Here is a 72,089-nt window from a genome sequence, read left to right as displayed (position 1 = left end):
GGCTTTGGTGACACCACACCTGGAATACTGTGTACAGTTTTGGTCTCCTTACCTAAAGAAGGATATACTTGCCTTAGAGGCGGTGCAACAAAGGTTCACTAGATTGATTCCTGGGATGAGAGACTTGTCCTGTGAGGAGAGATTGAGTAGAATGGGCCTATACTGTCTGGAGTTTATAAGAATGAGAGGTGATCTCATTGAAACATATAAGATTCTGAGAGGCTTTTTCCCCTGGATGGAGAGTCTAGAACTAGGGGGCATAGTCTCAGGATAAGGGGTCGGCCATTTAGGATTGAGATGAGGAGAAATTTCTTCACTCAGAGAATTGTGAATCATTGAAATTCTGTACCCCAGAGGGCTGTGGCTGCTCAGTTGAGTATATTCAAGGCTGAGATCAATAGATTTTTGGATTCTATGGGAATCAAGCGATATGGGGATCGGGCGGGACAGTGGAGTTGAGGTTGAAGATCAGCCATGATCTGATTGAATGGCGGAGCAGGCTCACCGGGCCATATGGCCTACTTCTGCTCCTATTTCTTATGTTCTCTGTTATTGGATAAAGTGAGAGAATATGACACTTCCTGTTTTTCACCAATACTTTCTTTGTACACCTGCCAGGAGGCACACATTAAGCACCTGTTGGTGACACCTGATCCAATGTTGTCTCTTCCCTGTAGGAAAATACCAAATGTTTCACCCAGCATATCCCCAACTTGCTTGGCTCAGAACTAGAATTGAACAGAGTGGGTGAATCTAGCCTGCATCCTCCTACCGTGTGTTGGCGAACATTAGTGGTCCAATGTACAATAGCAAATGGACCATTTTAAGGAAAATGCTATGAATAATAGTCAAGTTAATAAAATCTAGAGATGATTAGGAAATAGGGATTTACAAGTCACATTGCTGTATGCGTTTCTTTGTGACAAGTTACAGAGCACCATTGACAGATTTGGGAGCCAGTCATCTACCAAGCTAAAGCCTAGTTCATGGTACGTGATATGAGAGGACCAAAAAGAGGGAGGAAAATAAATTAAGATGAATGGGGTTGGGGAACATCACATTTATACAGATGAAGGATGCATTGGATCAATGATATTTCAAACTGTAGAAAATATATGTTGAATAAGGAGATTGATTACTTTCCCTCCTTTCTTGGTCTTATATTACATTTCAATAAAATAAAAATAGAATAATTAGATCAAAAATATCATATACTTGGATTTATGTCTGAAGCACTAATTAAGAATTAAAAAAGCAAATTTGATTTGTTTCTGTTTTCTAGTATGTATTGATGCATGTGAGGTGGTTATTTGTTTTTCATATTAGTCTCTATAGTTTTTGACTGAAGAGGTAAATAATTGTTTGATTCTTTGCAAGGTGCAAGTGGATGTTGACTGGGTTCTTGCTCAGAGTTGTGGTTCTCTATGTTTCCTTGCCTTTTATTTAGAGACTGATAATTCACATCTATTGTTTATATTATGAGCTTAGGTACCAGTTGAATTTGATTCAAACTGATAGCTGTGACCTTGTTTCTTTGCATCTACAATCGTAAAGTATTTTTTAAAGTTTTAGCTTACTCAGTTGGTGGGTGATGGGGACAGTCAGCACTCATGGGTGAGACCTCTCATTACAAAGGATACTTCTGCATGATGGAAATGTTCAGTGCTCATTAGTAATTCTATTTAAGATTTTTAAACAGCTGGTGGTCTCAGCAGTAGACGGCCTCCAGTACTTTACTAACGGCCAACTGTCTATTCAAATCATGTCTGAACACAAGCTTATTTAAATTCCTTTTACACCATTCATCATTTTTTAAGCAGTTAAGTCCAATCCACCTTTCACACACCTCATTAGCCTCTTCTACTGGAAGCAAAAGAAGTGAGATTGTTTCTTTCCATCTCTTAGATTAAAACTTAACCTTTTGACATGTATAGTTAAGTGTACAGCATTTTTACAAATTGTCTTGAGATACAAAGACATTAATTTTTACTTTTATCTCTCTTGTTTATGCGGTTAATCAAATTTTGCTTTAGAGCCGATATCCATTAATTAAATTTATATGAAACAGATAAGATTCCGTCAGCAATTTAGGGGAAGTCAAGGAACAAATTCTACTTCATCCACAAGTATTGGTTAAGTGGAATTGCAAAATAGCTAGTTCAGAAACATCATAACGCCACAGTGTTCAGTTCCATTCGCAACCCCTCAGATAATGAAGCAGTCCGAGCCTGCATGCAGCAAGACCTGGACAACATCCAGGCTTGGGCTCATAAGTGGCAAGTAACATTCGCGCCAGACAAGTGCCAGGCAATGACCATCTCCAACAAGAGAGAGTCTAACCACCTCCCCTTGACATTCAACGGCATTACCATCGCCGAATCCCCCACCATCAACATCCTGGGGGTCACCATTGACCAGAAACTTAACTGGACCAGCCATATAAATACTGTGGCTACGAGAGCAGGTCAGAGGCTGGGTATTCTGCGGCGAGTGACTCACCTCCTGACTCCCCAAAGCCTTTCCATCATCTACAAGGCACAAGTCAGGAGTGTGATGGAATACTCTCCACTTGCTTGGATGAGTGCAGCTCCAACAACACTCAAGAAGCTCGACACCATCCAAGATAAAGCAGCCCGCTTGATTGGCACCCCATCCACCACCCTAAACATTCACTCCCTTCACCACCGGCGCACTGTGGCTGCAGTGTGTACCATCCACAGGATGCACTGCAGCAACTCGCCAAGGCTTCTTCGACAGCAGCTCCCAAACCCGCGACCTCTACCACCTAGAAGGACAAGAGCAGCAGGCACATGGAGGGGAACGTGCAGGTGGTGTTGTTCCCAAGTCACACACCATCCCGACTTGGAAATATATCGCCGTTCCTTCATTGTCGCTGGGTCAAAATCCTGGAACTCCCTTCCTAACAGCACTGTGGGAGAACCTTCACCACACGGAAGGTTCAAGAAGGCGGCTCACCACCACCTTCTCGAGGGCAATAAATGCTGGCCTCGCCAGCGACGCCCACATCCCGTGAACGAATAAAAAAAAAATTGTACTGAAACATTATTTATTTAACTTTAAATAAGAAATTATGGGCAATATCCATATAATAAATAACATTTGCAAATAAAATACAATCACTTTAGAGGGGGAAGTATAGTTTACTAAAATGCCCATAATCTTAAATGTTATGAAAGGAAATATTGATACATTTATCTGTGTCGCTCAGTCATCTCTTGTCCTGCTGAACTGTTGCTAAAGGCATCCTGGGAGAAGACATTTGTATAGACCCCCCATCTCCTGTGACATCATGAGTACTCATTCATGGTGCCACCGGAGGGTGCAGAGGATTCTACATAAAAATGGCTACTTCTAGGCTGCCTCTAGCCAACAGTTCTAAACTATGAAACAGGACAAGTGGCTGAAAGATACGGGTAGGTCCTTTTGCAACATTTAGGATTATGGAGCAATTAATCAGAATATCATTTCTCTTTAGCCACAGTACAGAAAAAAAGTGATTACATGAAAATGCCAGTGTCTATGTATTAATGTTGGGGTCACCCATACTAAATTTAATGATTTGGGTATTAGGAAGGACTTGGGGAATATTAGCCAAGATACTGGATTTACACATCTATGTCTCCCTGTGGCTGGTGATTCTTCATCCTCCCTACATCCATACGCTATTGAGCAGGAAACTGAAATGGTTCAGATTGCTAACAGTTCCACACATACCCTTAATGCTGCTCTCTGTTGAACCCCATGACCAGTTTTACCTCTTTCCCTGATATGATCTGGGTAGGACCGATAAATCACCCTGCACAGGGAAAACCCAAGTGTGTGTGTCACTTAAAACTACAAGTTGTTTTTATGTCTTCTGGTTGAGAAGAGATTTAACACCAACACTGCAGTAACTGTGCCACTTCTTCTGCTTCTCTGACATCATGCAGTTTGTAATCCTTGATTTAAAACTGTATCTCTCTGGAAGTATAAATGTTAGGCATAAATTAGCAAAATGTCTTGCGGCTTTTATTCACACCCCCAGCTTCTCAGCCCTTGATGAATATTCCTTCAATTATGTACTTTGCAGGCAATTGATATTATTAGCAGTGTCATAGCCAGTTGTATGCAGCATACTTTTTTTTTATCCCTGAGGCAGCAACTCAGCTGTTGAAGGATGAGTTTGCACTGTAACTGCTGATTTCCTGCCCCCAGGGATCTAGCCAGGAAATTACTACACGCCATTCACTCATGTTGTCTTGACCGCCAGTCCCGGTAGCAGCTCCTCTGACATGGCTGCTTTGATCCGGGAGCAGATGTTATGCTGCTAGTGAGAATTCCTGGACTCACGATAAATCAGGAATTCCCACCTGCAGCAAAGAGTCGAATTTCAGAATGAAGCATCAAGGTTAGAACCAGCGGTTAGGGGGGTGAGCGCCTCTGTGACCTGGGATGGGAGGGGAGGAGTGTCTCTATGAATTGGGGGTGTTCTAGTATGGAGAGTGTTTCTGTCAACTGGGGGAGGGGGAAGAGTCCTTCTGAACTTAGTGAAGGTGGAAAAGAGATAGTGCTGCTGTAAAGAACGGAGTGGATTGTCTCAGGGGAGGTGAAAGAGCATCATTGAAAGGTGTGCTGGTTGCTCTGTTGAATATGGATTAAGCCAAATGTCACTTAATTTTACTATTTTTTTAAAGATTATAATCAATAAAATGTGAAGTGAAAAATGTTTAAAATGAACACGAATGCACCGTTTTTATGAAAAATTCAAAATTATCCAAAGGAGCATGCTCCTGGATTCATGTAGAAATGTACAGGAAGTGGGGGAGGAGGGAGGGAACATCATATGAAAAGAGTGTGTACAATTCTAAATTTACTACCTCGAGTCCTGATTGGTAGTGATGATAAGATAATGTTAGCATTATCCATGCCTGTGATTCTCACTCCCTCTTGCCCTTCACAATCATAGGACATTTGCAGTTAGTTGGAAACATGATTCAACAATAATTCTTCCCTGCTACCACAAAGTGCTCCAGATAGTGGTCTAGCTAAGAGTTGATGAAATTTAGCTATTGATCGCAGTCAAAGCCAAGATTTCAACTCTGAATCTCTACATTATCTCCTGACCTGCTCCTTACCAGCATTCCTTTTAAAATCTCGCGATAACTGCACCATATTTTGCGTTGTAAAGTTTCTGTAAGAATTACTTACCCAGTCCTCCATTCTTAGCTACTCCTATTAGAAATAGTAACACAAAATCACTTTCAAATCACAGGTACCAAGCAATGAAAAAATAATTAAAAAATCAACAGTGAGTTGATACATTTCAATCTGATTACTTCTTTGGCATTTTCAGAGAATTATGCAACGCTTTATAGATTTTTGCATCTCGTCACATTTTCCACAAATCTTTTTAACAGCACCTGAATGTGCAAATTCTTTGTCACAGTAAAACAGAAAATATCTTTACAAAGAAAAGGGGAAATTTTCATTTGCGGGTTTGATAGCTAATACACACTGCTTTTATATTTTGTGTAGATTATTTTTAATTTGTCCTCAGAATGTGGGCTAGGCTGCATTTGTTGTCTATCCCTAGTTGACCTAAAAAGGTGATGGTTGGTCGGTGATTGTTTTTGCAACTGAGTAGCTTGCTAGGGGCCATTTTAGAGGGCATTAAGAGTCAACCACATAGTGTGGGATTGGAGTCACAAGTAGGTCAGACCGCGGTGGTCGGTATGGCAAGTTCCCTTCCTGAAGGACATTAGTGAACCAGTTGGGTTTTCATGACAATCGACAGAATGTATCGAAGCAGGTGTCTCTTTCTCCATGTGTTGTACTTTCAATAATGCCTAAAAAATAAATGAAATTGTCATTAACAATATAAGAGAAAGCTGAAATACTGACTATTAGGATATCTCTGAGTTAAATAATTCCCTTGGAAATATGAACTTAGATACACAAAAGCAGTTAAGCCTGAATGATCTCATTTTATGGGATTACTATATTTGTGCTGAACAAAGTTTAGGATTCCAACATTGTGTAATATAGCTCTATGAACGTTAGTGGACTTTGTTCATTTGAAAGCTGAATCTACTGTGTTGAAAAAATAAAACTAAGCACAGCAATGTAAATGTTAACATCATGTAAACTTCATTTAAACTTCATTCATTCTCAGTTCCGTCAAGGACAAAACATATTAGAAATCCTCACAGTTAATTGCTTGGTGGATTTTGTTCTTATTGTAGTTATGCAATTATTAAACTTAATGAAACATAAGAAACTTACAGTACTTGTTCAAATCTGCTTTACAATTTTAAAGATTAAAGCTACGAGAGTCAGTTTCTGCAGTCACCTCTTTTCTCTATTGAATTGTCCATGTTGCTATGGAGATACATGGTAGAAAGGATTTCACCAATAGGAAGTAGAAATAATCTGTGAAACGATGATGTCATGCTAATATTTGAATGACACTGTGCCCTTTGCCACTGGGCGGTGGATTCCATCATGCAGTTCTCAGAATTTTAATTATTGTGTTGCCTTTTCTATAGGCAAACTGCAAAGTGACCCAGAACAGGCTGAAATATATATCTGTCTTGAAGCATCTAGGATTGTTTCTGACTAAAGAAGAGATCGATCAATCAGAAAGGATAACACACAGACTACATTAGAGTTAGAAGAATACAAGGCCATTTAGGTCCTTTCCCATCAGTTCATCAGTCATCCCCCACAAGATTCCTTCATCAATAACCCAACCTTTTCCCATCTGAGGAGAGAAACTGAGACAGGGAATAGCAAACTATAAAAGTCTCCTTAACCCGGGAGTATTAATACACAACTCAGCCTCTGCACCAAAATAAATGCTGCTATCTATCTAAAGTCCTCTGTATCACTACTTCGACAACCAGCCACTTGCTAACCTTCTGATTTTTCTTTTAACCTCCACATAACCACCTCAATGATTTTTCTTGTTTATTTAATGGCACATCTGGACAAAATGTTGTTTGAACAATGTGCAATATGATTAAATCACTTACTAATAAAGGATATTACAAGATAGATTAGATCTTAGCTTTAGTTTAAAAGCAATCGCATATATACTATACACATATATTCATACAGAAATAAACTATGAAAGTGCACCTGGTGCATTCATTTAAAAAAATTGAGAGTCTGTATTTAACTTTCTGATTAAAAGAAGCAGGTACTAAAAACTCTGAGTGCTTTGATTTGACGTTCCTTTACAAAGTAAATCACTGATGTTTTATAATCACTGATAGCTTGTGTGACCACCACAACATTTATGGCACAATTGTGGATTCTCTTTTTTTTAAACAACATGATACAACCATATTAACAAACAATGATATAATAGAGGATAGATAACCATAAGTATGGAAAATATCTCACAATGATCCCACTAGTCACTTATGGGCATGTTATGGCTCATCCTGGAATGTTTTCTGTAATCCCTGGTCATCTACCACATTTTTGCTTATAACATGAAAATGTGTCAAAACTAAAACACTTGCAGTATTTTTAATTAAAAAAAGAATCACCAGGTACTCACTTCCACAATGGTGAAGCCATCAGACTAATTGTAACGTCACATTTCTAGGTGCCTTGTGTAGTACTATATTCAACGGATAACATTCAATGGCTCATGGAGCCATTTTCATCACATAACATGCATTTACCACTAGCATCATATTTTTACTCTATGTCGATTGTAGGATCTCGATTGCAATTTTAATGTACAATTGGGCAGAGCTTGTGCCGTACATTCTAGTCCCAGTTATACCGGACATTGATCTACCCAACCAACTACTGAAGGCCACTCAGGAAAATGTAAGTTCCTACCACCCCCCACTCCCCACACCCAACCCTCCAATAGGCCCTACCCGTAGAAGCTGTTATTGGCAATGTAATAATGAACAATCTAAACATGAGGGATTAGAATCAACTTGGTATTAACAGGAGGTTGTCTGGGTAAAGGCCATTAAGTTTTTTTAAATTCATTTCACGGGATGTGCATGTCGCTGGCAAGGCCAGCATTTATTGCCCATCCCTAATTGCCATTGAGAAGGTGGTGGTGAACCGCTGCCTTGAACTGCTGCAGTCCGTGTGGTGAAGGTTCTTCCACAGTGTTGTTAGGTAGGGAGTTCCAGGATTTTGACCCAGTGACGATCATTTAAATTAGTACATACAGCCTTCTTGGTCCAATAACAAAGGACTTATGGTTAAAGGTTAATGCTTAATGCACAAAAAATGCATTTGCAGAGGCTCTTTGTTCCGGATTATATAATAATTTTGAAAAGTTATGAAATAGTTGATATTATGCATGTCTAAAAGTCTGTTAAAAATAATTTAACGTGTACATATAAAAAGATTCTGAATTGTTGTTGGATAGCTCTTTATTAATGTTTACTACAGCCCTTTGTGTTTTTCAGGCATAGTTCCCACAACGTTGAATTACACAGTTCTAGGCACAACATAATGACTTTTTGTTTTTCACAAGTTACCAGCAATTGCAAAGATTTCAAGGGAGCATTGATTGCTGTGTCACTTTGCTAAATGGAGACTAGAGAAAGTGGGACAGAAGCCACATGTGACGGTTGCCATGGAGCTTCCGCCCATTAGGGTTCGTGAGAAGAATAGCTATAGAAGACTGTATGGTACGTTGGAGTCCAAGTAAATTGAAGTTTTGCTTGTGTTGCTGTGAGACCATTAGAATGTACTCAGATAAAGGACTATGAATGATGTCCCTGTCTCATAGAAAATAGGCAGTCCTCAGCACAGCTCTATGACAAAAGAATCAGGGATGTATTTTAAAAACCTTGATCTTAGCGTCTATCCTTGCAATGGAATAATAGATTTCATTAGTGATACTGAATGTTCTGTGAGGCTTAAAAGTATAACATATTACCTTTTATTTCCTTATAAACATTCCAACACAAAATCTTACAGTACAAACATAAATGAAGTTCTGAAATAAATGGATCCCTGCTGTTAGTCAGTCCACTCCTTTTAATTTAAAACCTCCTATAATCTTTTATAACTACTGTTCTTTGGAAGTATGATGAAGTTTAACCTTGTAAGGACATTGGGCCAGAATTTACTGTGAGCAGCAAACAAACGGCTGTTAGTTACACTTGCCCTTGCTCATATACTCTCCATGAGCTTTTGCGCTGGAGGTCACTGTAAGTTAGACATCCAAACAGCATGGCACCCTCTACAGGGCATCTGGGACCTTACATGGACTGTACAGTACAGAAACAGGCCATTTGGCCCAACAGGTCGATGCCAGTGTTTATGCTCCACACGAGCCTCCTCCCTCCCTACTTCATCTAACTCTATCAGCATATCCTTCTAATCCTTTCTCCCTCATGTGTTTATCTAGCTTCCCCAAAAATGCATCTATGCTAGTCGCCTCAACTACTCCTTGTAGTAGCAAGTTCCACATTCTAACCACTCTCTGGGTAAAGAAGTTTCTACTGAATTCTGTATTGGATTTATTAGTGACTATCTTATATTTGTGGCCCCTAGTTCTGTTCTCCCCCGCAAGTGGAAACACCTTCTCCTCGTCCACCCTATCAAACCCTTTCATAATCTTAAAGATTTGTATCAGGTCACCCCTCAGTTTTCTCTTTCCTAGAGAAAAGAGCCCCAGCCTGCTCAATCTTTTCTGATAGGTATAACCTCTCAGTTCTGGTATCATCCTAGTAAATCTTTTTTGCACCTTCTCCAGTGCTTCTATATCCATTTTATATTAGAGACCAGAACTGTCCACAGTTCTGCAAGTGTGATCTAACCGAGGTTCTATACAAGTGTTTAACATAACTTCTCTGCTTTTCAATTCGATCCCTCTAGAAGTGAACCCCAGTGCAATGTTTGCTTTTTTTATGGCCTTATTAACCTGCGTCACTACTTTTAGTAATTTGTGTACCTGTAGCCCCAGATCCCTCTGCTCCTCTAACCCATTTAGACTCTTATTATCCAAGCAATCTGTAGCCCCCTTCTTCCTACCAAAATGTAATATCTCACACTTATCTATACTGAAATTCATTTGCCAATTACACAACCATTCTGCAAGTTTATTAATGTCCTCCTTTATTTTGTCGCAGTCCTCCTCGATATTAACTACTCCCCCCAATTTGGTGTTCACAAATTTTGAAATTGTACTTCCGATTCCTGAGTCCAAAACATTTATGTAAATGGTGAACAACTGTGGTCGCGGCACCGATCCTTGTGGAACACCATTTCCCACCTTTTGCCAGTCTGAGTAATTATCTTTAACCGGTACTCTCGTTTCTATTTGTAGCCAGCTTGCTATCCATTCTGTTACTTGTCCTCTGACTCCACATGCTCTGACCTTAATCATGAATCTACTATGCGGTATCTTATTGAAGGCCCTTTGAAAATCCAAACTTATTACATCTACTGCATTACCCTTGTCTACCCTTTCTGTTACCTCTTCAAAGAATTAATTAAGGTTGGTCAAGCATGACCTTCCCTTTTGAAATCTGTGCTGACTATTCTTTATTATATTTTCAGTTTCTAGATGTTTTTCTATTACATCTTTGAGTAAAGATTCCATTATCTTCTGTGACTCTGTGTGAACAGGGCAAGCAACTGTGCATCTCCTTAACCAATCAGATTGAAGAATCGTTAATGAGCAGCGCAGAGCCTGAACCAGAAGTGTAAGAATAGTGAATTCAATGTCAAATCAGGTACAGAAAGAAAAATAAAGAGAAGGAAAAAAGGAATGGATTAAGAGAGAGAGAGAAAAAAGACAAAGAAAAAGTAAAAAAAGTTTGATTTTTTTAAAATCTCCAACACAAATTAAAAGCTAAAGGAATGAGACGCCACACTTTGTAAAGGTTAATTTTCAGTGCCAGAGAGGTTGTTTGGCAGTAATTAAGACTTATCACATCGTTAAAATGGTGCTTAGACTGAAATGGACAAGCCCTAACATTTTGTGGTGAGTTTAGTCCGTATCAACCATGTAAGTACAGGAACTTACGCCGTTCAATGTATTTGAATGGTGAGCCAGATGGTGTGATGCCATTTTCGCGATGCTGATGGAGAGACTGCACGTTTCGGACAGCAACTTCCAGAATTTTGCATTTAACTGCACATGTGTGCTCGCCAGAAGTTGCTGTTCATTTTGCGCATAAACAACAGTGAACACTTTTAGTCTCACTGTTATTTTCTGGGCCAATAATATAATGTCACTAGATTACATTATCTAAACAAAAATATCATTTTTTGAAGAAAATGCACTACAGATTAATACGTGTTCTGTTCTTTTCTGTGTTTGTACTTCATAATATTCCTTGCAGTTCACTTACACAACATGCCATCCTTGATGATAAATATACATGAAACAATCTAATTCAATAATTCTCAAAACATTTTACAACCTCCTCCACCAAACATTTCTTGGCTTCTCACACCTCTGTAATGAAGGATACTACTACTGATAAATATGAAAAAGTTGTCTCTCTGCTCCTTTCCTTCTATGTATCTCTCCCTTATCTTTTCTGTATCTCTCTCACTTCCTTTCTGTGTGTCTCACTCACTCAAATTCTCGTCTTTGTGTCTGTCCTCCACCTCTTCTGTCTCTTTCTCTGTCTTCCTTTCTGTCTGTCTCGCCTCTTTCCCTCCTATCTTATTTATTTCCCTGCTCTCTCTTGCTCCTGTGTGTATTTCTCTTTCTTTTCATTCTGTCAGGTGAGTCTCTCTTTCCTCCTTCTCTTCTAGGTGTTACTCTCTATCCTCCTTCCCTTGTGTATATCTCCCTCTCTCCCCATCCTTTCAGTGTGTGTGTCTCTCTCTCGTCCACCCCTTCTGTCTCACTCATTTCCTTCTCTCTCCTTCCCTTCTCTCTCATTTCACCTTATCTGGCTCTTCTCCTTTCTCTTTCTCACTCTCCTTCCCTACTGCATCCCTCTCTCGTACTTCCCTTCTCTCCCCTTTTTGCAGTGTTTTTTCTGTCTCCTTTTATAGTTTTCTCTCTGTCCCCATCTCTTTTGGTTCTTTCTATTACCTTCCTCCTGGTTTTCTCTCTCTCTCTTTCCCCTGTTTTTCTGGTTGACTTTCTCTCTCCTTTTCGAGTTAACTTGCACTCTTATCTTCTCTGCATCCCTCTTTCTTGTCCCTCTCTTATGCTTCTGAACCAGAAAGAGATCTCATGGACCAGGACAGGACCAGCCTTGGGCTTATCCTCCTTATAGGACTGCCACCTTAACTTGTTGAAGGTATGTTTCTGTGACCTTGGAAACCATGCCGAAGGGACATTGTTAGACTGAAGAGATATATTGCACAGAACAATTCTGAGAAACATTAACCATTATAATCTCAACTCAAATGAAATGCCAAGAAGAGCCCAGGATAGAAATAGATGGTGTTACTGTCATCTAAGGGTAAGGAAGGATTAAGTTAAAATTAATTCAATTCTACGATGACATTGTTCTTCCATTTCTAAACTATAACACGATTAGAATTTGGTAATAGATAGAAAATAGAGCAAATAAAGTCCTATTAAGAGGTTTGGACAAAGTCTTTGCTGCCAGCAAAGAAACAGAAAACTTCTGTTAATGCTTTAATTTAAAATAGTTTGCAAGATAGGATAATGTAACTGTGCTATGAAGTAAGAGGTCAATGGTTCATACCTATGGTTTGCCTTATGGTGAGTTCCCTATTTGAATCATGCTGTGAAGGAAAATAGTAAATGAAGGCCAGCTGCTTTCTCACAGTGATGGAGAGAAAGTTGGCAGGTAACCCAGCCTGGGATGCTCTTATACACCTCATAACACCTACCTGCCCACTCAGGAATGAGGTTGGTAGAGATCTGGGAATAGATTGCCTTTCAATCCTCTTTGGTAAGGAATGGCATATAGCACAGGAGACAAAATAAGTAGGGAGAAAAACCTTTTAAAATAAAAGAATGTCTGTTTTTCTCTAATTAACAACTCACCTACAAAACCATATTTTCAAAGGCAAGTATTGTCTCAATTTTGTGAGTGGGTCATTAATTACAGAGTGAAACAGTCATTCCCCTGTTTTTCATTAAAAGAGGAATTTCACTCCCATTTTAAAATATTTAAATTCAGGAGGGGAAATAAATGTGTTTTGGGACCTATCCTTTAAGCAATTATTGCTGATGTTCCTAAACATGAGTTACATTTATTATTTTAATTTACCTGTGTATATTTTACAAATGTGCTCTAAATATGATCTTTATAATGCCATCTAAATATACTGTTCAACAAAGGATCAATCATTCTAACTTATTATAGAAAGATCCCATTACGTGGAGCATAATTTGACATTTTTAAAATCAAAATCTTTTACATTTCAGGTTGTATTGAGCTGATTACATTTGTGACATTCAAAACCTATTTAAAGAATATTTGTCAAGAGAATGATTAGAAGGCAGTAATCTAATCAAGATGTACAGATTATGTCATAAATCATGAGAGAAAAGCTTGAGTGTTTTATACCAGTTATCTAAACCCCCAAGGTCACATTACTGTTTTGAAATCACTTTCTAGTGCTTTTTTCTTTTCTTTCAGAACACATAACTTCAAATTTATATGAGAGCTTTATTCAGTTTAGGTCTATTTTTGTGCCAGCAGCCATCATCAGCTACTGTCAGAGTATTCCATGTTATTGAGCACTGATGACCTTCACACTGGAACAATAGCAGCTATAACATAATTACTGCAAATTGATTGAAAAATAGATTAATTGTTTATTGGGAAATTCGAAGTCCAGTGCATCTTATAGGCACTTAAATTTTTAAAGCTGATTTCTTAAATACTTTATCAGTTGGGTAATTGATCAGTTATTCTGATTTTTAATTATTCAAACTAATTTGGTGTCACTGAGGCAGGCAGTGTGTATAATCCAAAATGGAGATGCATTCATCTCCACTGCCATCATTGTAGTTTTGTGTTATTTAATGACACAGCATTCAATGATTGACCGGTTGGTTTTACAGCTCTATAGATGATTTAAGCATTTCTCCCAACTTCAATATTTAAGGAATTTAATTTTTCATTATTTAATCTTCAGATTCCCCATTATTTACCATAATATGCATATCACGACTACTCACATTTTGTGAAAATGTTGGTTTGCATGGTCTTTATATGGCTGCCTATGTTCAGTAACTTTGAGCATTGCTGGCATTAACACTTAAATCTAAGGTGTTCATGTGGACTTTAAATGCCCCCTTGAGGACAATTTAATTTTGCCTGCAGACTCATTCGTTTCAGAGTAAGAAGTAAGAGAACTAGTTCTGCTAATACGTAAGCAGATAATAAAGCAGAGATTTTGGGAATATCAGTCTCACTGAAAATTATACATTATTTCTGTCTCTGGAATGATAGCAATGAAAAATTATAACAATTGATTATATGCCAATTTTAAAAAAAAATTGTATAAAATTCAAAAATATTACAAACAAATTACTTCATATAAAGTATGTAAATATAATTTTTGGTACTTAATGCCTTAATGTTGATGGGTTTCCATGTGTTTTTTTTAAACTGAGAGGCTGTCTACTTGTAGAGCAGCAATGTTATGGGAGTGTCATCACCTCCAAGTTCCCCTCGGAGTCACAAACCATGCTGACTTGGACATATATTGTTGTTCCACTTTCATCGGTGGGTCAATATCCTGAAATTCTCTACCTAACACCATTGGGGGAGTATTATCATCACAGGGACTGCAACAGTTCAAGGAGAAGGCCCACTAGGGCAACTAGGAACGGGCAACAAATGTGTTTTGTCAATATTACCCACATCCTGACAACAAATAAAAATATGCATAAGAGAAAAAAATCCATTTTAAAAAATAACAGACAGTACTGATTACACTCCTGTTGTGGCTTTTCAGGAAGAAAGAACTTTGCATTTATATAGCATCGTTCATGTCCTTGAGAAGACCCAAAATGCTTCACAGCCAATGAACTCCTTTTTGAAGTGTAGTCACTGCTGTAATGTAGGGAAACATAGCAGTCAATTTACACACAGCAAGGTCGCAAGAAATAAATCATCAAATAATCTGTTATTGGTGATGTTGTATGAGGGAAATGTTGGCCAGGATTGTGTTTAAATTATAAACGTACTATAAGCTTCAGAAAGCATTTTAAACTGAGATAAAGATGAGGGATTCAGAGTGTCTTTCTTCGCCTTAATTTGAGTTTGTAAAAAAAATTTTAAAACATATTAATTGAATTTTGAAAGCTTCTCAGGCAAACAGAAAGGCTCTGATTATCATCATATTAAAATGGAAATTAGGAAAGCAAAGAGAGGGCATGAAAAAATATTGGCAAGTAAAATCAAGGAAAACCCAAAGATGTTTTATAAATACATAAAGAGCAAGAGGATAACTAAGGAAGGAGTAGGGCCTATTAGAGACCAAAAAGGTAATCTGTGTGTGGAGGCAGAAGATGTGGGTATTGTCCTTAATGAATATTTTGCGTCTGTCTTCACAAAAGAGGGGGACGATGCAGTCATTGTAGTTAAGGAGGAGGAGTGTGAAATATTGGATGGGGTAAACATAGTGGGAGAGGAAATATTAAGGGGTTTAGCATCTGTGAAAGTAGATAAATTGCCAGGCCCGGATGAAATGTATCCCAGGCTGTTTAGAGAAGCAAGGGAGGAAATAGCGGAGGCCCTGACCATCATTTTCCAATCCTCTTTAGCTAATGGCATGGTGCCGGAGGATTGGAGGACTCCTAACATTGTACCGTTGCTTAAAAAGGGAGAAAGGGATGGACCGAGTAATTGCAGGCCAGTCAGCCTAACCTTGGTGGTGGGCAAATTATTGGAAACAATTCTGAGGGACAGTATTAATTGTAATTTAGAAAGGCATGGATTAATCAAGGACGGTCAGCATGGATTCGTTAAGGGAAGGTCGTATCTGACTAACGTGATTGAATCTTTGAGGAGGTAACAAGGAGGGTCGCTAAGAGTAGCGCGTTTAATGTAGCCTACATGGATTTTAGCAAGGCTTTTTACAAGGCCCCATATGGCAGACTGGTCAGAAAAGTAAAAGCCCATGGGATCCAAGGGAAAGTGGCAAGCTGGATCCAAAATTGGCTCAGTGGCAGGAAACAAAGGGTAATGGTCAGGTGTTTTTGTGACTGGAAGGCTGTTTCCAATGGGGCCCCGCAGGGCTCAGTACTAGGTTCCTTGCTTTTTGTGGTATATATCAATGATTTAGACTTAAATGTAGGGGGCATGATTAGGAAGTTTGCGGATGATACAAAAATTGGCCGTGTGGTTAATAGTGAGGAGGAAAGCTGTAGACTGCAGGATGATATCAATGGACTGGTTAGATGGACAGAAAAGTGGCAAATGGAATTCAGTTCGGAAAAGTGTGAGGTAATGCATTTGGGGAGGGCAAACAAGGCAATGGAATACACAGTAAATGGTAGGATACTGAGAAGTGTAGAGGAAGTGAGGGACCTTGGAGTGCATGTCCACAGATCCCTGAAGGTAGCAGGACACGTAGATAAGGGGTTAAGAAGGCATACGGGATACTTTCTTTTATTAGCCAAAGCACAGAATATAAGAGCAGGGAAGTTATGATAGAACTCTATAAAACACTAGTTAGGCCACAGCTAGAGTACTGCATACAGTTCCGATCTCCACGTTACAGGAAGGATGCGATTGCACTAGAGAGGGTACAAGGAAGATTTACAAGGATGGTGCCACGACTGGAGAATTTTAGCTATGAAGAAAGATTGGATAGGCTGGGGTTGTTTTCTTTTGAACAAAGGAGGATGAGGGGAGATTTAATTGAGGTGTATAAAATTATGAGGGGCCTAGATAGAGTGGATAAGAAGGACCTACTTCCCTTAGCAGAGGGGTCAGTGACTAGGGGGCATAGATTTAAAGTAATTGGTAGAAGGATTAGAGGGGAGTTGAGGAGAAACTCGATAGGGTAGTCGAGGCAGAAACCCTCATTGCATTTAAAAAGTACTTGGATGTACACTTGAAGTGCTGTAACCTACAAGGCTACAGACCAAGAACTGAAAAGTGGGATTAGGCTGGATAGCTCTTTTTCAGCCGGCACAGACACGATGGGCCGAATGGCCTCCTTCTGTGCCGTAAATATCTGTGATTCTATCACCTGTGCTTTGTTTTAGTTAGAAAATGTAAATATTCTAATTAGTGACAGCTGTGAGATAGAAAAAGACAAAGAGACACACGCAGGCAGAAACTGATAGACAGAAACAAAGAGAGGGGGAGAGAGAGACACACACATCATGGGAGATTCATTAATATATAAATAAAATCCTGCAGATAGTACACATCCATCACACTCCAGATATCGCAATTCAAAGGGAATTGGATAAATACTTGAAGGGAAAAAATTTACAGGGCTATGGGGAACAAGCAGGGGAGTGGGATTATTTGGGTAGCTCTTTCATAGAGCTGGCACAGGTATGATGGGCCTAATGTCCTCCCCCTGCGCTGTACCATACTATGATACTACTATGAACACATTTTTACAGATGCAAAATAATTTTTAAAAAGCACAAAGAAAACTGTAATGTCTTGATGGATTTTTTAAAATTGGCAAGGCCAGCATTTATTGCCCATCCCTAATTGCCCTTGAGAAGGTGGTGGTGAGCTGCCTTCTTGAACCGCTGCATTCCGTGTGGTGAAGGTTCTCCTACTGTGCTGTTAGGGAGGGAGTTCCAGGATTTTGTCCCAGCGACGATGATGGAATGGTGGTATATTTCCAAGTCAGGATGGCGTGTGACTTGGAGGGGAACGTGCAGGTGGTGTTGTTCCCTTTTTCCTGCTGCCTTTGTCCTTCTAAGTGGTAGAGGTCGTGGGTTTGGGAGGTGCTGTCGAAGAAGCCTTGGCGAGTTGCTGCAGTGCATCCTGTGGATGGTACACACTGCAGCCACGGTGCACCGGTGGCGAAGGGAGTGAATGTTTAGGGTGGTGGATGGAGTACCAATCAAGCGGGCTGCTTTGTCCTGGATGATGTCAAGCTTCTTGAGTGTTGTTGGAGCTGCACTCATCCAGGCAAGTGGACGCCTGACTTGTGTCTTGTAGATGGTGGAGAGGTTTTGGGGAGTCAGGAGGTGAGTCACTTGCCACAGAATACCCAGCCTCTGACCTGCTCTTGTAGCCACAGTATTTATATGGCTGGTCCAGTTAAGTTTCTGGTCAATGGTGACCTCCAGGATGTTGATGGTGTGGAATTCAGCGATGGTAATGCCATTGAATGTCAAGGGGAGGTGGTTAGACTCTCTCTTATTGGAGATGATCATTGCCTGGCACTTGTCTGGCGCGAATGTTACTTGCTACTTATCAGCTCAAGCCTGGATGTTGAGCAGGTCTAGCTGCATGCAGGCATGGACTGCTTCATTATCTGAGGGGTTGTGAATGGAACTGAACACTGTGCAATCATCAGCGAACATTCCCATTTCTGACCTTATGATGGAGGGAAGGAGATTGATGAAGCAGCTGAAGATGGTTGGGCCAAGGACACTGCCCTGAGGAACTCCTGCAGCAATGTCCTGGGGCTGAGATGATTGGCTTCCAACAACCACTACCATCTTCCTTTGTGCTAGGTATGACTCCAGCCACTGGGGAGTTTTCCCACTGATTCCCATTGACTTCAATTTTACTAGTGCTCCTTGGTGCCACACTTGGTCAGATGCTGCATTGATGTCAAGGGCAGTCACTCTCACCTCTGGAATTCAACTCTTTTGTCCATGTTTGGACCAAGGCTGTAATGAGGACTGGAGCCGAATGGTCCTGGCGGAACCCAAACTGAGCATCGGTGAGCAGGTAATTGGTGAGTGAGTGCTGCTTGGTAGCACTGTCGACGACACCTTCCATCACTTTGCTGATGATTGAGAGTACACTGATGGGACGGTAATTGGCCAGATTGGATTTGTCCTGCTTTTTGTGGACAGGTCATACCTGGGCAATTTTCCACATTGTCGGTAGATGCCAGTGTTGTAGCTGTACTGGAACAGTTTGGCGAGAGGCGCGGTTAGTTCTGGAGCCAGAAATTTAAAAGCAGTTACAATTGCACGTTGATTGATCTGCAGTTTACAAACAACCATAATTATTCATATTTTCTTGTTATCCCAATTCCTCACAGTGTGTAGTTGAGCAGTGGCCTTACTGGGACAGGTCAGGTTAGCAACTGAACATCGCAACTGTGCTACAAACCCCATGAACAATGCCAAGGGAGATATGCTAGATTATTTTTAAACAAATATATTTGAGTCTAATGCTATATGCCAGATGAGTCAAAAGTGTGGGTGGTGGAATGAAAAGCAGTACGTTGGGTAGAAGCCCCAAACTACTAAGGCTGGATCTAATCTTATTTAAATATATTTATAGAATCTCGTAACTCTACTCAAGTTAAGATCCTTTACCACAATTTTATTTTCCCCTTCCATTGTTACTATTTGATCCAAAATATATAAATGATCCTGATGCAACGTAATGTAACATCTACTCAATATTGAACAACAAACTGCATGGTACTTTTCTGTTTCTTCTTACTTGGTCTAGGACAAAGTAGAATAATCAAAGATGTGCTTTTTATGATTACAACTAATCTATTTTAAACTACCTTTAGACAAGATATCTTAGGTTTCTTGAAATAAAGCTTATTTTCCTCATTTAACAATCCACAATTCAAAACATAGTCCAAAAACAACAGCAACAAGTTTCATAGCCACCATCTAAAGATGGATAAATAATAGAGAGACAACTGTGTGGTTTTCAAACAATTATTCAAGAAATAATCAGATGTAAACAATGAGAGCTTGGTTTAGACATTTTAAAACTTACTTTCATGAACATAGTTAGCAGTGTGAATACAGTTTGATTTTACACAGCAGTAAAAGAATGCAGTGTCCAACTTTCAATGTAATAACTTTGTATATTAATTACTTGTAATGTTAAAATTCTATAAAATATATACCAGATAGGGAACTTTCTTGTAATTAGTTGTAGGAAAAATGCAGTAATTTGGTTCAATATATCTTTGGGCCTATCACCATAAAATTGGTAATACCCTTTCTCATATTTCACTTTCATTTTCAAACAACATTGGAAAACATCTACATCAAAAAATAGATAATAGTAGCAAAAATTATTTTAAATTGAAAATTTATCATCAACCCCATGGTGATGTAATGTGGTGGTATAGGAAGGAATGTGCTGTGCTAAGGAAAGAATGTTTACATATTTGTGCCCACAATTCCCCATATGGCACATTATCAGTCAGGAAGGAGATGTTGAACAGATGCTTCATGATTTTCCATAGCAAGGAAAAGACTAGATTGCAAATCATACTGGGATAATCTTGCCTTCATCAAGCAACTGGTCGAAGAAGCCACTGGTTCTGTACTCTTTCAATTAATAGTATGTACTGCTGAAGAACAGTATGGTGTTTTAATAGAGAAAAAAATGTGCTATTTGGTATGTACTAGAGATGGTCATGGTTACTTGTTATGTGAATTTAATTCAATAACTGGGGTTCAGATGGCTTGTGTTTTATTTAAACTTCTGGGTGGAATAATTGCTTTGTAATTTGCCTACAGATATCCATGATTCTCTGTGTATTAAAGTTCTGTCATTCTGTGCCAACTGTGTGCTACATATTAATAACATATTAAAATGATAATATGTCAGTTTGTTCCACCAAATCCATTCAAGTGTGAAACATTAATTAATGAATATAGAATTTTGAAACCTCAAAACATGTACACTGCACTAGTTCTTGGAACAATTTACCAAACCATTACATTAATTAAAGGCTAAACAGAAGCTAAGAGCTAAACTGGAATTTACTTGTAATTAAACATTTTATCTAAGCAGATGGTTCACTATAAACAATATGCACCTTGTTCTTTATGAAGTGTAAGAGTACAAAAATGTCAAACCTCTCCTGGCTTGTAATAGAGCTGGCTCCTTCCTCCATGTGGAGAAATTATACTCCAGCTGATGATGCACAGAATTGTGTACACTAAGAGTAGTTTGCAAAATTTGAGAGGCTGATTCTTCCTTCTTGTTTGGGTCTTTGAAGGCATCTTAACAATATCTGTGGCCTATTCCCTGCTCAGAAGAATTTTGAATGTTCTTATCAAGATCTCAAAGATTCTTTGGTGAGATATGGGGTGAGCATGAACTTCCAGGGAAATAAATGATGCAGGAATATGTTCATGATTATTGACTTGAATTCACTAGCAGTGTATGAGCAAGTGAGAAAGGGGTGAATCTTCTTTTGCATAGGACTGACAAATTGGGTAATAATATTACAACTATTGAAACCAATTTCTGAATATATAAAAGGGAAACCTTTCATTTGTTTGAGGGCATTCCATATGAGGGACTGACTTATTCTGGGTGAACTCCATTTGTAATCCAAGTGCTGGACACATTTCTTGACATCTTGGAAGATCTGAGTAGAAGAGGCTGTGAGGTGGATCAAATAGAACAGTATGTCACCAGCATGTAATGTTTTGTGTTTTGCTCCTCCCACTGCCTGAAAACCATTGGGCACTTTGATTCTCCTTTAAGGATTCTATTAAGACAGCGATAGCTAAAGCAAATTAGAAGGACACGGAGTACTTCTGTCTGGACCCTCGTTGAAGGGAATATATGGGAGAGTTGTAGCTTTTGGTGCTCATTGTGAATAATGAGTTGAGAGGAGAGGTTTTTAATCAAACTTCTAAAGTCAAATGCTTTTTCCATTCAGAGGGAAAATGGTAAGGTGAATGTATTTGCATTGTTGTGGTGGTGCACTGCATTAAATAGTTGCTTGGTGGTAATGTTCGAGAAGTCCCCTGTATGAATGCTGTATGAGCTGGGTGGAATGCTTTTCTTTAATTACCATTTTTTTTCACCAAAAGGTTTGTTCTCTCCAGAAAAGAAAATTATAAAAATTAGCTCAATATGTCTTGGTATTAAAATAAATTACTTAAGGAAAGAGGAGTATATAGCCCTTGTGTCTGCTTTCCTGGCAGCACCTGCACTCTGATTGCAAGCCTAAATGCATCAAGATCTTGGCCCAGAAATTGCTTGGAGCGGCGAACCAAGTGTGCTCTCACCGCTCCATAGATTTGTACTAACCCACTAACTTACTGTGGTCTTTACTGGGTGCAATTCCTCTAATAGGAAGCGGAGAAGAGCCCAGCGTCAGTTCAAGCAAAGCTAGGACCCTGGGAGAAACAAGAGGAGCAATCTCTACCCTTGACCAATCCGATCGCAGCATTTTTGACACGCTGCAAAATTGTTTCTGCAATCTGGAATGTTAAAACCAGAAAGTGAAAGGTCCAACATTAAAATAGTTGTAAAAACAGTTATAGACAGTGGAAAAAAAGAGAGGGAAAGAAATAATTGAATTCAATAAAAGAGACAGAAGGGAAAGTTTTTAAAAAATTTTAATGACCAGAAACTATTAACATAAAGAGTAATGAGACTCCACGTTTTTAAAAGTTAATTTTTAGTTGTTTGACTGTCATTAAGACTTACTGTGCTATTTTTAAGCATACCTGTTTTGAGGCGATATTAGTTACTTTCCAGCTGGGCAGATGAGTAAGTTGGTGCTTTTTCAATGATTTCACTGATTGCAGCTGGCGATATACCTTAAATTCGAAGCTGTCATATCGCCAGCAAACCAGTAGAAGCAAGTTCGGATTTCCGCGTTTCACTGCGCACGTTCCTCAATTTTGCCACTAACAACGGTGAGCATTGTTGAGCTCACTGTTCTTTTCCAAGCAATTTCTGCCCCCTGATATAGAAAAGACGGAAGTACACTGAAGAAGCTACAGTAAACATCTTATTCTTATTCAGGGAAGATGTATGGAATATTATTGCATGTTATGTATATTTTACCTGCTTCAGGTTAAAGACTCCTGAAAAGTAATTTATTACCTGGATTTGTTTAGAAAGCTTACTTTTTTTCCCTTTGTTTATGTTGAATATTAACAGCAATTAAATACAATTGTCACAGTTCCATTAGAAAGCAGAATCTCTTGGTTGTTTATTAGTTGAGTCCCAATAGACAAAGTAAAAATTATTGCAATATTTCAAGACACCTTCTATAAGTAACCCAAGAAACATCGCAAGGAAGATGCCGTTGACGTGAATACAGTAAATTTAGTGTTCATTTACTCAGTGCAAACACAGCCAGAAGAAGCAATTTGTTAGAACAGCGATGCAGTAAATCTTTGTTTTGAAAATCAATATCGCAGAGCAAATCCAAGGTTACTTTGCAGTTGCCCTACTTGGACTCTGAGCCAGTTAACCTTGTAATCAATATTGATTACGAATGAAATACAAAAGGAATACACACTGTAAAGTGAAACATTTAAATAAAGGGATTTATACACCAGAAAGCCCTGGCAAAATCTAATGCAAACCCTGACTTCTGACTGTTTCTCACAGAACTTCATCTTTAGTTCAATAATTTTAACACCAAGGAAAATTTGGCAATAATCCAGAAGTATTACTTCAGTGAAGGATTCATGTTCCCCAATTGTACAACCAGAGTTTTGCTTCTGAAGTGAGCATGCAGAAACTCAACCTACAACTTAACTATTTTTCTAAATCTTACTTCTGGTGATTTCCCTTATATCAGAGATATCAGATATCTCTCATGTGACAAAAATGGTCCAAAACAGAAATTAAAGGGAGTCAAAAGATTTATGCTCTGTGTTGGGGAATATGCTTATACAATGTTCAATAAATTAATCTAGCTGCAAACTATTGGATCAGCAAGATATAAAATACTGTTCAAGGACAGGACCAGGTTTATCTAATCTCTGTTGACTTTAATAGTTTAAACCAATACAGTATAAAATAACAATTAAAATATTTTCAATAAAAAAATCAACATATTAAACAGTCTACCTTTTGTTTATATTGCAAAATTGTTTACCAAAAATAAAATATCATTCAAAATGTTGCTGTTTTATTCCTTTGACATAAAAAAATCCAGTAATCCCAGACTAATCATCACTACTGCTCCTGAAAGGTAGAGTATTTACCGGTTTATATATGTGTAAATAATTTCATTGCAGCATATTTGAATTCAGTAATCACCAAATTAATCTCCTAATGCTTTTTGATAATCATGAGGTATGAATGCAGAAAAAGTGCTGAATTATTAATACAACAGTACAAAATGCATGCTTGACATAATTTACATGCTCTTTTGCAAACATGTACTTAGAGATCCTTGTCATGAAAATCTCTGTTCATCTGCAACCCATTACAGAGCTGTACAAAACCTGAGATGGATAATGTTGATAATTATTAATCTTAAAAAAATAATTTCACAAATATATGGATATATAGATTCAAGCTGTTAAGAATTAAAAATAACTTTAAAGTAAAATTGTCCTGTATTTTTGAAAAATGTCACAGAAGTTATTTGATAATTTATGAATTGCAGTTTATAATAACTATTAGATTGTCTACTTATTATCTGTAAAAATGCAGGTGACTCAACTTAAGGTGTGTTGCATTCTTCTTTATTTGGTATACTCCACAATTTGGGAATATCATCACCACAAGGATGGCAGCGGTTCAAGAAGGTCTACCACCACCTCAGAGCAACAAATGTGGTCTTGCCAGCATTGCCCACATCCTGAGAAAAAATTAAAGCAGAACACAGTCAGATATATTTTCAGCTGGTTAAAATGCAGAGAATGTCTGTCCATTTAAGATTCAGGTTCCCTCCAGCACAATATGAGTGCCCCCAGGTGGCCATCATTTTTAATGCATTTTGTGAATTGCAATATATGAAAAGAATTTTTCCTTCTCATTTCATCCTGCTGAAGGGAAAACTTACTTTGTGCTCCTGACCAAAGCCAGATGAAGCAATTCATTATCAACTTAATCAGCATTAATTATTGGATTTTTGGTTTTCAGAGGGAGGGATGAGAAGCATGGAATGTGGATTACACCTTTATTCAAACAGAACAACTAAATGTTTTTTCTGTCTTTGCATTCATTAGCCCTCACATGAACAAATGATTTATACCATTGCAGTCCCTCTTTAGGAGGTAGCCTCTGCTGTCTTACCAAATCTAATGTTTCAACAGAAAAACTCAAAGCAGTATTTTGTGAAAGTGCAATTACTCCGATTGGCTGTTTTGTAAATGATTGGAGGTGTTGATGCTGGAAGTGCAGCAACAGAAGGTGGCCTTGTTTGGTGTTGAAGGGCACTCACCTGTCAAATTGGAAGTGCAAGCTGCATGGATAGAGGTTGCACTGTGAATGAATGCAGTCTTCCAGGTCCTCTGTAACTGGGAGTAAATGAGAAAAAAGTTCAATGACATCAGGCGAAGCACTAAGTTAAAAGTAAGCACTGTTTCCTACTCGGGCACGGACGCAGTGTAAATGTTCATCTTCTACACCCTTAGCAGACACTGAGGCGGTGGATAGAGGAAGATCAATGTACATACACTAAGTGCTGCTGGCCCATCACTCTTTCCTCACTGACCTACATTGGTTTCCCCACATGAAATTTGAAATTTTCATCTTTAGATTCCTCCATTTGCCTCATCATTTTCTGCAATTTCCTCAAACCCTATATCCCTGTCCACAAACTCACTGTTCTTCTGACTCTGGCCTTTTGTCCATTCCCCCCATTCACCGCACTATTAGCAGCACAGCTTTCAGCTACATGGGTCCTAATCTCTAGAATTCCCTCCCTGAACCTCTCCACTTTCCTCTCCCCCTTTAAAAATCTCCTCGGTCACCCCATCTAAACTATCCATTCCTGGCTCAGTATCAGTTTTCCTTAATCCTATATCTAAAGTGGTTTGGGATGTTCCTTATATTAAAGACACCATATAAATGCAAGTTGTTGTTGTATACATGGATTTTCAGAAAGCATTTGATAAGGTACTACACAGGAAATTGCTAGCTAAAATTGAGGTGAACAAAATTGGAGGTAGGAAGCAAAGAGTTAGGATAAAAGGGGCATTCTCAGATTGGCAGGCAGTGACAACAGTTGTCCTTCAGGAAGTAATTTGTGTCACGGCCCCAGCTTTTCACTCTATACATAAATGACCTAGATTTGGAAATAGAAAGGAGTATATCCAAGTTTGCAAAAGATACTAAGCTACAGTGATTCGTGAAAGCAGAATTGTATTCCAGCACAATCTGTAACCTCATGGCCCGGCATATTCCTCACTCTACCATTACCAACAAGCCAGGGGATCAACCCTGGTTCAATGAAGAGTGTAGAAGAGCATGCCAGGTGCAGCACCAGGCGTACCTAAAAATGAGGTGCCAACCTGGTGAAGCTACAACTCAGGACTACATGCATGCTAAACAGTGGAAGCAACATGCTATAGACAGAGCTAAGCGATTCCACAACCAACGGATCAGATCAAAGCTCTGCAGTCCTGCCACATCCAGTCGGGAATGGTGGTGGACAATTAAACAACTAACGGGAGGAGGAGGCTCTGCAAACATCCTCATCCTCAATGATGGCGGAGTCCAGCACGTGAGTGCAAAAGACAAGGCTGAAACGTTTGCAACCATCTTCAGCCAGAAGTGCCGAGTGGATGATCCATCTCGGCCTCCTCCCGATATCCCCACCATCACAGAAGCCGGTCTTCAGCCAATTCGATTCACTCCACGTGATATCAAGAAACGGCTGAGTGCACTGGATACAGCAAAGGCTATGGGCCCCAATAACATCCCAACTGTAGTGTTGAAGACTTGTGCTCCAGAACTAGTTGCGCCTCTAGCCAAGCTGTTCCAGTACAGCTACAACACTGGCATCTACCCGACAATGTGGAAAATTTTCCACGAGTATGTCCTGTCCACAAAAGGCAGGACAAATCCAATCCGGCCAATTACCACCCCATCAGTCTACTCTCAATCATCAACAAAGTGATGGAAGGTGTCGTCGACAGTGCTATCAAGCGGCACTTACTCACCAATAACCTGCTCACCGATGCTCAGTTTGGATTCCGCCAGGATCACTCGGCTCCAGACATCATTACAGCCTTGGTCCAAACATGGACAAAAGAGCTGAATTCCAGAGGTGAGGTGAGAGTGACTGCCCTTGACATCAAGGCAGCATTTGACCGAGTGTGGCACCAAGGAGCCCTAGTAAAATTGAAGCCAATGGGAATCAGGGGGAAAACTCTCCAGTGGCTGGAGTCATACCTAGCACAAAGGAAGATGGTAGTGGTTGTTGGAGGCCAATCATCTCAGCCCCAGGACATTGCTGCAGGAGTTCCTCAGGGCAGTTTCCTTGGCCCAACCATCTTCAGCTGCTTCATCAATGACCTTCCCTCCATCATAAGGTCAGAAATTCAGATGTTCGCTAACGATTGCACAGTGTTCAGTTCCATTCGTAACCCCTCAAATAATGAAGCAGTCCAAGCCCGCATGGAGCAAGACCTGGATAACATCCAGGCTTGGGCTCATAAGTGGCAAGTAACCTTCGTGCCAGATAAGTGCCAGGCAATGACCATCTCCAACAAGAGAGAGTCTAGCCACCTCCCCTTGACATTCAACGGCATTAGCATCACCGAATCCCCCACCATCAACATCCTGGGGTCACCATTGACCAGAAACTTAACTGGACCAGCCATATAAATACTGTGGCTACGAGAGCAGGTCAGAGGCTGGGTATTCTGCTGCAAGTGACTCACCTCCTGAATCCCCAAAGCCTTTCCACCATCTACAAGGCACAAGTCAGGAGTGTGATGGAATACTCTCCACTTGTCTGGATGAGTGCAGCTCCAACAACACTCAAGAAGCTCGACACCATCCAGGACAAAGCAGCCCGCTTGATTGGCACCCCATCCACCACCCTAAACATTCCCTTCACCACCGGCGCACAGTGGCTGCAGCGTGTACCATCCACAGGATGCACTGCAGCAACTCGCCAAGGCTTCTTCGACAGCACCTCCCAAACCCGCGACCTCGACCACCTGGTAGGACAAGAGCAGCAGGTACATGGGAACAACACCACCTGCATGTTCCCCTCCAAGTCACACACCATCCCGACTTGGAAATATATCGCCGTTCCTTCATCATCGCTGGGTCAAAATCCTGGAACTCCCTTCCTAACAGCACTGTGGGAGAACCGTCACCACACGGACTGCACGGTTCAAGAAGGCGGCTCACCACCACCTTCTCAAGGGCAATTTGGGATGGGCAATAAATGCTGGCCTCGCCAGCGACGCCCACATCCCATGAACGAATAAAAAAAACAGAAAATTGGAAAAATACAGATTAAATGATTGAATAGATGCAGTTTAATGTAAAAAGTATGAGGCAGTACCAAAATGATTTAGGGATCCAGGTACAACACGTTAAAAGTTAGCTTGCAGGTGTAAAAAATCATCAGTGGAATGCTCTGCTTCATCACAATTATATAAAAGCACTGTTCAGACCTCATTTGGAATATTGTGTCCAGTTTTGCACATTCACTTTAGGAAGGCTATTCCTAAATATTCTTCCTTTAGGAAGAATGATCCACCAGTCTGAGGAAAACAGGTTAAGCTTCAGTAATATTCCCTGGTGATGAGAAGGTTAACGAGTGATATCATCAAGGTGTGCAGGGGAATCCAGAGTAAAAGGAATACTCTTAGAATTCAAACAAACTGGATTAAAGGCAAATCCAGGAAAAACTTCTTCACATAAAGGGTTGTGAGAAGTGGAACACACTGCCCCAAATGAAAAAGCCAGTTGAGGTGTTTTAAAAGGTGATAGATACTTAACTGGAAGTAAGGGTATTGGGAGATATGGAGAAAAGGTAAGGAACTGGGATTAAAAGATAGAGTTGCCATGGATAACAAAATGGCAGTGCCAGCTTGATGGGCCAAATAAGCTTACTTCTTTTTCAAAAAACCTGGTAACTGATGTAGGTTTAATGATGTGAATTATACCTTTCAAGTAGAGTCAACATATCTGGATCCTTTGTCCATTCTGGGGATGGTAATTTCAGCAAGCTCTACTTAAATTTACTCAGATCTGCATTCAACCTATTAGACTCAGCTGAGAGTGTGGCAAACAAAACTATCTGTTCCTTCTTTTAAACTTTTAAATTTGTCCATCCTCAATTGTTTTTTTTTAAATTATGCTCTTCAAGGTGAGGGACATTAATGGTAGAGGAATTAAACTCTTCCCATTTCAGGCACCCAGTATCAGCATTGACACTCCTAGGTCAGGTATAGCACAGTCCGCTACAAAGTAAAACTCCCTTAACTCCACCCCAGCCTCAGAAGAGTATCCCTTAAATTGACTAATGTGACATTTAAAAAAATTTCTCACATCTGTTATCCTGTAGCCTCTCTGAGTGAGATTGCCAATTCATGCTAAATTAGGGACAGTTTTGTGCTGTATACATATGCCTGATTGGAATTGGATTGAGACCACCCAAACTCAATTCACATAAGACCTTTATAACAACAACAACAATAACTTGCATTTATATAGCACCTTTAACATAAAAGAACGTCCCAAGGCATTTCACAGGAGCGTTATCAAACAAAATTTGACACCGAACCACATAAGGAGGTATTAGGACAGGTGACCAAAAGCTTGGTCAAAGAAGTAGGTTTTAAGGAGCTTTTTAAAGGAGAGAGAGGTAGAGAGGCAGAGAGGTTTGGGGAGGGAATTCCAAAGCTTAAGGCCTAGGCAGCTGAAGGCACGGCTGCCACTGGTGGAGCGATTAAAATCGGGGATGCACAAGAGGCAAGAATTGGAAGAACGCAGAGATCTCGGAGGGCTGGAGGAGGTTGCAGTGATAGGGAGGGACGAGGCTATGGAAGGATTTGAAAACAAGGATGAGAATTTTAAAATTGAGGCGTTCCTGGACTGGGAGCCAATGTAGGTTAGCAAGCGCAGGGGTGATGGGAGAACAGGACTTGGTGCAAGTCAAGATACGGGTAGCAGAGTTTTGGATGAGCTCAAGTCTATGGAGGGTGGAAGATGGGAGGCCAGCCAGGAGAGCATTGGAATAGCCGAGTCTAGAGGTAACAAAAGCATGGATGAGGGTTTCAGCAGCAGATGAGCTGAGGCAGGGGTGGAGACAGGCGATGTTACGGAGGTGGAAGTAGGCGGTCTTGGTGGAGTGGACATGTGGTCGGAAGCTCAGAGGAGATTTTCATCCCATCAATGCAGGCTGGATTTGAACCCAGGTGCCAGAGATGAAAGGCCAGTGTCTAACCCATGTCACTACCCAGTTCTCAGCATCATATTTTCTAATTGAATAATCAAATTATTTTGATTATTATTGGACAGAGAAATAAAGTTTTTTTTATTATTAGTTCATGGGATGTGGGCATCGCTGGCAAGGCCAACATTTATTGCCCATCCCTAATTGCCCTGGAGAAGATGGTGGTGAGCCGCCTTCTTGAACCGCTGCAGTCCGTGTGGTGAAGGTTCTTCCACAGTGCTGTTAGGTAGGGAGTTCCAGGATTTTGACCCAGCGACGATGAAGGAACGGCGATATATTTCCAAGTCGGGATGGTGTGTGACTTGGAGGGGAACGTGCAGCTGTTGTTCCCATGTGCCTGCTGCCCTTGTCCTTCTAGGTGGTAGAGGTCGCGGGTTTGGGAGGTGCTGTCGAAGAAGCCTTAGCAAGTTGCTGCACTGCATCCTGTAGATGGTACAGACTGCAGCCACTGTGCGCCAGTAGTGAAGGGAGTGAATGTTTAGTGTGGTAGATGGGGTATCAATCAAGTGGGCTGCTTTGTCCTGGATGGTGTCGAGCTTCTTGAGTATTGTTGGAGCTGCACTCATCCAGGCAAGTGGAGAGTATTCCATCACACTCCTGACTTGTGCCCTGTAGATGGTGGAAAGGCTTTGGGGAGTCAGGAGGCTGAGTACCCAGCCTCTGACCTGCTCTTGTAACCACAGTATTTATGTGGCTGGTTCATTTAAGTTTCTGGTCAATGGTGACCCCCAGGATGTTGATGGTGCGGGATTCAGCGATGGTAATGCCGTTGAATGACAAGGGGAGGTGGTTAGACTCTTTCTTGTTGGAGACAGTCATTGCCTGGCGCTTGCCTGTCGCGAATGTTACTTGCTATTTATCAGTACAAGAATAAAGAAATAATACATTTGTACAAAACATTTGGTTAGGCCACTGTTAAAATACCGTGTGTAGTTTTGGGCACCCCATTTAGAAATAACATTATCGCTATACAGAATGTGCAGTATAGATTTACCAGAATGATACCAGGGATGTGATGGTTGTGAGGAGAGACTTGCAATATTAAGACTATTTCCACTGGAGCAGAGACGGTCAAGACAGATTTAATAAAGATTTGTAAAATTATGAAGAGTTTTTGGGAAAGACTATTTCCTTTGATAGGGGAGTTAGTGATGTGGGGTTATCAATTTAAAATTGTCTGAGAGTGAGGAGAAAGGCTGGAGGAAATCTCTGCACACAGGATTGCTGGAGCATGGACTGGTTTGCGACAGGAATTGATTTGAGACAGAGGCCATTGCATCTTTTAAGGGAAAACTGAATAAATATTTGAAGCAGAGGAAGATATAGGGATATGGGGAGACAGCAGGGCAGTTGGATTAGTTTTGGATTTCTCTAACAAAAAACTGGCTGACACAATGGGCCAAATAGCCTCCTGCTGTAAACTTCTATGGTTCTAATACATTCGTGCTAAGCAATGAATGGGAGTGTCGAACTCTCTGGAGGGAATCTGAATTGGCTTCTTTTGTCAGCTTGAAAATCCCAGCAATTTTCCAGGTTGGATGGGAAGCACAATAAAGAATATAAAGCTTTTGAAGTTACAGAACATTCAATCACTTGTCTTCTTTCCTAACACTCCATTTATATTCCATTGAGTGCAGAGTTTCTTTGTACAAGCCGGGAACTGTGGTTATGCTACCTACTTGTGCCATTTTTGAATCTGGGAAAACAGACCTCTGTGCAACTTTACTTAAAATATGAGCTCTACTCAGCTTGACTCAGTAGGAGTACTCTCACCTCAGTCATAAGGCTGTGGGTTATAGCCCCACCCTAGTACTTGAGCACAATTTTTTCAGATGAGATGTTAAATAGATTCTGTCTGCCTGCTCAGAAAGATGTAAAAGATCCAATAACACTATTTGAAGAGCAGGAAGTTCTCCCAGTGTCCTGGCCAACATTCATTTCTCAATTAACAGCACCAAAACAAATTATCTGTTTTATTTTAATCTCATTTGCTGTTTGAGGGATCTTGCTGTACGCAAATTTGCTGCTGTTTGCTTACAAAACAGTGACTGCATTTCAAATAAAATTTATTGGCTGTGAAGTCCTTTGGGACACCCAGAGGTGATCAAAGGTATATGCATGTTCTTTCTTCCTTATTCAGTGATGTTCAGATACCAGTATCACTAGAAGTTAAAAAGCCAGTTGAGTTATTTTTAAAACTTTAAAGTTTGAAATGATCCCTGCTATCCATTGCTATTAAACTGCAATCAATGTTTGGCACTAGTGGTGTGAGATCATCTCAAACCAAATGTACAGTATGATACTGCTGGCTTCAAAAAATTCAGGGATGATTTCTGAGAAGCCAGGCATATTATACTGCATATTTGGTACTAGTGTGGTGCAATAAAAGCAAGCCAAATTACCAAGACTCAATATTCTAAATGCTTTCAAAATAAGAATTTTGTCCCATAGCTCAATGCATTGGATAGCAAATATTAAACTGACAAAAGGTCGTACTATGTTCCTATATTTTATTTGCCAAGTTATTCTATTTAATATATATCCACATCAAAAACACAATTACATTTTAGTTAATACATACAATAAATAACATGCACTTAATATCAAAACTTCAAAAGTGTTCAGTTTTAACAACATCATTTAACAAGAAATGTAAAAGTAAACACTCTGCTTGACTGAATCATAAGATAATGTACCTAAAAGGAACAGAAAACAAAGAATTTTACAAACACATTAAAATAAGTGGCAGGACTATACATAAAGTATGTATCATATTTCAGGAAAGAGAAATTGAGAACACACTCGTACTTGATTCATTGATAAAGGATAAAGGAATACCCACTGGAACCTTTGAGTACAGCAGAGCAAAACCCAAACTGAACTATGCAAATGTAAAAGTGTTATCAATTAATTTCTATAAAATTATCTATCTATAAACAGAGTACCCTCATGGCCTATAGCAAGGGTGCTTAACCTGCAACTCAAGGGGCCACGTGCAGCCTCCATGTCCCCATAATTTAGTTCTGGAAGCCCAAGCATCTCAGTCCCATTAATGTTTATTTTTTATTTGCTGATTTGTCACAGTTGAATTTTGTAGGCCTGCAAGTTTAGAAAGGGCTGTTTTAGCAATGTTGCCACATTGAGAATTTATCCACCAATCAGAACACCAAGATAAAAATAAACTTTATATGTAGCCCCTAAAACCTGCCTATGCCATCCACAAACACACAAGCCTGGACATCCCTGGCCTACAGTATCTTTTATATTGGCTGGTTTGATTCTAGTTTTGCTTATCCACAATCATACAGATCAATGCTGATGTCTGTCTCCTCAGAATACAATGACTAAACAGCTTCAATTTTTAAAAATATTCATTCATAGGATGTAGGCATTGTTGGCAAGGCTGGAATTTATTGCCAATGGCATTCTTGAACCCTCTGCAGTCCATGTGGTAAAGGTGCTTCCGACTTGGAGGTGATGGTGTTCCCATGTACCTGCTGTCCTTATCCTTGAGTGGTGGAGGCTGCAGGTTTGGGAGGTGCTGCTGAGGAAGTCTTAGCGAGTTGCTACAGTGCATCCCATAGATAATACACACTGCAACCACAGTATGCAGGTGGTGGGAGGGGGTGACAATTTCTCTGTTTACATATTGAGATTTAACATGAATTTAAATTATTCAGCATCTGACAATTTGAGAACAGATTTGCTCTTTTGACTCAATGCTGCTCTGAGAAGATTAGCTAGAAACTCAGTACATCCTTGCAACTCAACTGACTTCCTTGGGCTGCATGTTAGCCAAGGATAATAACATTTAAAATGCTTTTTAAAATGTTACAGTATCTATTACTTATATTTAGAGCAAGTGCTAATCAATTAAATTGTATTGTAATTTTATACTGATGCATCTCAACATTGCATTAGCTGTCATTTCTGACAAAAGAACTGTAAGAAACTCTCAGCATTTATCCCAAGTACTTCAGTTGAGAAGTATATTTCATTTATTTTAAACAATTCAAATACTAATACCCTACTGATTAACATTTCATCATCAATCCAAAGTTTACAATGCTGATGTGTACACATTTAAATATTAGCACTACACACGAAGTTACCATGAATCTCTAGCCATTGCATGACAATATTACTTAAATTTTAAAAAATCACAATGTTTGATAAAACATAATTACAGAAACAATTTCTATAACTTTTGGAAATGTTTAAACTCTAAATGGAAGTAGCATGCAGGACGAAAAAGTGCAGAGAAACAATTTAAATATAATCATTCCATAAGGTAACTGACATCGTCATTGACCAAAACCTAAATGGAGCCTTGGAAAACTAAAATGTCCAATTAAGAAACTACACTTGCTCAAATTTAAACAGTTTTTTAATCTACTGGTAACTGGTAACATTTAAAACATGTATTTCAACATCAATTGAGCAAATGTGAACCTTGTTAATTTAGGTGTGCCAGCTCAAAAAAATTATGAAAATACAATTTCACTCAATTTATTTTTTCCAAGAATTAACCATTTGACAAGAAACTCAAAATTATTTTTTGCAAGGCTGATGTAATTGTAATTGATGTAGTTTTCTAGAGATTTTATTTGCATTGCCCATTCCAATTATGTTCATCCAAGTGATGAGAAAATTATTGTAAAGTTGATATTCATAAAAATAACACAAGTAATACTTCCCAGGAGGCAGGTTTGGCCATCTCAACCAAAGGATCTGGTTGTGCTAGTGGTCCTTGGCATATTCTTGCATCCAGTTACAGAAGACACTGGAAGAAGTTTGTGACAAGGCCATATACCTGCCCTCTCGATTGCAAGGTCATCAAGTCAATCACTGAAGATGGGGATAAATTACTGAAGGAAAAAAAGGAAACGTATCCAAATACCCCTAATAATAGTTGGAAATTTAGAAAAGCAAGTATCGAGAGAAAATAAATAGAATCCATAGATGATACTCACCATTTAGATATTGAATTTATCCATTATGTAAAAAGAAACAAACCCATACTGCAGCTACTAAGATCAGTTGCTGCAGATTTATTTGTGTCACTATAATATTGCAATAAAAATGAGTTACTCTCAAATGTTATTCTAAATGCAGTCAATGTTTAGTTTTTGAAGTGTATTGATTCATTAAAAAACTAAGGTGTATAAAGATATGTCTTAAGTGCTTGAACACCATAGGTATTCTCTTTGATTAATTTTTTAAAATTAAATAATTTATTAAAGAGAATCTCTTTTTTAAAGTGTAATACTTATAGGAAGACACTGCTGCTCACAATTTAGCTAATTGGTATCGAAAATAATGCTGAATATTACAAGTCCATCAAGATCTTTTAAATTCAATGTTAAAGGAATGATATGAAGGCTGAGAAAATGGTAGTTGTATATTTCTGCTCACCTTCAGCCTTACTACATTTCCCAGTGTGAGAGGCTCCTTATCAAATCTGTCCCTCTATTTTACCCACTGATACTTCTATTCCAGATAGGGTGAATAAACTATCAAAAACTACAGTTCACAGTGATGTAGAATAAGAATACACTTAAGGACTAAGATGAAGACAAACTGCAAGAGCAAAACTTAAGCAGCTTATCATTTCTGATGCGTTGGTCTCTTGAAAAACAGTAATTGGTGTTATTCTTTACAATATATACAAGTGGAATTTGTGGGTGATGGCATGAATGCCAGCTATTGCAACTGAATCCTCTGATTTGAACTGCAGGGATATTCAGTTTAATTTCACTGCACGTTAGAGATACAGCAGTATGTTGAAAAAGGGGACACCAACACTCAAAAATAAAACAAAAAAAAATCCTTATTTTTAGAAACTATTTGGCTTATTTTTTTTGAGGGAAGATACAATATTGACTCAGTCTATATGCTTGTGGTCATAAATGCAAATTAATACTGCTGAATTTGCAATGCCCTCATCCATTCCAAATATCAGCAATGCTTTAAACCATAATTCTCAAAACAAAATAAAACCTGTGTTACTGATGAGTGATACTCTAAGTTTAGTCCATAGGCCAAAAAAGTTGTATGAGCCAATATTCAGTAGTATCTGTACAAATAGGTAAAAGCTAATTAAGTGAAGAATGTCATCAATTTCTAGATACGGTAGAACTTGACTGGGGACACACTGATGCTTAAATTATTTGATACAACAGATTTAAACAGCCAGTTTTTTTGTGGGGTGGGGGCAACGACAATGTATCGTGTTACATTCATTTAAAAACAGACATTAAAATTATTTAATCTGAAATAATGTGCTTCTGGTCTCTTTTATTAAATGAACTGTACAATTAATGTACTCAACCTTGGGTCTTATCCTTCAGGTATCAGTCTCCAATGTGGTGAAAGGTTGATTCATTATTGCATGATGTATACACACTTTCATTACTACTGTGCTATAAAATATTGGAGTAGCCATCAAGTTATGGCCAGAATAAATCCCTAAAGCTTTTCAAAGTTCCTTTGCTAATTATTTGAAGGAGCAGTGAGAGATAGTTGTGTCCCTTCTTCCCCAATCCCTATCCCAGTTTAAAATAGCCTGTCAATCTCCATACAACTTTTAATAAAAATTGACATGATGATTCAAATACATTAAACTCTCCTTTAATTTTATTGAGTATTAGAGGGTATCATTCAAACTGTACTTTGGTCAAGTACAGTTGCTTATATGGATCCTCTCTACAGTGTGGTTTACAGACACCTATGGCCAGACTCTCAAAAATCATGGAAAGATTCTCAAATGCAGTGTGCAAATATTTGACAAAATATTCCCCATGTATAAGCACCCAATACACCCAAAAACAGTGATTTGAGAGTCAAGTCATTGCCAATGTCATTCATCACTTATTTTTCCTTTGAAATAATGCATCACTTTTGTATTTTTATTACTTCAATATGGAAGTCGTCTTCGGGGAAAACAATTGAGCCAGACGAGTAGGACAACATGGTAGCATGCTACACATGAACTAAGATATCTAAGTTCAACTCAACTATGGTTAAGGCTAATTTTAATCCAATGTCGAATAGGAACAAAATGCATACCCACAAGAAGGAAAAAATATATAAATCAACACAGGGTGCTCAGATTCAGCACTCCATATTGACTACTCATTGCCTGTGAAAATGTTTGTAGCTATAGACCCAGTCTTCTCAGCTAATGTCCTGGTCATGAACCCCAAGCAAATATAAATAGGCTGAAAACCAGCATAGTATAGAAACACACAGGGGCCTAAATTCTTCAATATTTTAGCCATAACATGTCCAAATATTACAATTTACTGTCTTGCTTTTATGTTGTTTCCAACAAAGCATAAATCTTGGCTGAAGTCTTAATGACACCGTAATGAAATACCAAAAACACCGTCATAGCATTCATTGTGTGTTACTCTCCATACTGTAAGGAAAACTTACTGTTTAATTATTTTCTTTGAAAATTTGAAACGTCTAGTTATGTCAGTTACATAAGCTTAAGATATGGAATCTAACCTGCCTGAAATTGTTAAATATAGTAGCCTGAACAATTCTCATGTTATTACATATAGTGCGAAGCATGAGTCACAAAGGCACAAAAGCTATAATTCATGCATTGAATTCCCATTCAGTATTCCCATTCATCTGTTTTCATGTCTAAGTAATTCAGAATATTCTGGGCAAATTTCACTGCTTGTTTTCTGGCAACCTTAGCACCATCATTCCCTTGGGTTTCCACAGCATCAAGTGCTAGGAGTTGCTTTGTGAGCATTTCTTCCAATCTCATGTAATTCTTGTCAGTTCTGTCTCCATCAAATGACAGCACCTGCCTCTGAAGTTCTGACAAATGGCTCAGGACCTGCCATATAGCTTTCTGTGAAGGATGTTCATCTCTCAGCTGCTCCTCAAAGTTCTCTCTCTTTCCAAGAGTCTCCTTCAGGTCAACATAAGCTATCACAGCCTGCACATCAACTACGGATCTTCTCCTAGCTTCACGGATGCATGGATTTTTGCCAATGTCTATCTGGTCCAATTCGGTGAGAAGACTTTGCAGTTCTGCCTTTGGTTTGAAATGGAGATCAGAGGCATTTTCCAATTGCAGCAGCTGATTTTTCAATTGTGTCATTTTCTGGCGTATTTCTTCTATCTGTTTGATGGATTGATTTTGTGCGAGATCATAACGCCCTGCAGATTCTCCCTCTGATTCCATCTCCAAGTGTCCTAGCAGGCAATTGATTTCATGCACCACACGTTTCCTATAGTTTCTCACCTCTGAGTGTCCAGTCACATCTATAGCATCTAATTGCAATAACAACCCTGTGAGGATACGGGACAGGTGTGCGCAGTTCTCCAAGACATTCAGGCTCATCAGCAGGCCTATCACATCCCATCTTGCTTTGCTAACCTCACACAAAACAGAGTTGATCTTGGAAACAGAAGGGTGCGTATTTGTGGACAAAGGCAAAGACAACGCTTGCCGACCAATGCAGTTTTCAATGATGTCCTGCAGAGCACAAATCCTTGTCAAAGCTCGATATCTGGCTTTCCTCAAGCTAATTTTCCCTCCCGTTTTTACCTGTGTTAGTTGAAATATGATTTCTTGGATGCGATCAGCAAATTCTTCAGTTATCAAACCCTCAGCTGAAGATAACTCATTGGTAACCAACTGTTGTGCATCACCGAAGACTTTTTGTACCTTCAGCCGAGATGGGTGAGTTGCAATTTGCTCTAGCTCTTTGAGAAGTCCCTCCACATCCTTCACTGCGCATTTGCGGGCATTCTGAATATCAGCCTTGCCATCAGCATCTACTGCATCTAACTCAAACAGCAACTTGGTTAAAGTGCTCTCCAGGCGCTTGTATTCTTTATCAGACTGTAAACCACTGAACGAAGTTACAAGTCGCCTAGTTTCATGGATTTCCTTCTGAATTTCTTGCACTCTAATCATGGAAGGATGTTGTTGACCCATGGCCATATTCCCTTTTTCCCTAATGAGTCATAGTGGATCTGAAATTGAAGCAAAACAGGCTGATTAGGGGGATCACTTCTTGGCATCAAACCTAAACTTTATTTATTATAGCCTCCAGAATTAAAGTGTTGTTAGGAGGAGGAGAATCAGAAAAGTTCAAACCTGTAGATATGCTTCTGCTCCATCTATACATTCAATAGATGTGACCATACATGCACCTTTGCTCAGACAGAAATTGCAGTAGACAATTAGTTATGCCTAGGACCTGACTCCAGCATGTCAAGGCCAAATTCTAAGGCAAGCACAACCAATTTCTGCGGCCACAGAATTTAGATTCTGCAGCAAGTTTGTCCAGGATTTAAAAACATTACATAAATGTTTTAGAAAAATTGTTTTTTTTTAAACTGTTTAAAAAGCAATTGATTGTGCTCAGCCTTAGAGTCTCTGTGTGCTGCTCAGCTGTAATAGGCTTCACATATCGCCTCACTGCCTCACTCAACTTATCATCTACTCAAGGGAGACAATTATGTATTAAATGGTAGCTGCATTAAATGCCAACTAACTAAACTGATGGCATTTTCCTCTAGCATTTGCAACATTTTCTCTCCACTTGCTTGGATGAGTGCAGCTCTAACAACACTCAAGAAGCTCGACACCATCCAAGATAAAGCAGCCTGCTTGATTGGCACCCCATCCACCACCCTAAACATTCACTCCCTTCACCACCGGCGCACAGTGGCTGCAGTGTGTAACATCCACAGGATGCACTGCAGCAACTCACCAAGGATTCTTTGACAGCAGCTCCCAAACCCGCGACCTCTACCACCTAGAAGAGCAGCAGGCACATGGGAACAGCACCACCTGCACTTTCCCCTCCAAGTCACACACCATCCCGACTTGGAAATATATCGCCGTTCCTTCATTGTCGCTGGGTCAAAATCCTGGAACTCCCTTCCTAACAGCACTGTGGGAGAACCGTCACCACATGGACTGCAGCGGTTCAAGAAGGCGGCTCACCACCACCTTCTCAAGGGCAATTAGGGATGGGCAATAAATGCCGGCCTCGCCAGCGACGCCCACATCCCATGAACGAATTAAAAAAAAGTAATGTGAGCAAAATCTGAGCATTAAAAGTACTGTTCAAATTGAGTTTTACCATTTCCAATGAGAGTTTAGAATTACAACATTGCATCTCTTAGTATGTTTAAAGTGCTGGTAGGCCCAGTGGTTACTGGCAACACATATAGTAACCAGGCGGTGAAACAAAAGCAGAAAGCACTGGAAACACAGGAAAATAATTAGAATGATCTTTAAAGTGCTTAAAAGTAAAATATCACATCTGGCATTTTACATGTCATGCTATTTATTTTCTTGTTGTTTATCCCCTTCCCCTTATTCTGTTCTTTTTCAAATGTTGTTCACCTGTAATATCTTCCAGTTTTGATGTTAGGTCCACACCTGAAACATTAACTTGTCTGTTCTTTCCACAGATGCTTCTTAACCTGAGCGTTTACAGCATTTTCTGTTTTTGGTTCAGATTTCCAGCATCTGCAGTTTTATGCTTTTTGTTCAGTAACCAGTTGGTGTTTCATTTAACATTGCTTGGCTCACTGGCACAATAAATTAGATCACAAACTCTTTTTTAATAATTCCAAGATTTTCACCTCCACTACCCTACCTGGAAGTCCATACCATGTGTGATCACTCTTTATTTGAAGAACTTCCTGAAAACAGTCCTAAATTGCCTTTAATTAGCTTGAACCCATGTTCTCTTGTCCTACTTTTGCAAATGAGTTTTCATTTTCCACATCTACCTTTTCCATACCATGTACTATCCTATATACCTCTCAAGATTAGTTCTTAGCCATTTCCTTTTAAGGCTTAAAGAGCCCAAGTTTCTCCAAGCTTTTCTCATACCTGAGTCCTCTGACGCTAGGGGCTGAGGCTCTTTCCAGCAGATATACGGTTGTAATATGCTGGGGCTGTGTTTACCATACTAGAATATATAATTGCAAAATGCTAGCACCGTAAGCATTTAAAAAGAGCCTGAGTAATGAATCAGACCTCGGAGGCTAGATTCAGAGATTCTGAAAAGCCTGTTAATTGAGGAGCTGAGATCAATGGGGTTAGATAATTGAGCAACTTGGCTGGCAGGTTAAAGAATGCAAGGTGTAAAATGACGCAAAGTTTGAAATACAACGTGACTAGAAACTTGGTGTCATCTGACACCATTCAGATTTTGAACATCAGGTATTTGTTCCAAAGCCATTCCAATGGCGGAAAATTGGGGGGGGATGAAAAAGGACAGAATCTGCATCGGTGGAAATAATCTGCGACTGTGATTGTGGAGCACTAGGGGCCCTGATTATGCTTCAAGACACTTTTAAAACTTTTTAATTTAATATATTCTGCACAAGTATGCAGTTAAAAATTATAAAACAGATCCCCTCAACCAGGCAAAATCATCTCCCTCTAAGTCAGCCAGAGTAACAGACACAATATTGAGCTTAATGTGTTACACGTTTGACGTGGAACCATGTCAGGTTTTCGATCAAAAGCAAAATACTGCGGATGCTGGAAATCTGAAATAATAACAGAAAATGCTGGAAATACTCAGCAAGTCAGGCAGCATCTGTGGAGAAAGAAACAGAGTTAACGTTTCAGATTGATGACCTTTCGACGCTAATCAACTCAGTCTACTAACAGCCTCCTCCACAAGCAAAATAGGAACCTTGGCAAAAGTGAAGCACCACTCCCCTTGCTGTTTAAAAAAAAGTTACTAGTGGTAGATTCATAAAATTGGTTGGTCTACCACAAACAATGCCAAATTAATGCTTACGGTTCCTTTAAACTGCTCAGTCCAACTTAACAAATGTAACAAATTATAACATATGCAGCAATTTAGAATTTACCAAGTGGATTTAGGAGTTATTAGGATGGGACTCGTGTATATTGAAAGGAAAATAGAGCGAGATATGCAATCCTACAAATGGTGTCAAATGAGTTACGATTTATGCTGAAAGACCACGGGGCATTAATGGACATTGCCGCTCTGCAGTAGCTGGACATGCGCTATCAAAAAAGCAAATAGAAAGCTACATAGGTAGCATTGAAGTTAAAAGAAAACATGCTAAAGCTGTACAGTGCGCTCGTCAGACTACACTTGGGAGTACTGGGTCCAGCTTTGATTTCCAATGCTATCACACTCTGTTGTACTGTTGAGAAAAGCCACAAGGCTGATCCCTAGTATTAGAGGACTGAATAAGGAAAGGCAGGAGAATCTTGGGCACTTCAGATTTGAAACAAAACAATTGAGAGGGGATCTTATAGAAGATATTAAATAGTATAAAGTAAATTAGAAACACTACTTCAAAGTATGCTATGAAAATACATGTGAACATGGGTTCAAACTGATCAAAACCAAATTTAGGACAGATGTCAGAAAGTTCTCCATGCAAAGAATGATTAATATTGGAACGTACATCAAACTAGACAGTGGAGGCAAAGACTGTGGGGTCATTTGAAACAGTAGAATGTTGAGATTGGGGTTTTTTTTTTAGATGGATCAACTAAGATGGGCCAAATAGCCTTCCTCATCCATATTTATCTATGATGTCATTTGCAACAAATTTTCTACAAATGTTCCACCTTGATGCTATAAATAACACCAATAATGATGTGCATTTATATTGAATATTCTCATCAGTTAAAGTGCAAAATATTCAACTATAAACTTTGAAAATAATACTTTAGCATTCTGTTTTAGTTTCTAGTATATGATGACTTACATCTTTTATATTTAACTACATTAAACTTGTGCAGAAATTTTAAAAACTTCTCCAATGAAGGCGCTGACTTGTGTTGGGAGGACCCACCCCATGGTACCTTTTCCAAGTTGCATTCTTCATGTGTCAGCCTTGGCTCACTGGTGGCACTCTCGCCTATATCAGGTGGTCATGGATTCAAGCCCCACTCCAGAGACTTCAGCACATAATCTAGGCTGACAATTCAGTGCTGCACTGAGGGAGTACACTGTTGGAGGTACCAGTCTTTAGATGTTAAACCAAGACCCCATTTGCTGCTCAGATTCACATAAAATATCCCATGGCACAATTCAAAGAAGAGTATGGAAGTTCTCCCAGTGTCCTGGCTAATATTTATCCCTCAATCAAATATTAAAACCGATTATCTGGTCATCTATCTCATTGCTGTTTGTGGGAACTTGTGTGTGCAAATTGGCCACCACGTTTGCCTACATTACAATAATGACAACATTTCAAAAGTATTTCATTGGCTGTGAAGCCCTTTGTGATGACCCAAGGATGTGAAAGATGCTACATAAATGCAAAGTTAGTCACGGAAGTGAGTAGCGGCAAGGTATTCGACCATGAGGGCATTAGGGCCAAGTCTAATCCTTTTCTCACTCAACACCCACACACACTTTCCAGCAGGAGTCACCAAACTGGAATCATGAACAGAGATCCTGGCTGATTTCTGCACTCTCTAATTCAGTGGCCCTGAGGCCAACTGCAGCATCCTCATGGCCTCAGATGAGATCAGCTAACTAAGCACATGGGGTATCAAACCTGGGACTTTCTTGGCCTGTATTGCTCAGCATCACACTAGGCAGTGCATGGAGTCATGAGGGAGCTCCCAATGATACTTTTACTGCATTAAGTATTGAATTTCCAGCATCAATAGCACATGTAAAAACTGATGCACTAAAGTCACGATATGCATACACAGACTTACAGATTTGTGATGTCTACTTAAGGGCAACTTTAAAAAAGCCCCTGTAAACAGATTTACTGTAGAGTGAAGATGCATTGATTTCTAAGAAAAGTATCCTGTGCAAATGAATGTAGTAATAGTAGGTAATTCTATGTTGCTAGGCAATTTAGATCACAGTAGCTCTATTGTTTCACTGATGATATCATAATAAAGCAAAAGCCACTGTAAATTACTAAAAAGTTAAAAGGAGTAGTGTTGTCTATGTTAATAACATATCTAAACTTTTAAAAAAATTATCTCTCTCCTTTTTAAGGTTTTCTCATTAGAGCCAAAAAGGCAAGTAGGAAAAATACATCAACACCTCTGCCAATGCCACAATATGAAGAGCTGCAAGAAGGTATGTGAGCATGACCTAAAAGACTCACCAGTGATTTTTCTATCCATCTATCTCTCCCTCCCTCGAATGTGGAAGTAATTAACTTCTATTTACCATCATTCCAAAGTCCAGTCAAGAACAAACTAACCAGATGGTGAACTGCAATATCAATTACTGATTAACTACTGGAAGTTTTGATTTAAAAAACCTAGACTAAACTGAAAATTAGGGATTTCTTGCTCCCCTTACTACTTTCTGGGAAAGGAAGGAGAAAAATGTTGTTTGACAAATTACTGTTAATTTTTGTGTGTTTTTCACCTGCATAGAACAACTAAAATAGCCATGCAAAATTTATTTTCCTCACCCTCTTTTAGATCAGTGAGCCTTTGCCAATATGGTGGGCAGATTTCTTGTTCCTACACTTCTCTCAAAGCCATCCAGCTTCTACCTAGAACTGTATAACAGTATATTGATGTGGAATTTTTTCTCCTCACTGAGATCCATTCGGCCTCGTTGAACATCTCTGAAGGTCTTAAATTGATATATGGAACTCCATGGGGTGGATTTTCTCCCAAAGTGGAATCTGGGCAGCTGGCCTAGTCCATTTTAAGGACTGGTCCTCGTTTGCGTCGGGCCGGCCGGCTGCGGCCAGAAATCGAGTGCCCCTGAGCAGCCTGCCAGCTCTGGACAGTCACAATAACAGGCAACCCGGCTGGAGGGAGGTAGGTTCTTGAGGGGGCCCATTCTGCGAAGAGGAGGGTGGGAGTGGCAGTGGTCCACGATGGATTTCTGGAGCCTGGAGGAGCAATCCTGCTCCTCATGGCTTCACAAAAATGGAGGGTAACTTACCTTCGGGATCTTCTTCGGCCAGACTGCCACCTAATGCTGGTCAGAGCGTGCACAGTGCACGCTTCGCCCAGCTCAGGTCAAGTCAAAATGGCAATTGAGGTCCTATGTACGTCATATGACCCTGATTAGCAATTTAAATAGGCCTACTATCTGACTTGGGGTGCTTCCTGCCGCTGGGCAGCGGGGCTGGGGAAATATTATCACGGCAACAACTGCAGCAAAGGGCGGTAGGTCATTTCACACCATTTCAGGGCTTGCTGTTCCATTTCTGTCAGGCATGAGACCTGAAAATTAACCCAATGATGTGGGCCTAATACCCTCAAACTACTATTCTGTAACTTAGCTCATTTGTACACCTATATTCTTCACTACCACACTACAGTCTCATGTGCCTTTTCTATGTTAAAAATTGAAGTTACGCATGCAAATGAATGTGTTTCCTATCTGAGATCACTAGACAGGGAACCCAGTAGTGTGTTAGAACTCATGTCCGGATGCCAGATATAGAACATATTGGTTCAATGTACTGCCACAGACTCTAAAGCTTCATTCCTTAAAAATTGCCATCACATCAGAATAACTACATTGCACAAATGAACAGTTGTGAGTAACAATTAACAAGACTAAAATTACAAAATTGCAAGCAAATTCTAATCATAAAATCAAAGAATTCTAATATAATGAATTCTGATGCAAGGTGCAAAAAACCTTCAACAGTATTATCAGGAATGTTTTTCTGCAGCATTGAAGCAATGGTTCTGGTCAGGCTTCATCTTAAATTCTATAACAAAAGAAAAATACTGCGGATGCTAGAAATCTGAAATAAAAACAGAAAGTGCTGGAACAATCAGCAGGTCAGGCAGCATCTGTGGAGAGAGAAACAAAGTTAACGTTTCAGGTCGATGCCCGTTCCTTCCACTGTGGTTGACGGGGTCCTTGACTGTGTCCGTCCCATTTCTCACACTTCGGCCCTCACCCCCTTCCCCTCTCTCCCAGAACCATGATAGGGTCCCCGCTGTCCTCACCTTGCACCCACCAGCCTTTGCATTCAATGGATCATCCTCCACCATCTCCAGCTCGATGCCACCAAACACATCTTCCCCTCCCCTCATTCCAAAGTGACCATTCAGCAACACCCTGGTCCACTCTTCCATCTCCCACTGCACCTTCCCAGGCAAGAACAGGAGATACAACACCTGCCCTTTCATCTCCTTCCTTCCCACCATCCAGGGCCCCAAATATTCTTTCCAGGTTAAACAGCGATTTACTTGTACCTCTTCCAATTTAGTGTACTATTTTCGCTGCTCACAATGCAGTCTCCTCTATATTGGGGAGACCAAATGCAGATTGGGTGATCGCTTTGCTCAGTTCAGTCCACAAGTGTGACCCTGAGCTTCTGGTCGCTTGCCACTTTAATTCTCCATCCTACTCTGGTGCAGCCATCCTCCATTACAGAGCCACCAGGAGTGCAGGTGTGGGCTGGGGATCCCCTATCGGTGTATGGCTGGTACGGTGGTCTGCACTGCCTTTCTTCTGCCACATTCCCAGGCCACAGCAACTCTCTCCGCTTTGCCAAATTTTCCATGCTTCCCTGCCCCTCTGCTATTCTGCTGTAACCATTTACACCTCTTCTGGACCCATCTTTTGTCTCTTTAATTGTCACAATAGCACCCCCTTTTGCCTTGCACCATCATCTATTTTGTCATTTAATCACTCCTGCCCTCCACCTTATCACAGATCTTTCCCTTTTGTTCTTTCCCTGTCCCCCTATTCCTTGGCTCTGCAATTGCTTAAAAGCAGTTCATCTCTAATATCTTCCAATTCTGATGAAAGGTCATCAACCTGAAACACTAACTTTCTCTCTCCACAGATGCTGCCTGACCTGCTGAGTGTTTCCAGCATTTTCTGTTTTTATCTCAAATACTATGTTCAGTTCTGGTCAACGAGATATAAGACAAACATCCAAGCTATAGAAGTGATGCATGAAGAGTCATGAGGCTGATCCTTAGTGTCAAAGAACTGTGTAATAGGAGTAAAGGTTAGAAAACTTAACTGGACCAGCCATATAAATACGGTGGCTACAAGATCAGGTCAGAGGCTGGGTATTCTGCAGCGAGTGACTCACCTCCTGACTCCCCAAAGCCTTTCCACCATCTACAAGGCACAAGTCAGGAGTGTGATGGAATACTCTCCACTTGTCTGGATGAGTGCAGCTCCAACAACACTCAAGAAGCTCGACACCATCCAGGACAAAGCAGCCCGCTCGATTGGCACCCCATCCACCACCCTAAACATTCACTCCCTTCATCACCGTCGCATTGTGGCTGCAGTGTGTACCATCCACAGGATGCACTGCAGCAACTCACCAAGGCTTCTTCGACAGCACCTCCAAACCCACGACCTCTACCACCTAGAAGGACAAGGGCAGCAGGCACATGGGAACAACACCACCTGCACGTTCCCCTCCAAGTCACACACCATCCCGACTTGGAAATATATCGCCGCTCCTTCATTGTCGCTGGGTCAAAATCCTGGAATTCCCTTCCTAACAGCACTGTGGGAGAACCATCACCACACGGACTGCAGCAGTTCAAGATGGCTCACCACCACCTTCTGAAGGGCAATTAGGGATGGGCAATAAATGCTGGCCTTGCCAGCGATGCCCATATCCCATGAACGAATAAAAAAAAAACTTGGACTCTTCAGCCTGGAAAAGAGGCAAATGAGAGGAGACCTTATAGGGATATACAAGATTCTAAGTGAAATAGAAAAGATAAACCATGACCATTATTTCAAGTTAAATGATAACTGCAGGAAAAGGAGACAAACTGGTAAAAGGCAAGTTTCAGACTGATGGTAGGAAGCACTTCTTCACAGTTGTCTTTGAGGTAAGATATGAGGCAAAAACTGAAGTCATGCAAATGGGGGGGGGGGGGAAGATCATAGGTTTCAATGGCAGGGTGAGACAAATGGCCCTACTCATCTGAATTTCTGTTTGTAATCTTTGTGACAATGCAGGTAGTCTCCAATTTGTATAGTTGATACATACATATTGTATGCCCCTCCCTATCTGTGACCTCCTCCAGCCCTACAACCCCACCTCTCCCTATCTCTATCTCTGTTACCTCCCCCAGCCCTACAACCCTCTGAGATCTCTGCACTCCTCCAATTTTAATCACTCCACCATTGGCAGCCGTGCCTTCAGCTGCCTAGGCCCTAAGCTCTGGAATTCCCTCCCTAAACCTTTCCTCCTTAAAACCTACCTCATTGACCAAGCTTTTGGTCACCTGTCCTAATATCTCCTTATGTGGCTCAGGGTCAAATTTTGTTTGAAAATCGCTCCTGTGAAGCGCCTAGGGACCTTTTACTACGTTAAAGGCGCTATATAAATGCAAGTTATTGTTGTACATAAAATGAGGCACAGTGTGCATTGTTTATACAGCAGCTATACTGAATTGCAAATGATCACTATGAATATTGCCAAAATTATAGTAAACTGTTCTGATATCAGCAAAGATCCCTCTTGGCAATACTCACTGGTAGTCTGGGGGTCTGGAACACAGGTGTGATGTTCAGTTGCTAACCCAGCCTGTCCCTTTAAGATTACTGCTCAAGTACTCCCTGTGGGAATCCAGCTTGTAAATTGCTTCACTCAATTAGAGAGGTCAGTAATTGCAAGAGTGCAAGCAGTCCAGAATTAATTTGTAGACAAACTAAGGTCACAGGTGCACAACTATAATTAAAGATCTTATGCCTGCGCACAATTCCCATCTACAAAACCTTGCTTCCTGTTGTCAGCTCTTTCATTATACATCTATATGTCCACTTTTATAATGGAAACTGTCTATGTAAACTTGTCACACTGAAATTACATCCTCTCATTCCTGGTGGTACTGCAGGGATTTCTTTTTGTATCTCCCAGCTCCTCAGTCTATAGTGTAGAGAAACTCTTATGCTCCAACCAACTCTATTTTACTGCATCACAAATTGCTGTAAGTTTTGCTAATTAACTATAAGTCACATAAAATCAAAATATTATACGAAAAAGGAACTGAATGTATGACTTTAAATGGGGATTCAATTACATCTGTGCACCTTGGTTCAATTATCCCCCACCTTCTAATGCTGCTTCACTGGACAACACTTGGTCTTGACTCTGTGTGCAACACTAGAGTCTGACATGTGCATATCTATGCATATAAGTATTAATTTGGTCTGTAGACTCAAAGGAGCTGAGGTACTGATATGGACAAGTAGCACAGCAATTATAAAATTCAGTAGATAAATATCCACAATAGATGTTGGCTTAGGAAAGCCACCAACCTCAGGTCAAGAAACATCTCCATTTTAGAATAATGTGTCATCTATTTTTAGGGCCTGTTCTTTAACACTGTGCAAGGAAGATAAATTACTATATTTATCAGAGTAGAATGAGATTTAAACTATAAAGCTCAGTGTAAATTGATATAGCAATATGTTAAAACAAAAACATTTATATATGCTTTTACACTGTTTGCCAGATATCAGTAGTTCATAACAGGCAACAGCCTCTATTCTATCATTTTCTAGCATTAACTTGAAAATATTGGCTATAGGTTAGAATACAAGAAGAAAGGATTCATATTAAGTACAACTGCAAAATTCAGTGTGAACAGAAGGGCATCATATAACTTTATGCCAGTCCATTTTCAATGTTTGTAACATACTAGTGTTCCAACATAGTTTTGCATTTGATTTGTGCATTGGTAAGTCAGAATAGACACCAATTGAGATCCCTGATGTATTAAAGATATAACGTATGTTTAGGATATAACATTTAAAAAGTTTCCATATCAAAGAAAGAAAAAGTTTGCATTTATACAGTGCCTTTCACAGACTCTCTGGTCACTAGCTCATTGCTGTTCGTGGAACTTTGTGCGCAAACTGGTTGCCACATTTCCCCATGATACAAGTGACCACACTTCAAAATTACTTAATTGACTGAAGAGCTTTAGGGCACCCCAAGGTTGTGAAAGGCACTATTATAAATGCAATTTGTTTGTTTCTTCTTTCTTGGAATTAAGTTTAGATTTAGGATTTATTGGGGAGTAACTAATATAGGGGGGGTGGGGGGCTGGTCAAGCAACCTAACATTGGCTAGAGAATTCTGACAAGCAGTTGGTGAGGAAAGGGGCCTAGTCAAGCAAAGCAAGACTTCAGTGGAATGAGAAAGTCTTTTCCTTTGGGTGTTATGACCAAGTGAGTTAGCAGAGAAAATGGGTCTATTTACTTTAGAAAAGAGTAGGCTTGGAGGGGGGAGATTTGCTTAAAATAATTAAGGGACAAGACTGTATTGGTATAGATATATTATTTCAATTAGATAGGTTAGGGAGAACCAGGGACCATGCATATAAGTTACATAAGGGTAGAACTAGGTTAGATGTCAGGAAATTCTTCTTCCCTTCTGGGGTCTGATTAGTTTTGCCGGCACAGGCTCAATGGGCCGAACGGCCTCCTGTGCTGTAACGATTCTATTCTAAAAGAATCATTGATCTATGGAACAAGTTGCCAGGTCGTGCAGTGAGTGCAGATTCGCTGCACAGCTTCAAAAGAGCTGTACCAGTTCCTGGCTAGGGTGGAAATCATTGTGTACAAAAGGTAAACGAGATATTAAGTAATACAAATTATGGTCAATGTGGCCTCCGGGGCTAGTTTTGATTGCCTTAGGGGTTGGAAAGGGATTTTCTAATTTTTTCTCCCTAAATTTCCATTAGGTTTTTTTTTTGCCCATGAGATTACATGGCTGATAGTGGGTGGGGTTTGTTGTGAATCATGATGCTAAAAGTATGACTGTATGGGGCAGGGTCTATGGATCAGCTGGTCTTTTCCTGTCTATCACGTTCCTATGTTTTCAGAAGATGGTGCTGGTGCAGTAAAAGGCCTGGGAGTGTCTGTTGAGGTTGAAGAAGTTGTCAGCTGACTTCTCGCACATGCCCTGAAAGCTGTACTTGTGCCAGCCTCGGACATTACAGCCAGGCAAAACGGGAGCGCGCATCGAGGCTCGCTCCCAAACAGCGCGTTCGGGTCACACGCACCAACCCAACACGATCACCCCCACCCCGGGCAAATTCGCACCCGTTTCTAATGAAACCCACAATAAATTTTCTGTCTTAAAGTCTACCACTCCCACCGAAAACAAGCGGCCAGACCCGGAGAGTCTCCGACCAAAAACCCGTGACCCATGATGAACGCGCCAATCTCACCTGATACCTGAAAACGCTCGAGACGTTTTGATCGCGCGCATGCGTGCAGCCTATTTCGGAATGCCTCGGTTTCTGTTTTACAACAGGAAATGGCATCGGCTGCCGTAAATTGTGATCGCCTGTTTTCCCTGCGAGGAGGAGGTGGAAGTTTTTGTTTTAGAAAGTGATGAGCTGCAGGTTCGGGGCTTTGGTTTCATCTTTCAGAAAACTGTTTCAGAGACGAATATTTTGTAATGCTTGGGTAAAGGTAGCTGAAGCGGAGAAATATGGCTGCGCAGCGTTGTCAGGAAGGTGTTGTTCAATCTCGAATAGTGCCGCTGAGCAAAGTGAAAATGGTGCAGAGGTAAATGAGAAATTATCTCGCTCTAGTAAAAAAAACTATCTCTAGGGTAATTGCCAGTCATTTTAAGCTAGTTAGCCGTGGGATCTACTCCGTTCTACGTAAAATGGGTCAAAAATAAATAAAATACTTTCCGGCACTTAGCGGTGATGAAAGTGCTAATTGCTTGACCCGATTAGTTGATCATAAGTACCCCTTAGGTCACTTTGGACTCAAGATATTTATTTTACAGCACATTTATAGAGAATGGCAAACTAAACTACAACACACATTGTCATTTTATTGAGTGAATTATAGTACTTGTGTTGCGTGAGTGTACATGATGAAACGGTGCTCCTGGGTGAGTTCTCACTTAGTTGTCCTACTGTGCTGTAAAGTGCCCTTTGTGATTTATGTGTATCTACACATAGTTTATTTATGCAGTAAGATCAAGGAATCGCCCGTCAGACTTAGCCGCCCAGGATTGCAGTAGCCAGCTACCTACAAAAGCAACTAGCTGTGATGTATATATGTCAGAAACTCCAGTGCTGTAGTAATGTTTTGCAGGATAAGCTTAGATGCCTTTTTCTGCATGGCACAGCTGGAGGCCATTTCCTCATGAGACACAGTGATCTGTACCTAGAATTTCTTTTTCATGATATCTCCAAAAGCCTCCCTAATGGCTGTGTCCAAGGTTTGTCCATGAAGACTGAAAATGGCTGTAATTACTTCTTGAATCCTAAAGTATCTATAGCAGTAGTGGAACCATTTGTGAAGGTTCCTCCTACTGTATCTATAACCTGTGTAACTGAGGTTACCACTGCACTTGCCAATGATGCAGCTCCTTGCTCTGTAAAAGACCGCAGTGCTCTACATGTTCCATAGGTTTATCTGGCGCATTAAATTGTCCTTTCCTAGAGGACTATTGCAGGGTGGGTAGCACAGCAGATAGTTTGAATGATGAATTGGCCCTTTGATACTTAGTCTGATATATCATCTTCAGTGGTGAATAATGTTTAATATCCTTCTGCAGACCATTGGGCTTGCCTTGGTCTGTGAAGGGAGGAAATGGGACCTTATTAGTATCTAAGCAAACATATTAACCTGGCTCTTTTTTTATTACATGAGCTATGAAAGACTTGTGCAGTTTTAGAATATCTGAAGACATTAGTGTCTTCAGGTGTTTAGCATAAATTTATTTGATGTGGTACAGTCTAGCTGTTGTGTCAGGATACCCAACCTCCTTCAAACCCACTACTTAAATGCTTCGGTTCTAATGAATTACATAGTTTGCTTTTTGTGAGTTGTTAATACTGTCTCCTGCTCTGCACTACCTGTTCCTTTCCTAGCCCCCTCATTCCACGTGAGTTTGGTTTTAAGACAGAATAATGAGAAAATCAATAAGGTTAATTAGCAATGACATATTTGAGTAATTTACATGTGACTTCATTATCAGAGTACATTTGTATACAACAAACATTTTATTTTTCAATATTTGCAGAGCCACTTTATTCAACTGCACATTGTAGTATTTCAGATTTAGTAAAATGTATTCATAGATTTTGATAATTCTTAAAAATAAACACAACTCTCTATGTTTAACCTTTAGTCTGTCAGCATATCCAGCAATCTTTTAAAAATAGAATGTGGATGCTGAAACAATATAATACAATAATAGTGACTCAAATTACAGTTATTACTATAAAGTTAACCCTATGCTACTAAAATAGCTTATAATGCAGTATAAGTGGGAACTTGCCTCTCTTTGGTGCTATGGTTGATTAGTTGCGATCAGGGAATATGAATATAGAATCATAGAAATTTACAGCACAGAAGGAGGCCATTCGGCCCATCGTGTCTGTGCTGGCCGAAAAAGAGCTATTCAGCCAAATCCCACTTTCCAGCTCTTGGTCCATAGCCTTGTAGGTTACGGAACTTCAGGCCACACAGTCAGTATTGGCTAAGGCTAGGAATAAGTCAAGAGGGCCATCAGTCATTGCTTCCTTTCTCGGATGGTGTGACAGAAACCCTTTTTCTTACACAAGTGATGGTGAACCTTTTTGAGCTCAAGTTCCCTAAAGTAACAAAATGTAAACATACCAGGTTGTTGCATGTAGTATCTCCACTCCGGACTCACTTCTCCCCCTGCCCCCACCACCCCACACATAGGGTTGAACCAATCAATGTTCAAGCTTTATCTGATCGTGTTCTGGTATGACCTAATGTCATTGCAACATTGGGTACAATGAAGATTTTTTTTCTTGTTTTTTAAAATATGTTTAATTTTTCTTCAGTTTCTTTTCTATTTGGATGCAGTGTCTCCCAAGTCCTGCTTTGGTTTGCTGCCACTACTCCAGATTAAGCCTAAATTGACGTCAGTTCAAATTAATACATCCTCGATCTTCTAATTCAAATTTCAGTACATTAGTGTTGTAGCTACCAGACTATCCTTAAAATATATTTTTGTTTACACTATGACATTAAAACGTAAGCAAGAATTAGAAAAAATAATGGCACTAAAGACTGACAAATCCCCATGACCTAAAGGTTTCCACCCCAGGGTTTTAAAGGAAGCAGATGAGGAAATTACAGATGCTTTAGCCATAATCTTCCAAAGTGCTCTCAATTCAGGAATTGTCCCTTCAGATTGGAAAATTACAAATGTAACTCCATTATTTAAGAAAGGTGAGAGAGAGAAACCATGAAATTATAGACCTGTTAGTCTAATTTCTATTGTGGGGAAGTTATTGGAATCTATAATTAAGGACAGGGTGACTGAGCATTTAGAGAAATTTGAGCTGATTAGAAAGAGCCAACATGGATTTATAAAGGGTAGGTCATGTCCAATGAACCTAATTGAATTTTTTGAGGATGTAACTAAAATAGTAGACAGGGGAATGTCTATGGATATTGTTTATATGGACTTCCAGAAGGCATTTGATAAGGTTCTACATAAGAGACTGTTAGCTAAAATTAAAGTTCATGGAATTGAAGGCAAATTATTGACCTGGTTAGGGTTATGTATTGGTTAGGCGGTAGAAAGATAGAGTAGGGACAATGGCTACGTAATCAAATTGGAAGGAAGTGACTAGTGGTGTCCCAAAAGGATCTGTGCCTCAACTATTCACTATATTTATTAATGTCTTAGATAACACATTAGAGAGCCATATATCCAAGTTTGCCGAAGACACACAGATTGGTGGCATAGTAAGCAGCGTAGATGGGAGCATAAAATTATAAAGAGACATTGATCGAATAAGTGAGTGGGCAAAACTATGGCAGATGGATTTCAACGCAGATAAGTTTGAGGTCATCCATTTTGGACCAAAAAAGGATAGATCCGAGTATTTTTTAAATGGTGAAAAGTTAGGAACAGTGGAGGTCCAAAAAGATTTAGGGGTCCATGTGCACAGATCACTAAAATGTGGTCAGGTACAAAAAATAATCGAAAAGACTAATGGAATGTTAGCCCATATAACTAGAGGGCTAGAATATAGAGATGAATTGGTTCATGTCTGTCACATAGAAGCAGAATGGTGACAGATTTCATGAATCATAAAGTTTGTACACAAACCAAGATTATGGCACAATTACATAGTGCCATACAAAGCCCTGATTAGACCACATCTGGAATATTGTGTACCGTTCTGGGCACCGCACCTTAGAAAGGATATATTGGCATTGGAAGGAGTGTAGCGCAGATTCACCAGTATGTTACCAGGGCTCCAAGAGTTGGATTATGAGGAGAAATTACATAAACTAGGCTTGTATTCCTTGGAATGTAGAAGGTTAAGGGGTGATATGATTGAGGTTCTTATGATTTTGAAAGGAATTGATAGGGTAGATAGAAAGAAACTTTTTCCGCTGCCAGGGGCGTCTAGGACCGGGGCACATAACCTTAAAATCAGAGCCAGGCAATTCAGGAGAGAAGTTAGAAAACACTTATTCATGCAAAGGTGGTAGAAGTGTGGAACTTTCTCCCACAAAAAGCAGTAGATGCGAGCTCAATTAATAATTTTAAATCTAAGATTGATAGATTTTTTGCAAGCCAAGGTATTGAGGGATATGGAGCTAAGGCGGGCGGATGGATTTAGGATACAGATTGGCCATGATCTCATTGAATGGCGGAACAAGCTCGAGAGCCTGAATGGCCTACTCCTTCCTGTTCCTATATTCCTAAATGTAAGGAATCTTACAACACCAGGTTATAGTCCAACAATTTTATTTTAAAATAAAATTGTTGGACTATAACCTGGTGTAAGATTCCTTACATTTGCCCACCCCAGTCCATCACCGGCATCTCCACATCATATATTCCTAAAAGCATTATTGGAGAGATGATTAGTAATTGTTCATACTTCATTTGAGCTGTTTTAGTTTTGTTTAAAACATACAGAAAACCACTATGTAATCATGCCATAATCTTGGTTTGTGTACAATCTTTGTGATTCATGAAATCTGTCACCATTCTGCTTCTATGTGACAGACATGAACCAATTCATCTGGGGTCTTCCACAACAATGTCACAAGGACCCATTCAGTTCTGGCTCTTGTTTTGTTGATTGCAGCTGAACTTTTGCTAGCAAGGTTCGTATGTTCATGAAGCCCCTGATTTAAGTGGAAGCGTTCTGGAGTTCACGCTGTTGGAAAATACTTACCTAAAGTGAACCTGTACACTTCTACATGGAAGAACCTATTCTTAATCTCTGGTATCCACGTATTGAAGTATCAAATGTAAAGTATCAATGATCTGTCAGTTGCCAGACAAACATTCATGAAATGTGTATTGTGGCTGTGTTAGCTCTACAGATGTGGTCTTACAGTTTGAGATGTTTTAGCTCTGTGCAATTTTAAGAGAAATGCTAATTCTTCATTATCTAAACTGAAATAAATCTTTTTCAGATTTCAAGTTTTCAGCCTCCTGCAGACTCGCACCATGATTGGGTTGGCCCTCCAGATAGATTTTCAAACCTAAGACTTAGGAAGTTTTACATACCAAAGAATGAAACCAAGCTGGAACAGCAGCTGAGGAAATTAAGGATAGACACGCAGAACTGGAATCAGAAATTTTGGTCCAATCAGAACATAACTTTCAATAAGGTGGGTACTATGAGTTGTTCAAGTTACATTCATTAGAAATACTGTCTGCTCTTAATGGCAGGAATTTGTCTGATTTTTAAGCCACAGGGTGTAACCAGTCCTTCTTTGTATTGTGTATCGTGGGTGCAAAATGTGTCACAATTGTGGAATGCATAATGTGACACTGTCCTTCAACTTTTAGTTATTGTCGGCCTGTGTTCCACATGGTAATGTAAGCTGTCTTCTTTTTCCCCCTCTGGCATCTCAAAATTGATGATCTGACAAATCAGCATTGATTAGACTGACCACAAAACTTGGGCATTTTGTACTTGATAAGAGTATTAAAAGAAGCAAAGGATTTGATCTGTTCAGTTGGAAGAATTTGCAATTGGTTCTACTTCTAAAATGACATTATTAGCAATGAGGTGTAAAGATCTTAAAAGGAGAAAAAAGAAAAGTATGATCTGCATATATTTGGAAGCATGCTTTTGGATGATATTAAAATGGATAGTATATAACTTAAGAGGGGACCAAGGATGGAGCCTTGGGCCACACCGGAATGTCTGTGAAGAAAAGCCATTGGAAGTTTTTTTTCTCGTTCATGGGATATGGGCGTCGCAGGTGAGGCCGGCATTTGTTGTCCATCCCTAATTGCCCTTGAGAAGGTGGTGGTGAGCCGCCTTCTTGATGCTGCAGTCTGTTTGGTGAAGGTTCTCCCACAGTGCTGTTAGGAAGGGAGTTCCAGGATTTTGACCCAGCAACGATAAAGGAACGGCGATATATTTCCAAGTCGGAATGGTGTGTGACTTAGAGGAGAACGTGCAGGTGGTGGTCCCATGTGCCTACTGCCCTTGTACTTCTAGGTGGTAGAAGTCACGGGTTTGGGAGGTGCTGTCGAAGAAGCCTTGTCGAGTTGCTGCAGTGCATCCTGTGGATGGTACACACTGCAGCCGCGGTGCGTTGGTGGTGAAGGGAGTGAATGTTTAGGGTGGTGGATGGGGTGCCAATTAAGTGGGCTGCTTTGTCCTGGATGGTGTTGAGCTTCCTGAGTGTTGGTGCTGCACTCATCCAGGCAAGTGGAAAGTATTCCATCACACTCCTGACTTGTGCCTTGTAGATGGTGGAAAGGCTTTGGGGAGTCAGGAGATGAGTCACACTCCGCAGAATATCCAGCCTCTAACCTGCTCTTGTAGCCAAAGTAGTTATGTGACTGGTCTAGTTAAGTTTCTGGTCAATGGTGACCCCCAGGATGTTGATGGTGGGGGATTAAGCGATGGTAATGCTGTTGAATGTCAAGGGGAGGTGGTTAGACTCTCTTGTTGGAGATGATCATTGCCTGGCACTTGTCTGGCGCGAATGTTACTTGCCACTTATCAGCCCAAGCCTGGATGTTGTCCAGGTCTTGCTGCATGCGGGAACGGACTGCTTCATTATCTGAGGTGTTGCGAATGGAACTGCACACTGTGCAATCACCAACGAACATCCCCATTTCTGACCTTCTGATGAAGCAGCTGAAAATGGTTGGGCCTAGGACATTGCCCTGAGGAACTCCTGCAGCAGTGTCTTGGGGCTGAGATGACTGGCCTCCAACAACCACTACCATCTTCCTTTGTGCTAGGTATTCCCATTGACTTCAATTTTACTAGGGCTCCTTGGTGCCACACTCGGTCAAATGCTGCCTTGATGTCAAGGGCGGTCACTCTCGCCTCTCCTCTGGAATTCAGCTCTTTTGTCCATGTTTGGACCAAGGCTGTAATGAGGTCTGGAGCCGAGTGGTCCTGGCGGAACCCAAACTGAGCATCCCTGAGCAGGTTACTGGTGAGTAAGTGCCGCTTGATAGCACTGTCGACGACACTTTCCATCACTTTGCTGATTGAAAGTAGACTGATGGGGCGGTAATTGGCCGGATTGGATTTGTCCTGCTTTTTGTGGACAGGACATACCTGGGCAATTTTCCACATTGTCGGGTAGATGCCAGTGATGTAGCTACACTGGAACAGTTTGGCTAGAGGAGTGGCTAGTTTTGGAGCACAAGCCTTCAGCACTACAGCCGGGATTTGTTGCAGCCCATAGCCTTTGCTGTATCCAGTGCACTCAGCTGTTTCTTGATATCACATGGAGCGAATCGAATTGGCTGAAGACTGGCTTCTGTGATGGTGGGGATATCGGGAGGAGGCACTTCTGGCTGAAGATGGTTGCAAACGCTTCAGCCTTGTCTTTTGCACTCACGTGCTGGACTCCACCATCATTGAGGATGGAGATGTTTACAGAGCCTCCTCCTCTCATTAGTTGTTTAATTGTCCACCACCATTCACGACTGGATATGGCAGGACTGCAGAGCTTTGATCTGATCCGTTGGTTGTGGAATCGCTTAGCTCTGTCTATAGCATGCATGTAGTCCTGTGTTGTAGCTTCACCAGGTTGGCACCTTATTTTCAGGTACGCCTGGTGCTGCTCCTGGCATGCTCTTCTACACTCCTCATTGAACCAGGGTTGATCCCCTGGTAATGGTAGAGTGAGGAATATGCCAGGCCATGAGGTTACAGATTGTACTGGAATACAATTCTGCTGCTGCTGATGGCCCACAGTGCCTCATGGATGCCTAATTTTGAGCTGCTAGATCTGTTCTGAATCTATCCCATTTAGCACGGTGATAGTGCCACACAACACGTTGGATGGTGTTCTCAGTGCGAAGACGTGACTTCGTCTCCACAAGGACTGTGCGGTGGTCACTCCTACCAATACTATCATGGACTGATGCATCTGCGACAGGTAGATTGGTGAGGACGAGATCAAGTAGGTTTTTCCCCCGTGTTGGTTCGCTCACCACCTGCCAGTCTGGCAGCTATGTCCATCAGGACTTGGCCAGCTCGGTCAGTAGTCGTGCTACCGAGCCACTCTTTGTGATGGCCATTGAAGTCCCCCACCCAGAGTACATTCTGTGCCCTTGTTATCCTCAGTGCTTCCTCTAAGTGGTGCTCAACATGGAGGAGGACTGATTCATCAGCTGAGGGAGGGCGGTCGGTGGTAATCAGCAGGAGGTTTCCTTGCCCATGTTTGACTTGATGTCATGAGATTTCATGGGTTCTGGAGTCAATGTTGAGGACTCCCAGGGCCACTCCCTCCTGACTGTATATCACTATACTGCCATCTCTGGTTGGTCTGTCCTGCCGGTGGGACAGGACATTCCCAAGGATGGTGATGGAAGAGTCTGGGATGTTGGCTGAAAGGTATGATTCTGTGAGTATGGCTATGTCAGGCTGTTGCTTGACTAGTCTGTGGGACAGCTCTCCCAATTTTGGCACAAGTCCCCAGATGTTAGTGAGGAGGACTTTGCAGGGTCGACTGGGCTTGGTTTGCCTTTGTCATGTCCGGTGCCTAGTGGTCCGATGCCAGGTGGTCCGTCCGGTTTTATTCTTATTATGACTTTTTGTAGCGAGATTGTACAACTGATTGTTATTGTCTTTGTATCTTCACACTCTTTCGTTGGAGAATTGTGTGAAGTAGTGGAAGGATTTGCAGGCTGATTAACAGATTGACCGGCTGCAACGTGTACGCTCTGTCCATGGCCATCTTTGTATCAGCCGATGGTGGGGGGGGGATGCTGGGGTGGCGTTGGTTTATGGGCTCCCACAACCCATACGATAATGGGGGTGCACCCACACCTACTGCATGTATCCCGCTGGATGTCAACCTAGAATTCAGAGCTGGTGCTCTGGTCGCCACTCGTCGGGACTGTCTGGAGCGGGGTTTGAACCCTATACGTTTTGACTCAGAGGCTGGAATGCCACCAAACCAAAGGCTCGCTCTGTCATTGGAGATAATTTAATGTGACAAATAAATTAATGTTATTTGTGTCAGGCCAGAGGAGAGGAGGTTGGAGTTTGAAAAGCCACTTAAAGTTGGGATAGTTTTTTTAAAAAGTTTTTTTTTATATATATATATATGGTACTACATGATAAATTAGTCGCAATGCCTCTTAACTGGATAATCCATTCAGTTTCAGGGTACACTAGTTATAGCCCAAGAGTTTATTTGTGGTGTACTCAAAGAAACTGACATTCTCTTCTAATTTTGACTTTTATATTTTAAAACAAAAATCTTGTAAGATTTCCCTTTTTCTCCCATTGTGAACTACAGTACCAAATGTTTGGTAAACTGATCTTTCTTACATTAGGAATATCTGAGCTGTGTTGATCTTCTGCAGACTGGCTAATTAATATCTAATATATTCAAATTCTTGTGACAGCAAACTCTTACCTTGACATACTTACTTCCTGAGTCATTATTTTGTCACCCAATGTGACACTAATGCCTAATTATTTTTTAATGATTAATGCTGTAACATCCCCCTTACCCATGCATTCTTTAAACTCTAGATGCGCTGCCAATTTTCTTTCACTCTACTGCTTCTGTTTATTAACCTGAGCCGCTTTCTCACTGCAACTAAGTTAAAGGTATTTTAAATCAGTTATAGGCTTATTTAAAATAATACATTTACAAAGTTCATTATGCTCAAATATTTTGACGCCTCATATATTCCTTGAAATTCCAAATAGTTTAGCACTGTGCAAAATTAAATAAATGACATTTTCAAAAGGCATTCAATAAGGTGCCACATAAAAGGTTGTTATGCAAGATAAGGGCTCATGGGGTTGGGAGTAACATTAGCATGTTTGGAGGATTGGTTAACGGACAGAAAACAGAGAGTAGGGATAAACAGGTCATTTTCAGGTTGGCAGGCTGTAACTAGTGGGGTACCGCAAGGATCGGTGCTTGGGCCTCAGCTATTTATAATCTATATTGATGACTTAGATGAAGGGACCGAGTGTAATGTATCCAAGTTTGCTGATGATACAAAGCTAGTTGGGAAAGTAAGTTGAGAGGGAGGACAAAAGAGCCTGCAAAAGGATATAAGACAAGTTAAGTGAGTGGGCAAAAAGGTGGCAGATGGAGTATAATGTGGGGAAATGTGAGGTTATTCATTTTGGTAGGAAGAATAGAAAAACAGAATATTTTTAAATGGTGAGAAACTATTAAATATTGGTGTTCGGAGAGACTTGGGTGTCCTCATACAAGAAACACAAAATGTTAGCATGTAGGTACAGCAAGCAATTAGGAAGGCAAATGGCATGTTGGCCTTTATTGCAAGGGGGTTGGAGTTCAAGAGTAAGGAAGTCTTGCTACAATTGTACAGGTACAGGGCCTTGGTGAGACCTCACCTGGAATACTGCATACAGTTTTGGTCTCCTTATCTATGGAAGGATATACTTACCTTAGAGGTGGTGTAACGAAGGTTCACTAGATTAATTCCTGGGATGAGAGGGTTGTCCTATGAAGAGCGGCTGAGTAGGATGGGCCTATACTCTCTGGACTTTAGAAGAATAAGAGGCAATCTCATTGAAACATATAAGATTCTGAAGGGGTTTGACTGGGTAGATGCTGAGAGGTTGTTTTCCCTGGCTAGAGAGTCTAGAAGTAGGGGGCATAGTCGCACGATAAGGGGTCGGCTGCTTAAGACTGAGATGAAGAGGAATTTCTTCACTCAGAGGGTTGTGAATCTTTGGAATTCTCTACCCCAGAGGGCAGGAGATGCTGAGTTGTTGAGTATATTCAAGGCTGAGATAGATAGATATTTGGACTCTAGGGGAATTAAGGGATATGGGGATCGGGCAGGAAAGTGGAGTTGAGGTCGAAGATCAGCCATGATCTGATAGAATGGCGGAGCAGGCTCGAGGGGCCGTATGTCCTACTGCTCCTATTTTTCATGTTCTTATGTTCGTAACATGCTGCCATCACAGCAGCTGCATAAAACAAATCGGGAAAGAACTTTTAGCCTTAGAGCCTGTAAATTAATTGTACTCTGTTTGTTCAGATGAGAATTAATATTTTGTTGTCTTATAATTTTCCCATGTTCTCCCACTGTGGAAAAGTAATTAGTGTGCCACTATTGCAGCTGCTGGCTGCTTGCAGTACATTAAAAAAATGAAGAAAGAACTTGAATCCTCACCTGTAAATTGAATTTATTATTTTGTTGCGATAAGAATTTGATGACTTGTTTCCCAATATTGGCGCTATCAAAAGTGAGTAAATATGTGTCACCGTCACAGTTGCTGGTACAGCATTAAAAAAATGGAGCGAATCGCTAGTCTTAGAACCTGTAAATTTGTTTTATTCTATTTGCTTTGGTGAGAATTATAATTTTTCTGTCTCATATCATCCCAATATTCTCCTGCTGTGGAAAAGTAAATAATTAAATCACACACACACATGCACGTATACACAGAATAGACATACACTTTTAAGAACCAATCGCAAACACCAAATTTAATGTTTGCGGAGCAGATATCTTTTAGAAAGTTACAAACCAGTGCTCCCAGACCTGGGATGCTACCACCCCACCCAGGGCTATCAGTCCCATGCCCTCTCCCTCCCCTCTACTGACAGACACACAGGAATCCACCAGTGATCCAAATCTTATATTTCATCTCCCCTCTGCTAAATCTTGGGTTGCCATTCAATGTTATGCCAAACCTCGGGTTCTCCATCACAGCGATAATAAACCAAAGGATCCCCCCCCCCCCCCCCAATGGAATCAAACCAGGGCAACAACACTCCAGTGCTACGAAAACCAAGGACTAACCACAGTGCAACTAATACCACTCCCCCTACCTAGTACTGCCACATATTGGGGACAAAATCCTTGGGCCTGGGAGGGCACTAGGGGGACATGCGTTAGGTGGGTAGGGGGAGGGGGTAGAAGGAGTGTAATTAGCAGAGAGACCCAGCTCTGACAGGTTTTTTTATGGCCGATGAGAAATTCTGATGGAAGGGAGCCGGGCACCTCCGTCTGTGCACTTCTCTCCCAGCTTACTCCAGAAGAGGAGACACGATTAGCAGGGTGACGCCACTCGCCAGAAGGTCTACAATATTTGCCCTTAAGCAAATACCCCTGCTTGACTAGCAGAAGTGGGGCTCAAGTTTATTTCAACACATTTTTCACCTTCTCAATACTTTGTTCTCAACCCACAACCACCTCCCCCCCCTCCCCACCCCCAACAAATACTCTCCTGCATTGCCATCCTCCTAGCCTAGATAGAAGAGAACAATGATTGTACTGGGTCAGTCCTCACAGCTGTTTGCATTTGCCTTGGCTGGCAGCCTTTTCAAATTAGTCTGCAACTATGCTTGGCCTAAGCTCTTGTTTACATTTCTTTTGTTGACTTTGGGCAAGTCCTAGACAACTGCTCTGTCAGTTACAATGTCAGAATGTTGTTTGTACATGGATTAGCTGAATTGTTTTTCATATTTTTGATTACTTTGGACAATTTACATTTGGACAACCACTTCTCTTTGTAATGCACCAGTCCCAGCACTGTTTAGTTGCTGTTTGAAATATTGGCCTCTAACCATTTCATGCTTAATTGAGGTTTTATGTAGTACTGTACATATGACCCTAATGTCAGTTGAAATGTGTTATAACCATGCTTTCCACCTTTTGATCATTCATTCTAAATGAATGCATACAAACACTCAGTGCAATGCTTTCCACAGAAGCTGAAACTGCTTTGCACCAACGCTAAACTTGGAGTGTAAATCGAATATGAAGGCACGAACTGACTCTGAAACAAATGACGAGCCCCCACACCAGACTCAGGCTACCTTTACTATGTAACTATAGTGTGGGCACTTCACATTTGCACTATGGTAAAATGCACCGTAAGCTGGATATTACATGTTGCAAACTGAGCATCTCAAATATCCTTAATAGGAAAACAGTGCCTTCAGATGGAACTGCTGTTGGCACAAGTGCTAATTGGCAACTTTCCTCTGAGCTCTGGGCTGTGGGATTTGAATCATATTTGAAGACAGTTTTGTCTATATTTGAAAGCATTGTTTAATGTGTACAGCATATCCATGCACAAAGTTCATTTGGACAGCTGTTAAATTGAAAGTACTAAATGTTCCTTCCCGTTTTCAAAATGTGCAAGTTTTCTCTCCGATAACAATCTCAAAATTGGTTTTGTTCAAACTTCAGCTGTGGAATACTTTAAGTACTGAACACAACAATCCTTCATGATATTGTCTAAAAATACTAAACTTGTATTATATATTTGGTGCAAAAATACCACTGCAGTTTAAAGAAATCCTTAAGAAAGTGACTGCTGGAGCAAATGCATTATTCTCATTTACTGAATACAATGTATATTGTGAAATATCTGCTGAAGGCAATATAGATATTGCATCATTTTCTGACATTAGTTTGGTTCACTTTGAAACGACTGTATTTTTAAGGCAACCAGTAAAATGTCTACCCACAATAATGTGCTTCATCAGTTTTGAAAATAAAGCAATCACTACACACAATGACATATATTGATTCTTTTCTAATAACATTATGAAAACAAGGATTCATTTTTCACTCTTCGAAGTAATGTCTGCTGTGTTACTAGGTACCTCCTTACAAGGAGAGAGGGGATAAACAATCACAAGATAAGTTATCCTAAGTCTCTGCTGCAGATGTCTTCGCAGTTGGATCAGATAGCATTAGCAGTGTCCTTGGAACAGATTTCATGCTTGTCTCTCAAATAGAATCTCTGGGGATTAAAAAGTGAAGAATTTGAAAAAGGGAATCTGTTAGTGAAGTACACTTTCTGGAATCTGATTCGTCTGTGGTAAACATATTAGCATTAATTGGTCCATCTTGTTAGGAACCAATGAGATGCCAGACTCATGCCTGGCTTCTAGCACAGCAATGGGATCGATCAGCTCCTCTCTCAGGGCACCATACCTGGAATCATTCAACTCCCAGGCTTCAGGTTCTCACAGTTCCCTGCCCTTACTTTGTGGGCCTTCCTTTTACTGTTTTCCCCAGGTGCTTTGAGTACTGCAGACTTTTTCAGGCTTATGTTTTGACTCATACCTAGACTTTGCTCAAAGTTTTCTTTTTTTAAAACTCACTAAAATTAAAATAAGACTTTGCACAGTGAAAAGTTCCTCAGCCTTTGATACTAAATCTTTTACTTTCCATCTGCAAGCAACACTGCAGGACATCGCTGTAAAATTCAGAATTTGGAGAGATAATAAGAGCTTTAGATTGTATGTCTGTCTGTACTTTATGTAAAATGTAATTCATTATTTTCCAGGAGAGAGATCAGTTCATCCACTCCCGCTTGAAAGCAAAAGGAATAGGATTAAGAGATGAGGAAGGTGAGTAAACTGTATTCTTCTCATTTTTTATTTCAATTGGGTAACTTTAAAGGTTTTTTTAATTCATGGGGTACAATTGTAATAGACATTGTCTTTTGTAAGATTTTTTAAAAATGAATCAACCAGATTGTATAGAAATTCTATTTGGAATGTCGTGGGTGTACTGTTGTATTTTGGAATTGGTTGGTGGGGAAGTAGGTACCAACGGATAGTCCTCAGCGCTAGTGTTCAAGTTTTCTGTGTCTTAAAATTATCCCTTGTTACTATGTTATGTTTTAAAACTACGAGTAAGAGGAACTCCACCCCTATGTAGAACTTCCATTGTGAAGGGAAAGAGTGTGCACAGAACTTCATGATGTCACTGAAGATAAAGTACTATACAAAAGGCTCATTGGCTGGGTTGAGTGACTGATGGATAGAGAATGCACAACTATGTCTTATCTCATTTGTAAAGAGACACAGCTGCAAACCTATTTTTTTGTTACTCATTTATTACTGTGTTTTAAAACTGCAGATTAAGTCGCCGGAGCTGTCCTTTTTCTTTCTCCTCTGATTTTTCTCCCCTAACTCTCCTGTCTTTAAATCAGTGGCTCATGGTGGTGTTTTGTTCCATAATCCTCTGGTATCTCACCCAAGTGGCCATTCTTTGTGAGCTTGGGCAGTTAGTTTGTGTGCTATGTGACAATGAGCCAGCTTAGCCCAGTTCTGTCTTCAGTTATGTTCACTGACACGCACTTCTAACAGGGAGCACTAGTATCAATCAGGAATGTGAATTGTAGCACTCCACCACTGCCCCAGCTGAGATCAGATGACTTTGTACAGACTAATTTACACTTTCACTATAAACACAGAGAAAAACTTCCCCGGTGGAGTCAAATTCAGTACTACATCTGTTGGTGCATTTAGCCATTGGGGAGCAGGGAGCAGACATTTGTATAATCCTCTTCAGTTCAACGATGGCTAACTTATTTGAACTTCTGCATATAGGCAACAAAGTTTTAGGTAACTTTGCCATCTGCAGTAAGTTGCGCAGGCAGGAGATGCCGTGTGTGACGATCCATGCAGATTATTTGAATTGGTGTAGAGTGTAAAGTTGCAAACCCAGCTCTTACATTCCTGGCATAAACACTAGGTCCTAACTTGGGCAATAGCAGCTCTTATTGGACAATATGTGGGGGACTAATACCCTAGCTACACCATTGTGGTATTGTAGAGGATGGACTCTGACATGAAGTAAGCCATCTTCACCCACTTTGCTGATCTATGTGCGTTTGGACTGCACTAACTCCAATGTCAACAATTTTTTTGCTGTCCACCAACAGGGCTACATTATTTCATCAGTAATTTTGTATAATGCTGAAGCCTTGGCCCTCCTCCTCAGTTAAAAATAAAATGTATTTTTTGAATTTTATATTATCTTTTTGGTTCCTTTGTAGAGTTTCCAGCCACCCTGCAAATCTCTCCCAAGCGATATTCTGTAGCTGGCCACCAGGAGATGTGCAAGGGTGTCCTCAAGTGACTCTTCTGTGATCATATATATTTTGATTTTGCTTCCTTCCTGCGGAGCAGTGTCATGCCTCCACTCAGCATCTGTGATGTTAGCATTACCAGTTGGGAATTTCAGGCACCAATGAATGTTTTATCACCAATGGCATTGTATCTTGGAGCACCAGTGCACCAAGTCACTGAAATCAGTTACCTCTTTAAGCATGATATATAGAGGGGAAAAAAATTAAAGTACAGTATTTAAATTGAATTGTTATAAAGACTAGGAATATTTTTCGTAAAACTAAAAATTTTAAACACAAGATTTTTCAAATACGGTATCATCCTTTTCTTCTTTGCATGATACTTCAGTTAAGTAGACCACTTACAGAGCAGACAACTGTTTGATTTTCCAGTAATAATATGATAAATCTGAGTTTAAATCTAATTTGTTTTATCAATGCATTGTGCCATAGGGCAGTAGAACATGGAGTCAGAAATTATAGCACAGACAGACACTTTCTGGCCGATCATGCTGTGCCAGCTGTTCATCTGGAGCTATCTATTCTAATCCCATTCCTCTGCCCTTTCCTCATATCCATATATATTCTTCCTTTTCAAATACTTAAGCGATGTTATTATTTCTATCTCAATAATCACAGCGAAGCACTGTACGTTCTAATAACCCTCTCTGAAAACATTTCTTCTGACTTCCCTTTTGTTTTATTTTTTAGTTCATGTTCACAGTTTCCCATATAGTGAGATGCTGATGTGCATTGGGGAATACTAGTCTTTTTTCCACAAGGGAGCAAGTAAAATTTGGGAAAGTAAGCCTGGCCACGTTGGCATACTTTTGGGCATTCTATTATAGTATGGCATTAGGAAAGGTCTGGGTCCTGGTTAGGTGCCCACCAATTTGGAACAGGGCACCTAAATGGACATGGGGTTTAAAAATAATTTTAGCAAAGTTATATAATTTAATTTTTTTTTTAAATCAAAATATTTCTGTAAAACTGACCAATACAAGTAATTTAAACATTCATCCTAAATGCCAGGTCACTTCACAGAATCTGGTCATCTCAGGAGTAAAATTCCAGTTTAAACAAAAATGGGAGAATGCTTGTTTTCATAATTAGTAATGTGAGAAGGAAATTGTAGGAACTCAGCAGTTTTGAAATGTGATTATTGAGAATATGATTGTTAGTGGATTGATTTATTTGAGGAAAAATAGGTATTTTGCAGTTTTTCAGTGAGGAATTTCATTGTCCTAATACATAAAATTGGAGTAGTGCGAATTGACTCAGTTTCTTATCTTTTTATGTCTTTATGCTTGTGTTTAATAAAATGATCAACTAAGAGTAAATGATAAATGGAGTTGAGTTATACTTCTGGTTGCTAAATATCCAAGGGATGATCTTTACTCATCAAGGCAGTAAGTTTCATAATAGCTAACCATGAAATCCTATATTCTGCACGAATACTTCTGATTTAATTTGTGGTATTAAATTTTCAGGGAGAAAAAACAATCTGAGTGCAGAAGAGATGGCTGAATATTATAAGGCATTCCTTAATACAAATTATAAAAAACATGTGAACTACAATAAGTAAGTAAATCTACTGATCAATTTTTAAGTAGTGTGAGCAATGTAAATACTGGATAGAGTTTATGATGAGGGCTGAAAATAAATTGGCAGTGCAATAGACTATGACATGGGGAATAAGGTTGCTATAATGCTGAGATGACTATAGTTGTATATAAAGTGATTTTTAAAAAATCAATAAAGGGTGATCTGTAGTTCCCCTTGCTTCACAACCCATAGACCACCCACCAGTATTGAGACTTGCCCCTTAAATCTGCCAGACTTAAAGTTGCTTAGGTGGAGCATTTCCATAATATTGTAGTGTTACATTCCTAGGTAAAAGATAAAACTGACCAGGAATTGTGAAGAAGTCCATGTCCTCTTCTATCTAGGTGTCCTACCTAAAGGAAGTTGTGGTGAGGGGAACAATAGCCATACAAAAATAAATAGAGGCTAAGAAAAATAGGTTTCAAGTTTATTGAGATTCTGTTCAAAGTTCTTTATTTTATTCTCATTATAATCAAGATGTTGTTATTGTCAACAGGTGATAAGTAAAAACATTTGTGTGTTGCAAAGCAGAAAGGAAATTGCTCAAAAACACTGCTATAAATTTAATTACTCCAAAGTCTACTGTCTAAACTGAGTGTTACTTAACTTTGTAACATAATGAATGTTGTCAGATGAAAAAGTAATTTTTTCCATCTTCCTTCGGTCAGGGAATGGTACAGACGTAATTTTACTATCACGTGGTTAATGGGACGAGCAGTGCTGCAGAGCGCCTGGAGAAAACTGAGATGGAGGAAGGAAATCAGACAATGAAGATCCTGTTCTGTGAAAAGTCTAATCAGATTTAAACACTTGGACTTGGACTTGGAATTTAACTTTGCCATAAAAATATTTCAATATAGGTAACACTCTAGTGTCCCACAGTCAATGAATTCTTTAAAAAAAAATGCAATTGTTATCAAAACATAATGTCTTTTCTGTATTTGTATGACTTATATATTGTTTGTTATTTATTGTATGTGTTTTATTGTTTCAACCCTTGTATTTTTTCAGCAGCTTCCCACAGTATGATAGCCAATTGCATATGTTCAGCAAGTAGGAACCCCTAAGCTAATTACACAGTGACCAGAAATTCTTCCACAGTGAAAAATGAGAGAAAACCTGTTTTCCGCCATGATTAACGACCTGCTAATGAAATTGGGGGAATGTGTTGCTTTGAAACTTGATTTCTGAAAATGTCATTTTGTTAGTGAGTGGGGAGAAGGGAGAGGCATTCCCCAATTTTTCACAAAGAAAGAATGAACGTACATTTATATAGCACTTTTCACGTCTCAGGATGTCCTAAAGTGCTTCACAGGAAATGAATTACTTTTGAAGTGTAGTCACTATTATGTAGGCAAACTTGGTAGTCAGTTTGTGCGCAACAATGTCCCACGACAGCAATAAAATGAATGACCAGTTAATCTGTTTTTTGATGGTGTTAGTTGAAACGCGAATGTCGCCCTGGACACCAGGAGAACTTCCTTGCGCCAATTCAAATGATGCTTTGGGATCTATGAGAAATGTCACTTCTGTTTCTTTCCCATGTTGTCAGTTTCAACGGGCATCAGTTTATTTTTTCAGTAAGTCAATCTCGGCTAAATATTTTAAAAAACTGTTACCAATGCTTTTAACAGGTAATTAATGATTTATCTAATACAGAAACTTTAATGGTGTGGTTATGTACAAATATCAAAACTTTGTACTTGAATTCTTAATATCATTGTCATAATGTCACAAATTTTCAATCTTTAAAAAAAAATCTTAATCCCAGACAAAAATCACTTAATAGACAACATTAACTTTTTTGGTTGGCTATTTAATTAAGTTAATTTTTAAATATTTCCATATATATATATATGTGTATGTACCCAAAAGAATATCTAAGGCAAGACTTAGTAACAATTCTTTTTTAAAAAATTTAAAAACTAGTAACAATTGGTGGCAGCTACTTGGAATACTGAGCTGCACTTGTGACAAAGGTGTTTAAAGGTGAATTGGTGGTGTCTATGCTAGTTCTTTTTAAGGAAAATTTTACTGCACTTTGTGCAGTTTCTGATATAAGTGAGTGGTCGTGTCTCTTAGCCACAGTTGCCAGGTTAGTACTTTTCACCCACAATAATGCAATATGCCAGTAGGGGGCAACAAATTCTACCAGATGACATGCTTGCAGTGTTAACAGTATTATTGCAAAGCATATATTTAGTGTTAACGATATATTTTGCTATGGAACCTAACCATTGTTTAGGTATGTTTATTTATCCATTTAAAAAACACTCTACACTGTTGTATGAATTGATATTTTTGTCATCAGTTTATTTACAATTGTATTGGCCATTACAGATAATGAATTTTAAGATAGGCTAAATGTTCAGACCTGGACAAATCATTTTATCATTGAATCAGACCAACAAGAACCTAAAATGACCTATGTGTTTCATTTATCCCAACATCAAATACAATGATGCTCTCTTGTAATAATGTGGCCTTTTAACTGATTATTTTATCTCTTTACTGGACACATCATCCTCCTGTTGCCTCCCTTCAAGCCACCTTGTCCTTGCTGTCTTGCCTTTCTAAATTTGGCTATAAATATGATTTTTGAGATTGGTACAAAGTATTTGATTTACGATTAATGAAAGTGTGTATCTCCATGTCATTTTTAAGAAGCATTGTATTTTTAATAAAAACAGAAATTTCTAAAGCAGTTGTTACATTTTTCTCATTGGTTTTGAATTTCTTTCTCCTCGCCTTAAGACAGTATCTCATGCCAGTGTACTGCTCTGCAGGTACTTTCCCCAAAGGCCATTCTTCATGAATAAGCTGATACAGTGAGTGTCAATAGGCTATTCACCAATTTGAGTATCACAGCCAAGACCAATCTTGGCATCCACACGCATCCATTTCCCAGCAATAGATATTGGATAGCAATTGGAAGGTGGAGTCCTGGCTAGTTTCCCTCCTTCTCCTATCCCTAACCCTGAGGCATTGAAGC

General features: G+C 39.9%; 2 protein-coding genes across 3 annotated transcripts; one reads left to right on the top strand and one right to left on the bottom strand.

The window, feature by feature from the left end:
• Positions 1-34,174: 34,174 nt before the first annotated feature.
• bag5 (BCL2 associated athanogene 5) lies at positions 34,175-51,427 on the bottom strand. 2 transcript variants are annotated; one of them, XM_067991739.1, is made up of 2 exons: positions 51,377-51,427; positions 34,175-39,216 (listed from the first exon to the last, which is right to left on the bottom strand). In XM_067991739.1, exon 2 carries the CDS (start codon positions 39,182-39,184, stop codon positions 37,838-37,840), a length of 1,347 nt encoding a protein of 448 aa, XP_067847840.1. In that variant the 5' UTR covers positions 39,185-39,216; positions 51,377-51,427; the 3' UTR covers positions 34,175-37,837. The 2 variants fall into 2 exon arrangements, with proteins under 2 accessions (XP_067847840.1, XP_067847839.1); XM_067991738.1 differs by lacking the exon at positions 51,377-51,427 and adding an exon at positions 40,601-41,747.
• Positions 51,428-51,448: 21 nt separating this feature from the next.
• coa8 (cytochrome c oxidase assembly factor 8) lies at positions 51,449-71,798 on the top strand. Its single transcript, XM_067991737.1, has 5 exons — positions 51,449-51,719; positions 56,598-56,795; positions 65,921-65,984; positions 68,983-69,073; positions 69,766-71,798. The coding sequence occupies exons 1-5, from the start codon at positions 51,543-51,545 to the stop codon at positions 69,866-69,868; spliced, it is 633 nt and encodes a 210-aa protein (XP_067847838.1). The 5' UTR covers positions 51,449-51,542; the 3' UTR covers positions 69,869-71,798.
• The last annotated feature ends 291 nt before the right edge of the window (positions 71,799-72,089 follow it).

Source organism: Heptranchias perlo, chromosome 10 (assembly GCF_035084215.1).
Source record: "Heptranchias perlo isolate sHepPer1 chromosome 10, sHepPer1.hap1, whole genome shotgun sequence".
Taxonomy (NCBI): Eukaryota; Metazoa; Chordata; class Chondrichthyes; order Hexanchiformes; family Hexanchidae; genus Heptranchias; species Heptranchias perlo.
The sequence above is the reverse complement of the archived record's forward strand: the minus strand, read 5'-3'. Positions and strand labels throughout refer to the sequence as shown.

What these genes read in the sequence shown, in the direction of transcription:
- bag5 (XM_067991739.1), bottom strand. Translation starts at nt 39,184, where the DNA reads ATGGCCATGGGTCAACAACATCCTTCCATGATTAGAGTGCAAGAAATT.
- coa8 (XM_067991737.1), top strand. Translation starts at nt 51,543, where the DNA reads ATGAGCTGCAGGTTCGGGGCTTTGGTTTCATCTTTCAGAAAACTGTTT. An exon ending in AAAGTGAAAATGGTGCAGAG is followed by an intron (nt 51,720 to 56,597) that starts GTAAATGAGAAA and finishes AATCTTTTTCAG; the next exon opens with ATTTCAAGTTTTCAGCCTCC. An exon ending in AAACATGTGAACTACAATAA is followed by an intron (nt 69,074 to 69,765) that starts GTAAGTAAATCT and finishes TCCTTCGGTCAG; the next exon opens with GGAATGGTACAGACGTAATT.